Source organism: Aegilops tauschii, chromosome 1 (assembly GCF_002575655.3).
Source record: "Aegilops tauschii subsp. strangulata cultivar AL8/78 chromosome 1, Aet v6.0, whole genome shotgun sequence".
Taxonomy (NCBI): Eukaryota; Viridiplantae; Streptophyta; class Magnoliopsida; order Poales; family Poaceae; genus Aegilops; species Aegilops tauschii.
The window spans coordinates 154,369,898-154,441,986 of record NC_053035.3 but is presented as its reverse complement, the minus strand read 5'-3'; the positions used below and the strand labels follow the sequence as shown (position 1 = coordinate 154,441,986).

General features: G+C 45.7%; 1 protein-coding gene across 2 annotated transcripts; it reads left to right on the top strand.

Annotated features, from left to right (window-relative positions):
• Positions 1 to 37,252: 37,252 nt before the first annotated feature.
• LOC109770550 (vacuolar-sorting receptor 1) lies at positions 37,253 to 68,469 on the top strand. 2 transcript variants are annotated; one of them, XM_020329259.4, is made up of 12 exons: positions 37,253 to 37,768; positions 42,270 to 42,962; positions 43,226 to 43,314; positions 43,452 to 43,521; positions 43,602 to 43,685; positions 43,767 to 43,843; positions 43,944 to 44,025; positions 51,069 to 51,151; positions 64,994 to 65,060; positions 65,466 to 65,594; positions 65,675 to 65,784; positions 67,953 to 68,469. In XM_020329259.4, the coding sequence occupies exons 1-12, from the start codon at positions 37,459 to 37,461 to the stop codon at positions 68,058 to 68,060; spliced, it is 1,902 nt and encodes a 633-aa protein (XP_020184848.1). In that variant the 5' UTR covers positions 37,253 to 37,458; the 3' UTR covers positions 68,061 to 68,469. The 2 variants fall into 2 exon arrangements, 1 of the variants encoding a protein (XP_020184848.1); XR_002234612.4 differs by lacking the exon at positions 64,994 to 65,060 and having other exon boundaries at positions 37,269 to 37,768; positions 67,953 to 68,210.
• Positions 68,470 to 72,089: the final 3,620 nt, after the last annotated feature.

The following is a 72,089-nucleotide window of genomic DNA, read 5'->3' as shown; positions in this document are numbered from 1 at the left end:
TCCCCTTCTCTTATGGAGATCTATTCGATGTGTGTTTGTTGAGAACGATGAATTGTGGGTTTATGATCAAGTTTATCTATGAACAATATTTGATTCTCCTCTGAATTCTTTTATGTATGATTGGTTATCTTTGCAAGTCTCTTCGAATTATCAGTTTGGTTTGGCCTACTAGATTGATCTTTCTTGCAATGGGAGAAGTGCTTAGCTTCGGGTTCAATCTTGCGGTGTCCTTTCCCAGTGACAATAGGGGCAGCAAGGCACGTATTGTATTGTTGCCATCGAGGATAACAAGATGGGGTTTATATCATATTGCATGAGTTTATCCCTCTACATCATGTCATCTTGCTTAAAGCGTTACTCTATTCTTATGAACTTAATACTCTAGATGCATGCTGGATAGCGGTCAATGTGTGGAGTAATAGTAGTAGATGCAGGCAGGGGTCGGTTTACTTGTCTCGGACGTGATGCCTATATACATGATCATACCTAGATATTCTCATAACTATGCTCAATTCTGTCAATTGCTCAACAGTAATTTGTTCACCCACCGCAATACTTATGCTCTTGAGAGAAGCCACTAGTGAAACCTATGGCCCCCGGGTCTATTTTCCATCATATTAATCTTCCAACACTTAGCTATTTTTATTACCTTTTATTTTACTTTGCATCTTTATCATAAAAATACCAAAAATATTATCCTATCATATCTATCAGATCTCACTCTCGTAAGTGACCGTGAAGGGATTGACAACCCCTTTATTGCGTTGGTTGCGAGGATTTATTTGTTTGTGTAGGTGCGAGGGACTTGCGTGTGGCCTCCTACTGGATTGATACCTTGGTTCTCAAAAACTGAGGGAAATACTTATGCTACTTTGCTGCATCACCCTTTCCTCTTCAAAGGAAACCCAACGCAGTGCTCAAGAGGTAACAGGGTCCATGATGTTTTGAGCCAAACCGGGCAACACACAGGGTGTCTGCCGGCAACGTGGTGGTCGTAGCATTCATGGGTTTCGAGTGGCTGCGGCTCCCATGGTCTACTATTCCTCGGTGTCGGCGGTGGCCGCAGACGTGTTGGCCACCTCCGCCAGCATGCCGCGGTTCCGCCAACGTTTGCGTCGGATCGCGCGGCCAACCACGGTGCACTGGACGCCGTGGTCCCGCATGTGCCGGCGTGCAGCAACTGACGACTCTTCTGCGGGTAGGCTTGGAACGTTGAGTTGATGCACCAGGGGCCAGCTTAGAGCAGCGGCTTGCTCCTCCACTTGCCTGCCTACAGCCTCGCCCCTGGTACTGACGGCCTAGGGAGGGGAGGGAGGTGGGACAGCGAGTTGCCTGGCTCGTCGGGGCACCCAGCCGGCTTTTATGCCGTAGAACTCGTCTTCCTGCTCACCGGATGCTATGGAGAGTGTGGAGAAAATGGTGCAAGGAGGATATGGGGAGCGGCACTGTGGTGCAGTTCTTGCCAGGCGTCTGGCCTCATTTAAATAGCGGGTGGACGAGAGGAGCCAACCGGCGTTGTGTTCTAAAATGCCGGCCGGCTTGCAGAAGGACGTGTTGCCGGCACACGCGCGGATTCAATGGAGGCAGGCGGGGCAGTCTGAGGCCGGTTGCATGCGGCAAGGAGGAGTGTTTAGCCTGGCCTTCAGCGAGTGGGGCCCTCTTGGCCGGCGCGCCGGTTCAATGCCTACGCTATGAGAGGTCACGTCCGTGTCAGAGCAATCACTCCTCCAGTCCTTTTTTGTTTGGGTATAACAAAATATCGTTTTCCATTCACATTTTACAAGTAAAATTCATGGACAAACTTCGACCCAAATACGATGGGGACTAGTAAACCAGGACGGAGGTAGTAGTTATGAATTCCATTTTCGCTCCATAGCAATCGTTCTAAAAACTAGTACTTATAACGCGCCATTGAAAATCAGAACTCTTACCCCGCTAAAAATGATATTTTAAACATGGCTACTCGATCAGTGGCGACTGGTGAGCCACCGCCTCCAGGTCGTTCACCTGTGGTCCCGACCATCAACTCCTACAGATCAAATTATCACGCGATCTGACTATTCCTACAAAGGTGCGCTCAACCACGTACCCGGTACCCGCGCATGCAGCAATCGTGCACCTAGGGTTTTAGGTTTATTTGTTTACGGTGCCTTTAAGTAACTCTCATGTGTGCGAGACAGTGAGAGACGGACTGCGTGCGTGCGCCTCTTCTCTTCGTATATGTACTCCACCGTTTGTCTGGTGTCCAAAAAATTATACCGTAGTAATAACTAGCAATGTGCCAATGCATTGCCACACGATCAAAGTAGATTAATACATATTCACCAATTTGATACAAAAGAGTCGTTTTGAAATACGTATATCACTAAAAATATGTTATGTTTCACTCAAAATATATTCCTTTGGCGGTTTTGATGAGATAAGGGAGGAATGTGGTTGGTTTTAAGATTCGAGAAGTGGTATATCTCTACTCTCTACTCTTATAAAAAACAGAGTTGGTAATGATGGTGTGCCTGCCATCCTGCAATATAGGTCGTCCGATATATCTGATGGATAGGAAGGAAACCATGGCAATTTTGCAAAAAGATACCAACACCCCTCTCCACATTTGCAAATAAGGCCTTCCCTCGTTCATCCTTTCTCCCACAAAATAAACTACTCATACAAATGCATCTTGATGTTCCGTGCAACGCATGGGCATCTTGCTAGTTGTTGCAAAAAGCCCATGTGTGTGTGAGAGAGAGGGAGAGAGAGTAGGAGGACGAAGTGCGTGTGTGACAAAGACACAAAGAGTGTGTGTGCGAGAGGTATCACCATAAAATGAGGCGATAGTGTGTGTGTGTGTGTGTGCACGATCGAGAGGGCGTGTCTCAAGAAGGGACGAAAAATCTACGTAGATACAAGGAGCGCGAGAGAGACATGTACGAGATAGTGGAAGCACGAGTGTGCGGGTGTATAAACCTATCTGGAGGCTAGTCGATCAATATTTGTGAGAGAAATACGAGTCGGGGTGCGAAAGCGAGAGTTTTGTGTGTGTGTGAGAGAGAGAGACAGTAGTCGGGAAGAGGAGTGGAAGCAGGAGTTGAGTGTGTGAGAGAGAGACGGTAGTCGGGACGAGGAGTGGAAGCAGGAGTTGTGTGTGTGAGAGAGAGATAGAGAGAAAGGGGGGAGAGTTTGTCTGATCGGTAAACAAATGAATAATGTCAGTTTTATAACTGAGATGGAGACGGAAAGGAGACAACAACAAATGTTGTGTGTGCGGGAGAGAGTAATTTTAGTGGTAGGAGTCATATCTAGAGAGATATAGGGTGCGTGAGAGAATCCTAGAGAGAAAGACAAAGTGAAAGACGAGTGAGAGTGTGTGTGTGGCGGTGAAAAAGAAAGCTTAGGTACCTAGTGATACCAGAGAACGATAGAGACGTGAGAGATAATGAAAACCGTGTAATGTATAATGATAGGGAGAGTGTGACACTTCTCAAGGGAGACGTCGAGAGACCATGTTTGCAAAAATAGGAGAAACATGAAGTGAGCGTGCGGGTGAGCTGGAGAAAAGAAGAGTGATAGCTACATGAAGGAGCATGCGAGAAAGATGGGCGTGAAAGGAGATTCAAATATTTAGTTGCGTGTATAGAAAATGCCAACATAAAAGGGATTCAAATATTTGAATTCGAGATGATGATACATGTAATTCATACTCAAACCAAAATTGATCTGTCAAACATGCATACTCATATGAATTCACGCGCATCTATGTTATTTAATATGTAGATATTAATGATCCATTCATTTCAGTAGAACATAATTGGTTTAAAAATTTTGAATTCAACCTTATGATTTTGAGATCATTGTATTTGTAAATCATATTATATAGTATAAAGGAGCAGAATTCTTTGTTGTGCTTTTGAAAGTATATATAAAAAATGATGTATATGGAATTTTATTCCAATCAAAAATGGATCCTGCCCGAACAAAAATAGAATACAAAATGGATTGGAATTGAGTTGGCACGGTAAACGTGCAAGCTTTTTCTCAAAAAATTGAACGAATCGGCCAAACTCGCAGTAACCGCCCGAAACCAAAATATGGGAGATGGAAATTACTGGTTGTCCCTGACATGCAACACATGTCGGCTCGATTTCAATAGGTCTTGATAGGGGCAGGTTTGTAATATCACTCAAACGTGACATAACCGCCTCTCACCCGGATTCACACACGATGGGCGCGAAAACACAGTGTCTCCTCAGCCGAAATCGCCTCCCTCCCCGATTCATACACGATGGGCGCCAAAACAAACTCTCATCGGCCGAAATCTCCGTCGGCAAATATTTGGTGTGTGCGAGATTACCGTCCTATCCCCAACCGACTAATATTGTTGTGATGTAGGAAATTTTAAACGGGGGCTAAGTTTGTAAATTTCCTTGCATTTGAGACAAGCGCGCCTTGAAGACATGGTTTCCCCTTCCTCCCTCCCTTCATTTCCCCATTCATACTCCGTGGGCGCCAAAACACCCTCTCCACCCCAGCCTCCTCCGTCCGCCACCCCATCCACCGCCGTCCTTCTTCACCATGCCGGAGCTGATACCCCGACGCCGTCGTCCATTACAAGAGAACGACTTCTCTCATCCACGGCTTCGGACCAGGATCCTTGCATCCGTCCTCTCGCTTCATCCCCGCCGTCGTCCACCTTGTCAGCGCCGCTCCTACGACCGTCTTGTCCACCGCGCTGGGATATTTCCCCCGCCGCCACCGTCTACCCTCCTAGATCTGCTTCCAAGCCGCCGACAGCCATCGCTACCGCAGCACCGTCAAATTCTCAGCAGATGCATACACGGCGCCGCACCAGAGGCAGTACTCTTTCGTATTTGCTCAACTTATTTATCACAGCAAGAAAACAGATCACCACTGCTTTACTGCGATTTCTTGTCCATCACTTAGGATCTTCCTTGTTAGTTGAAAGCAAACATTGGTTGCGAAGTTGCCTTTGTCCGGTTTGCACCTTCAGATCCGCCATGGCATGCTCAACACTATACTCGCAATGCTTATGGTTTTCCCCTTTTTATACTCCACACTAGTTAAATGACAGTCGACTAAATTTCAAAATTGGGTCAGTCGATTTTTGAGAGCTTGCCGGAGTTCGGCGGAGGGAAGGAAGGGGCTCGGGTGGGGACAGTGGTTGTGGGGGGCGGTGGTGGGGCCTCGCCGAACGAAGAAAACTCGATGCGGGTGGGGGCAGGGGTGGGGGTGGTGGAGGAACACACGCGGTGGGGCGGTTCAGGGGAGGGCGGGAGGGTCGGGGCCGGTGGTTCGGCGGACGGCCCGTGCGATGTTCTGTATGGGAAGAATCAGAGACGAGGAAGAAGAAGGGTTAGGAGACGTAGGATCTTCATGCAACCGCCTGAAATGGTCGACTGGCCCAAATGACGAAGTCACGCGACTTGCATGCAGACATTCCTTTATATTCAGTACCATCATCGTAGCTGCTTAGCACTGCTCCTCAATCCATCAAGCTAAACAACGTGCCACTCATAATTCCAAACTTTTTGCTCAAATACGAATTTGATATGATGCTGATATTACTAAAACATATAACATTTAATTGGTTAGCTAATGTTCCTACTTTACTTTTGAAAAGCACGTGCACCACATATAGAGAGACAATAGTGAGTTGCATTCTTAATGCGCTCTGGTTCGTCATGTGTGGGCACTACGCAATGAACATTTTATTATCCAAAATCTGCTTGCTCTTCTTTGGCATGTTCCTCTTCTGTTCTTCTTTAATAAGTACTATCTCCGTTCCTAAATACAAGTCTTCGTATGGATTCCACCATGGACTACATACGGAGCAAAATGAGTGGATCTACACTCTAAAATGTATCTGTATACATCTGTATGTGATCCATAGTGGAAATCTCTACAAATACTTATATTTTGGAACGGAGGGAGTATGATAGTAGTACAGTATGTTCCTTGTAGTGAACAGGAGCAGGGACATTTACAGTGTAGAGGTCTATTCGGTCGGTTGTGATGGACACTTTCAACTCTTCGGGCCTCTTTGATTCATAGGATTTTGTAAACATAAGAATAGGAATTGTAGTGGACTGCCCACTTGAATCCAATAAGATTAGCAAGGAAATGCGGGGAGCTGTGTCGCCTTTGAGAGTTACACTGATATTAACAGTACCGCACCTTTAGTTGAAGAGAGCTGGTATCCGAAGCCTTTCTAGCCGTACCGGCAATAGTAGCCCATATTTTCTAGCAAGTTCCACTTTCCTGATTTTACTTGTGATGCTTACAGTTTTCCTGTTATATCTACACTATGATCTGTGTAGCTGCTTTGTGCCGCACTAGCAGCAGTCCACTCTTGAAGCTAAATAACACACCAATCATAAGTCCAAAGCTTACTTCTTCAAATACGAATTGTGATATGATACTGATATTAGTTAACAGACACACAATTAATTGGTCAGCTAATGCTCCCACTTGATTTTCCAAATGCATGTGGCCACATATAGAGAGACAGCATGGAATTGCATTTCTTTGGGCATTGTGATTCATCATGAGTGGGCAACCATATGCAAAGAAGCGGAACCTCAAGAATATGCTTCATCTTCTGTTCTTTAACATGCTCTTCTTTCATTATTCTGTATTTAGTACGTATAGTATGTTCCTTGTCAGGAAGGGGAGCAGGGACATCTGTAGTCAACATCTGATAGAGCTGGCCCGTACGTGATCGATACGCTTTCAATTAGTAGCGGCAATACAACACCGTATTTTCCAGCCAGTTCCACTTTCCTGATTTATATGTCCTACTTATGGTGTACCCCTTTTATGTACACTACGATCTGCCTAGTTGCTGTGTGCTCTTGTTATCATGGTTTGGCAATAAACTCTCTATACATTATATTATGAACCTATCATTTGCCAACTATCCTTACTTCTGGAGCCTATTTTTTTGTGTACTTGTGCCAGATTATATTAATGCACGCACCATATTACAGCACACATGGGCTCTCTCATCAGAATCCAGTGATAGCACACAAAGCCCCTATATTAGAATATCCTCTGCATTACAAAGATAATCTCACTACTATTTATGTTTTCATGCTTCTCATACGTAATCACAATGAATATCAGAATGCGCGCATCAGAAGAATATTGTGGAACACTACAACGACTAACAAAATTAGCACCAAGGCATTGAGTGCCATTCTGGATGCAATGAAACTCATACGCTCCCCACCTGTAGATTCTTGTTCGGAATATGATCCTAATGACTATTCTGACCTTGAGGAGTCGAAGGCAGATGGCCTGTCCAGTTCACCCATCAAGGTGCCTGTTCTAATTTGGCAAGGTTTTATTGACTGCACGTATCTTGCATAAGGTGTCTTACATTTCTTCTACTTTGTTGCACCGCCATCTGCTTAGTTTACTCATCATATATGTCAAGATGCCATGCCCATCCATTACCAATACATATTCCATCTGTCATCATACCATGTTTTTCCACTCAAATGTTGTTCTTGTGCATCAGACATCAAAAAGGAAGAGGGTGATTGTCGAACCTAAAGGAGCACCAGCAAAGTCCTTGAAAAATGTGGTGGTGCCGGAGAAATCAGACAACACCCCACTTATATTGGCTCTACAACCAGTGACACAAAAGGTAGGACCGACTCCAGTAGACTGTACACATACTTCACTGGCCCCACCACTAGCCCCACCACATAGGACTTACACTCCAGCAAAAGGTATGCCAATTTCAGTTGCCATAGTACCAGCCGTACCACAGGAAAATCCCACTCCAGCAAAAAGTACAGCAAGTCCACCGACCAGAGACCTATCCCAACTGTAGATACGGTCAATTCCTGCAGATTGGAACCCCATTCCAGTTATTCCCAGTTTAAAAGACAATGCTTTCAATGTTGTTAGGGACTACGTGCATATATTCCCATCATGGGAAGAGTATAGTGAAGACAAACACCATTTTCACATCTTCCTGTCCCACTTACGTGTAAATGCTATTATTCATGGTGATTTTTTTTCTTGTGTTCTGCTGATTGAACACGTCAATGATTTACATTACATTGTTGTAAGTAGGCGAGGGTCAATCTGGATAGTCATGACAAGCAAAGCTTGCTTGCGCTTTTCAAGGAAGCACTGCAGCAGTATCGGTGTTACCTGAGGAAATCACATTGTGATGGCAAGTCTATAAACGAATTTCCGGTGAAGTCTCCTGTGCTAAATTTAGAAGACATTGAATGGGAAAACCTTGTTATGCACTGGTCTTGTTCCCAGGATGAGGTATTGTCTATGATATCACATGACAATTTGAACTTCTACTTTTCCGCATGTGCCTTACGGATCTCTTTTGCAGGAAATCTGCTCGAAGAAGAATTCTGGTTTGAAAAGGACGACAGGATATCGCAAATATGCTGCCCGCTGCTTTGCTCTTGTTAGTACATGTTGTCCTGTATCACTGTACTTGCATCCATACCTGGTTCATTATGTGACAGTAGTATGCATGATAGCTCGCTTATCAATTGTTCGCTCCAAATTATCTGATCTGCATGAATGGTTACATTAGTGTAGAATATATCCAATGACAATGAAAAAGTTTAGCTCTGCATTGTTCTTGTAAGTACCTGTTGTCCTTTATCAGTGTACTTATATTGACAGCTAGTTGTTCATGTACCATCACTCTGCAGCTTATTTTCCTTTGCCCTCCATTTTCTACACATCAGATCTATATTTACTCTTACCATAAGGTTGGATAACACCGATGGTACTGAAGAACTTTAGCTCTGCATTGCTCTTGGTTGTGCCTTTTGCCTGTATCGCTGTACTTACATTTATAGCTACTTGGTTATGTAGCATCACTCTTCATCTTATCTTAAATATTCTCCACTTTTTCTTATATTATCACATCTATATTTACTCTTAACAAAATGTAGAATAAAGCAATGCTTAAGAAGAAGATTCTGTGGTAAACTTCTTGAATTCCCCCCCCCATCAGCATGGACAAGGGCTTTATAAAGCCGGTCTTCACCACTAATTTAAGTTTGTCCTTCTCAAGCCTTCAAACTTTGTTGTGTATATTTGGTTAGGCATGACTACAATAGCTGTTTATTTTTGGTGTTTGCATCAAATTGCATGTTTAAAGTTTATTATGTAGTTCATAAACAACAGTTTGTCCTTCTCAATTTAAGTTTTCAGTTGTACAACTGTTGGGGAGGTAACTATTGAGTGTAACCCGCCCAGGAGGGGCCGGGTTATGCTCATGGCAGTTTATCAAAACAAAGCCCATGAAGATGCTGAAGAGGGCGGTTCACTATGCGGACTCATTGAGAGCTCGAAGCCCAAAGGTGACTTAAGGCCCAATAAGTGTAAACCGCCATATATGTATGACTTGTATTGTAAGGCATGTACGATTAGTCACCGGGCCGGACACGTTGCTTATGAGCCGGCCGGGACTCCGTGAGCCGTTGGGCGTCAACCCGTGTATATAAAGGGACGACCCGGCGGCAACTTAGGACAAGAGACAACAGATGGAAAGCTAGGTCAAGCGTATTCGCTCCCTGGTAATCGAAACATAAGCAATACCACCGCAAACTGGATTAGGCCTTTACCTTCACCACAAGGGGCCGAACCAGTATAAACTCCTTGTGTCCTTTGTCCCGTTTAACCCCTTTAAGTTAACCCTGTTGCGATGGCTCCACGACTAAGTCCTTCTGCTAGGACATCTGCCGTGACAATTCCACGACAGTTGGCGCCCACCGTGGGGCCAGCGCACGGTGGTTTCGAGTTCTTACAGGGCAACTTTGAAGGGATCAAGGGATACACTGTGGGACGGATGACCAAGAGTCGTCGCGGCAAGCTCTACATCGACGATGCAGGCTGGGGCCCCGAGGCCGGCTCAATCGAGTACGGGTACCGGGTCCCTTTCGGCGGAATCCACGTCTTCATCGGCAAGATCGGTGAACCGGGCCCTGAGCCGGACATCTGCACCGACATCATCGAGACGGCTCAGCGTGCACTACCCGCCTGGGTTCAACCCGCCATGAAGCGCCTTCGTTGGATTTATCCATGGGGCGGAATTTGAAAGACATGTGTCTGGCGGTGAGACGAACATCTACTCCGACGGTGAATCGTCCACAGGCGAGACTAACTCAATGTATCAGCTGCAAGACGGCCGGCTCAGGGGTTGTTCCGATGGCGATAGTATTCCGGACCCCTATGAGTCGCCGAATCGGGTCACGATTTTCATGGCCGGTACACAGCCAGGGAAAAATTCTACGACTGCAGCAGCAATGATTTCCGGGTCAGCAACGGTGACGGCGGCCGGGGCAGGAGACCCTGTGCGCTTGTCGGCTCAGGTCTTGTCCGACTTATTGGACAATCTGAAAACATTGTTAGCATCAGAGGTTAACCCGGCAAATCAAGCTCAGCATAACGCAGAAGTTGCGAAGCTGCGAGATGAGATAGCTCAAGCCAAGGAAGATCTGGCGGCTGAGAGCGCTAGGATGACTGCGGAGCGGGCTGCTCTGGATGTTCAGGCACAACGGATTCAGGCAGAGTCCTTCCGGCTCATGTTGGATCAGAATGCCTCAAACAAAGTCATGAGGAGGAGGCACCAGAGTCATCTGCCTCCGGTTTACGAGGCGAGGAACCCCTTCAACACGCCTGGCGCAGGGACCAGCGACCCGGTGGTAAACCGGATGGTTGGGGCACCTGGGGGCGGAGCACCGGTTCAGCCACGCACAACGGATCCGCCCCGTCTGAATAATACCCCGACACAGTATGTGCCGACGCCGCCGGGTCATTATTCCAACCCTTTGGATAATATGATTGCTACGTCGACACGATTGGCGGCTCTCCCGGTTGAAGGCGATTCCTCGGCTACGATTGAAACGCGGAGGGCTAGAGAGCTTCTTCAGACAGTGCTGGTACAGCAGGAGGCTTATTCTTACAGTCGTGAGAGGATTCACTCAACCCCTTGCCCGAGCCGGAGTTATAGCAGGCACATTGACTCACCAGCCATTTCAAGCAGTGACAGACACCGTAACTAGCCTCGTGGACATGACCCGACGCGCGGTGGTGCTAATGCTCGGGATTTGGTGGATCAGGGCAGAGCACGTCGGGAAGCTGATCTGGCAGCTCAGCAAGGGACTCATCAACGTTCTTCGGTTTACCCGACTACTTCGATGGAGACAGGGGTAACCTCCAGAACCTTGGGAGTGCCATGTTTGGTGCCAGATTTGCGTAACGTACGTTTGCCTAAGGATTTTAAGGGTCCTCGTAAGGTGCCTAACTACACAGCTGACTTACCCCCTGAAGCATGGGTTGAGAGTTATGAGATGGCAATGGAGCTATTGGATGTTGACGATGATGCATGTGCTAAGTACTTCATGATGATGTTGGAAGGAACGGCCCGTACTTGGTTGAAAGGGCTGCCAGCCAACTCCATTGGATCATGGGCCGAGTTAAAAGCCCGGTTTATCCAGAATTTCAAAGATACATGCAAGCAACCTATGTCGATTGTGGATCTGGACCCCTGTGTCCAAGAAGAGGGCGAGTCAACAACCCATTGAGTGCGCCGGGTCTCAACTATCCTGCACTCATCGGATCATATCAATGCCGGCTCAGCAGTCTTAATGCTAGAGAAGAATTGCCGTTTTTCGCCCCTTAAGCAGAAGCTAGGGCGGCTCAAGCGCCACTGCAGCGACATGGGGGAGCTAATGGCGGCTCTAGTTAAGTATGTCGACTCTGATAGTACCAAGGACCCCGAGTTTGATGATGAAAAGCTGGGAAAGGGAAAGAAGAGTGGCAACGCCAAGGGGCAGCATCATAACCCGGCGAATCAGGGGGGCAATGGTAAGCGCAAAGCTAATAACAATTTGGATTTTGTGGCTAATACCAACACGCAGAATAATGGTCAGCATCGTAAAGGAAAGCCACCTCCTCGGATTGGGGGGCTAGGTTTTGATCTTGGGTGGCAGCTGAATCAGCCCTGTCCGAGGCATGGTACACGGGAAAGGCCGTCCACTCACCTCTGGAAGGATTGCTTCATTATGAAGGAGTACAGGAATTCTAATCTTTTTCAAGACAACCATGGGCCGGGCGGCGGCTCAGGTTCCGGCTCTCACCGTCTGGGTTACGGTGGTGGCGATTCTAATTCCGGTTTTCAAGGCCAAGGTAATCAGGGTGGTTACAACCAATAGAACAATCAGGGGAATCAGCAGCAGCAATCTGGTTATCAGAGTAACCCGAAGCAGTTGAATAGTGGGTGGTACCACGTTTTCACCACAAGTTTATGCAAGCAGGATCAGAAGCTCCATAAAAGGGCAGTGAACGCCGTTGAGCCGGCGGTTCCCCATTACTTGTGATGGTCTGAGCAGCCCATTGTGTGGAGTCGTGAGGATCACCCGCCCCGGGTTGATAATCCGGGTCACTTGGCGCTGGGGGTGGCACCTCAGGTTGGAGGATATAAATTCACCAAGGTGCTCATGGATGGAGGCAGCAGCATCAATATCCTTTATTATGAAACCTTTCGTCGCATGGGATTGACTGATAAAAATCTTAAGCCGTCGAACACTGTTTTTCACGGTGTGGTGCCTGGTAAGTCGGCATACCTGGTTGGTAAAATAGCTCTGGAGGTTGCTTTTGGGGATGAGTATGATTTCATATCTGCAACGTTGACCTTTGAAGTGGTTAGGATCAAGAGCCCTTATCATGCTCTGTTTGGGCGGCCGGCTTATGCTAAGTTTATGGCAAGACCTTGTTATGTTTACTTGCAACTGAAGATGCCAGGTCACAAGGGCACTATAACAGTGCATGGGAGTCGCAAGATAGCCTTGGAGTGTGAAGAAGGTGATGCTGCTTATGTTGAGTCTGTTTGTGCGACAGAAGAGTTGAAGTTTTACAAGGATAATGTTGACCCAATAGATATGACATCTTTGAAGAAGCCAACCACAGAGCATGACCCTTTGTTGAAATTTAAGTCGACAGACGACACCAAGCTAGTTGACTTTGTTCCTGGCGACTCATCCAAGCAGTTCAGTATCAGTGCGAATTTAGATCCGAAATAGGAAAGCGCGATCATCGAGTTCATCCGTGAGAACTGGGACATCTTTGCATGGAAACCTTCTGATATGCCAGGTGTACCGAGGGAACTCGCTGAGCACACTCTTAATATTGATCCGAAGTTTAAGCCGGTCAAGCAATTCCTCCGTCGTTTCAATGAAGAGAGGCGTAAGGCCATTGGTGAAGAAGTGGCCCGGCTCTTGGCGGCTGGGTTTATTGTTGAAGTTTTTCATCCTGAGTGGTTGGATAACCCGGTGTTGGTGCTTAAGAAGAACGGCACTTGGCGTATGTGTGTGGACTACACGGACTTAAACAAAGCTTGTCTGGCGGATCCCTTTGCTCTCCCTCGTATTGATCAAATTATTGGTGCTACGGCGGGTTGTGAGCATTTGAGCTTTTTGGATGCTTATTCTGGTTATCATCAGATCAAGATGGTAGTTAAGGACCAGGAGAAGACAGCTTTCATCACTCCGTTTGGAGCCTTCTACTATGTGTCTATGCCTTTTGGGCTCAAGAGCGCCCAGGCGACTTACCAACGGTGTGTGCAAAATTGCCTTCATGATCAGATCGGGCATAATGTTCATGCTTATGTGGATGATATTGTGCTGAAGTCCAGGAAGAAGGAGACCCTGATTGATGATTTGAAGGAGACCTTTGACAATCTCCGGGTTTATAAGATGATGCTTAACCCGGTCAAGTGTGTTTTTGGTGTACCACCTGGTAAGCTTTTGGGTTTCCTGGTTTCAGAACGAGGTATTGAAGCTAACCCGGAGAAGATAAAGGCTATCACCTCTCTAGCTAAACCGGCGTGTATCAATGATGTTCAGCGCTTGGCGGGTCATATTGCGGCCTTAAGCCGGTTCATAAGCTGGTTGGGTGAGAAGGCTATCCCTCTGTACCAGATGATGAAGAAGACAGATCACTTTGTCTGGAGTGATGCTGCTGATCAGGCATTTGAGGCCTTGAAGAAACAATTGGTTGAGCCGCCGGTTCTTGCTGCTCCTATTGATAAGGAGCCTTTATTGTTATACGTGGCTGCCAATAGTCGAGCAGTCAGTGTAGCCATTGTGGTGGAAAGGAAGGAGTCAGGGAAAGAGCATCTGGTTCAACGGCCGGTTTGCTACATCAGTGAGGTACTTATTGAATCCAAACAGAGGTATCCACATTGGCAGAAGCTTGTATATGGGGTTTTCATGGCTAGCCGGAAGCTTAAGCAGTATTTTCTGGGTCATCCTATCACTGTGGTTAGTTCTGCCCCTTTAGGGGATATCATTCAAAACAGAGAAGCCATAGGTCGGGTAGCCAAATGGGCCATTGAGCTTGGACCTCATGGTTTAAAATATGTGCCTCGTACAGCCATCAAATCTCAAGCACTTGTGGATTTTATCAATGATTGGACAGAGTTGCAGATGCCTGAGGAGAAGCCAGATAGCACATATTGGACTATTCATTTTGATGGGTCTAGGCAGTTGGAAGGCTCGGGGCTGGAGTTGTCTTGACTTCCCCATGAGGTGATAAATTTTCTTATGTTCTCCGGTTGATGTTCCCTTTTACTAACAATGCAGCTGAGTATGAGGCCTTGCTCCATGGTCTTCGGATGGCTAAGGAGATGAACTTAAGCCGGGTCAGGTGTTTCGGTGACTCAGATCTGGTGGCTCAGCAAGTTTCTGGCACTTGGGACTCTAAGGATCCACTCATGGCGGCTTATCGTCGAGAGGTTGATGCTATTGCGGGTCACTTCAAGGGTTATCAAGTTGAGCATGTTGATCATAGGAAAAATGAGGCGGTTGATGCTTTAAGCCGGTTAGGGTCTCAGCGTAAGCCGGTGCCACCTAACACTTTCCTGATATTCTGCATAACCCTTCTGTCAAATTGCCTACAGAGGAGGATCTTGCTATTCCTGACCCGGAAGCACAACTGGTGGCGGCTCTTCATGCTATTCCTGATTGGACAGTTCCATATTTGGCTTATATGACCCGGGGCGAGTTACCTGAGGATGAAACTTTGGCCAGACAGATAACCCGGCGATCTAAGTCAATGACTATTGTCAATGGAGAGTTGCATCATCGCAGTGTCACAGGGGTGTTTCAACGTTGTGTTTCTCCTACAGAAGGCTGTGAGATTCTATGAGAGATTCATAAAGGATATTGTGGTCATCATGCCGGTTCAAAATCTCTCGTAGCCAAGGCTTTTCGTCATGGGTTTTATTGGCTAACGGCTCACACTGACGCTGAGGATCTAGTCAGTAAATGTGATGGTTGTCAGAAATTTTCACGACGAGCTCATGTGCCGGCTCAAGAATTGAGGATGATTCCAATTACTTGGCCGTTTGCAGTCTGGGGGCTTGATATGATTGGGCCTTTCAAAAGGTCCAAAGACAAAAAGACTCACCTTTTGGTGGCGGTTGACAAGTTCACAAAGTGGGTTGAAGCAGAGCCGGTCAGTAAATGTGACGCGGCGACGGCGGTTCAATTCATTAAAAAGGTGATTTTCCGTTTCAGCTTTCCCCATAGTATTATAACTGATAATGGCACTAATCTATACAAGGGGGCTATGAAAGAATTTTGTCGACGTGAGCATATCCGGTTTGATGTATCATCAGTGGCTCACCCCCAGTCTAATGGTCAAGCTGAGAGAGCCAATCAAGAGATCTTGAGAGGCATCAAGCCTCGGCTTATGGTTCCTTTGCAGAGGACGCCGAGTTGTTGGGTGGAGGAGTTACCCTCAGTGTTATGGAGTATCAATACTACCCCCAACAGATCTATGGGTTACACGCCTTTCTTCATGGTTTACGGAGCAAAGGTGGTTCTCCCTAGTGACATATGTCATGACTCGCCCCGCGTGGCGGCTTACATTGAAGCTGACAATGAAAAAGCACGTCAGGATGCACTTGACCTGTTAGATGAGGAGCGTGACCTTGCGGTGGCTCGTTCGGCGATTTACCAACAAGATCTGCGCTGTTATCACAACTGCCGGGTTAAAACCAGAACCTTTCAAGAAGGTGACTTGGTGCTCCAGCTTATCCAGGATCAATCTGATATGCACAAGCTATCCCCACCTTGGGAAAGGCCCTTTGTGGTCACCAAAAATCTGAACAATGGGTCATACTACCTTATCGATGTTCGAGACCATAAGGACTCACGCATGTCGGAGGAGGAGACCCGCCGGCCGTGGAATATTGCTCATCTTCGGCCTTACTGTACCTGAGCCACCGGCTCTCCTGATGTACATATTTTGACAATGTATATATTATAGTCAATATAATAAAGTCGGCACCCCTGATAATTCAGGGCCTCTGTTGTTTAATTTCTCAGAAACTGAGTCTTTGTTATGGCTTTATATGATCACTTAAAGGCTTGATGCCGAGTTACAGGGACCAAAGAGAGTTTGTTGCACAACACAACTCAAACATAGGTACCCGACGAGCACAGCTCAGAAATATATCACTTGGGGGCTTCTTGCTCATCGAGCATAGCTATGATTACCCTTGTGGTCCGGCTTATACGCCTGGAGTATAATGTTACCTGGGGGCTCTTTGTTCAACGGACAAGAGTTTTTATGACCCTTGTAATAGGCTTAAAAGCCAGGCTTGGAAGCCAGGTGTATTCACCTAAAAACCCGGGTTATCCTGCCTTTTTAAGTCTGTCACTCCGCCCAGGTAATCCTGGAACGACCCGCCGTACTTTTGACAAGTCAATCTTATACAGACCCTGAACTTGTTAAAGTTAAACGACGATTGGTTATGTGAGGTCCGGCTTATAAGGTTTGTATGAAGGTTTAACTCAGTGGATGTGCGGCCCTTGAAAGCACTTGATTTTTTTAGGCCTGGCCGCCAATTAAAGCCTTGATTTTTTGTTATTTGGTTTGAACTTTTTTTAGGTTCCTTTCTTGTGACATATTAATACATGGTTAAAAACCGATGAGGATTATGATGCCTTATCGTTCATACATGAAACTACCCGGTGTTTTATTAACCCGACCTGGCTTGGGGACTATAAGTCGCAAGTGTATGATGATCTTATATACTTGGAAGCGCTATGCTCTAAGTTCTTGGGATATTACCCCTTGCTGCACACGGCGTATTAAGCCGGGGGTATATGTCAACTGGCACAAAGTTTTGTACGCTCAATCTTTTGGGTTATCACCCTTATTTCGCTGGTATGCTAAGCCGGCGGTGCATCACAGGTATGATATTTTTATGATAATCATATCAAGTCATGATTAAACCGGCCCTAGTTATGGACTGACTTTAGTCACCAGTGTTTTTATAAGGTGTTATGACCCGTCCTGCGGTAAACCGCCAGGATTCTTGTCATGTGTCTGTGTGTAGGTACAATAAATAATCTGGTGCACACAGTTGATGAAATCATAAACATAAATGGCAGATCTTCAACTTGACAGATCAGTAGTATCATACAAAACAAAACATGCACGATGGCATGGCAGATCAAGAGTTTAACTAGCCTATTACAAAGGCATCTGATGCCCCACAGGAATAATTGTCTTAGCAGTTTCGCACAAAGCAGATGCTAAGCCAGCCCACGGCTTATGACTCTTGGCCTTGCTGAGTTGAAGGTTGCGGCTCGTCCAGCACCGGTTCATCTTCCTCCTCTTCACCCAATGGCTAGAAGTCAGTGGTTGACCAGTTGATCCCGGTTAAAGGTCTGAATACAGCTTCATCACTTATAAGTGTGGATGGGTCAACATCAGGGGCATAAGTGTGCTTACGGATAGGAGGAGTCAGGTCTGGAGCATCATGAGTCGGCGCCTTCACCTTCTTATTGTTGGCATCATAAACTGGTTGGTAATGTGAAGATCAGTGTCTTCAGCCAATTTGCTAGCCAAAGAACGCAATTCCCTCGTAAGGGCGGCGAAGTCGTTTGCACTAAAGGGTGACCCATCTTCTTTTATGCTCGGATAGCCGTTTGCCAAGTCTGCCGGGTCAAGATCGACTAGCCAAGCTTTGGCCCGGGTTAGCGTGGTAAGTGCACCGGCTCTTGTAGCTGATTTCTTCAACTCTTCGATCCGTGCAGGTAGCATAGATAGTTTATCCAATGTATCCTTGATAAGGGTTGGAGCCGGTTTGTTGTGAGCAGCTGTGCAGATGACCCGTTGTGCGCCAGTATATAGCTGTTCTATGAGCGTGTAAGCAGCTTTCAGTTTTTTCCGCATGTCTGAGCCAAGATGGGTAACCCAGGATCCTGTATCATCAAGGACGTTTGTAAGCCAGGAGCACATTGGATAACATATGTTAAAAAGATTAAGAGGAAGCTATTTTACCGAAAATGGCAGCAGTCATGGCATTAATTTGTTGTTTTAAGCCAGCAAGCTCTGCATATACCGGCTCAAGGGCCGCTTCAGCATCCCCAGCCCGCTTCAGTAGGGATGACTTCTCTGTATCCCAACCCGCTTGTTCAGCTTTGAAGCTTTCCTTCAATTTCTCCATCGCTGCTAAGGCACTAGTCAATTCATCCTTGGCCTTGGAGGTTTCTGCTTGTTGAGATTTGATGTTTTCTTGAAGATCGGCGACTTGGGATTCTTTACTGCTAAGCTCAGTCTACAAGAAGTAAACAATAAATGAGATGGCAATGAATTTATTCGAAGTCCCAAGCACAATACAAGTATTATACTTGGCACTTGGGGGCTAATGTCTATTGCTTCTTAAAATATTGTGGATTCCCAAGTACAATACAAGTATTATACTTGGCACTTGGGGGCTAATGCATATTGCTCTTGTCAAAGATGACTTTATTTGCTAACCCGAACAAATGGTGTTGATCCGGTTTACGAAGGCTATGAATGGGATTATGGATTTCTAGAAGATGATTAGTCTCGACTTAACATATTTGTTAAGCCGACCCTTGGGGGCTACGGACGCAATGTTGATTCTTGCTGAGTTAAAGTCCCGGCTTAACATATTTATTAAGCCGGTCCTTGGGGGCTACAGATGCAAAGTTGAGGCACTGGTATTATAAGGTCCTAGTTCATATTACAAGTATAAACCGACCCTTAGGGGCTACTAGAGTTGATCTATGCAGCTATTGAAGTTTAATGCACATGTTATTCTATCATGTCCAATAAACTTGGCGGCTAAGGGGAAGAATATTCATATAACAAGGAGTTGCAGTGTTTACCTCATAGCTCATCAGGTTCACTAAGCCGGCTTCAAAGTCACGACTGGTGTACAGACAGTTTAAGCAACCAGAGTGGAGGTCTTGAGCACTGAATTGAGTATAGCTGTCCAAGTCTGCTTTCCACTTGCCTTCATCTTCAACATAAATTTCTTCTTTAGCGCTGTGCTTAGATAAGACAGTAGGTTGACCCGGAGCTGTGAATCCAAAGCTGGTGACAACAACGTCATCAGTCTTCTCCTCGGCAGGTTTGATTGGGCTTGGCGGCTTAGAGATAGCCGGCTCAACATCCATATGATCCATGGAAGCTTCATGGTCTTCCGGAGGTGAGTTGTCAATGGTGGCTTCTGCACTTAGATGAGGAGACTCTGGTTGTTTCTCCGGCTCAGACAGATTGAGATCGTCGGCCGGCTTATTCAGCTTAGCTTTCTTGCTGGGCTTGGCTTGGCCCCTGAAAATAAGAAGTGTAAAGAGGTCAGTATAATGATCAAGCATAAGGTATGAATGGTTAAAATGTATCCTTACCCAGGTACAGTTTTGAAAGTCGGTATTTGTGTCCCTGATGACACGCCAGAGGAGGAAAGAGAAGTCCCCTGATATTTCGAATCAGACGGGTTAAGAGGTTGTCGGAAATGACCTGCCTTGGGATAAAGTATATCAGAAATATGAAAGACCTCTGGGCGGCGTTTGCGAACCGGCGTATTTGGTAAGCCAGAAGAAGTGATCTTCCCACCACTATGCCGGGTGACTCGGCGAGCTTCGTGTTGCTGTTTCTTCAAAAGAAAGTTGGGATCCAAGTGAGCTAGAGGGTGAGAAAAGATTACTTTTCGGCTCGCTTGTCGGGTTTTTTGTGTTGGCAAAGGTTCTGAGCCGGAAGGAAGAGTAATTACCTCTGCGTCACCTGCACGGCTGGCCTCTATGTCGTCCTGATAACAATCATTGTCAATGAGATGTATAAAAAAAGGAGCCAAGAGAGTCAAGTTCTACCTCTGACTCATTATCCTCATTATCATCAGCGGACTTAGTAGTCTTCTTGGTAGACTTCTTGGTGGCCTTGGTTTTGACATGAGCTGGTTTGGCCGGTTTATCCTGCGTTTTCTTCTTCCAAAATGGAGAGTCGGCCTGTTGAGGTTGAAAAGATCATAAGTAGGCATAATTATTGAAAATATGGATTGAGCAGAAGTGCAGTTCCTACAGCTAGCGGCTTGTTTAAGGTACAGAAAGGGCTAAGTCCCATTTTGCTACACTCCTTCACAGGTTCATTCAGCAGTTTCTTGGTAGCTTCAGTAATTTCCGCATCAGATAGCTGAATGTCACAGTGGTGCTGGGGATTTGTCACCTCACCAGTATATTCGCACATTAAGCCGGGGCGACGACTTAATGGCAAGATACTCCAAGACAGCTAGCAACGTACAAAATCGATGCCAGTTAAGCCATTGGGCATAAAGGCCCTGAGCTTTGAGAGGGCTGGTGCGTATTTGGCCCGTTCCTTCACATTAAGCTATTGGGGGAATGGATATGTGCTGCTAAGTCGGTGTTCACGGTAACCCGATAGAGGATTCTCACCAGCTGGAGATGTATCTTAACAGTAGAACCAAATTTGATTCCAGTCTTTAGGGTGACTAGTGGCTTGGCATGAGGAAAGCTGACATCTTTCCTCTTTTGAATTGAGACTCCACCGAGCTCTTGGCATGGCCCGTCAGTGAACTCTGTTTGACGGTTTAAATAATAGAACTCCCTGAATAAGTCAACTGTGGGCTCCTCTTGAAGGTAAGCTTCACAGAATACTTGGAAGTTACAAATGTTGGACACGGAGTTGGGTCCAATGTCTTGAGGGTGAAGTTGGAGAAAATGAAGCACATCACGAAAGAACTTTGAGCCGGGTGGGCTGAATCCCCGGCTCAAGTGGTCAGCAAAAACAATTACTTCTCCATCTTTCGGTTGAGGAGGAAATTCTTCACCAGGGGCCCTCCAGTGGATGACCTCTTTTTTGGCTAAGGCGCCAGTGGCGACAAAGTTGTTCAGTTCTTCTTCCGTAACCCAGGATTGGACCAAGTTGCAAGAAGTGTATGTCTTAGCCATTTCCTCAATGGTCTGAAAGGAAAAATTATACCGGTTCAAGTTTACATGGTTAAACCGGCTTATGGTTAATAAAGGAAATAATAATGAAGCATCCAGAGGAGTTAAACCGGAGATTGGCATTAAAAGTTATAAATATGAGCTATTGGCGGCTTAAGAGGGAACTAATGGTTCCTGGCGGATTGCGGTTTAATAAGTTAAGCCGTCCACACAGTCATGGGTTTACAGATCTAAGAAAGGAAAAATTGCCAAGTGATGGAAAACAGGTTTCACAGATTGATAACATAATTTTGGATCTACCGCGCGTCAGATAATGGAAAATATCTAGACCTAAATTACGGTGCTTGAGCAGTTTATAAGATCCAGATTGAGTTTTCCGTTCAAAAGGAGATGCCCTGATAGTGAAAATAAGTGCTATGAATATTACCGCGTAGGAAAGATACCAAGTTCGAATCAAAAGTGAGTGCTACAACAAAGAACGAGGACGAACTTCGATGAACTCAGGGAAACCCTAATGGGATCTATGAGAAAGGAGAGAAGGAAAGTGTACCAGGGCTGTTGGGCAGCGGAGGTGCGCGGACGAAATCTGGTCCAAACAGGTTGATGCAGCGGCCGTTGTCGAGGCAGAAGCGAAGGTCGACGGCGGCGGCAGAGCTCGAGTGTTAGGGCATCGCGAGGTGGAAGACAGAGACGAAGAGGCAAGGGGGAAGTGAAAGGGACCCCGGTCCTATTTATAAGATGAAAGGATAAGTGACATGCACGGGAATCGAGGAGGCAAAAAACTGGATGTGACAGCGCAGACGCTTCGATTTCCGGAGACTCATTAAAACAAAGGATATATATTAAGATCTGGGCTTTGTGAAATATTAATAACAGATGACATCACAGCGGGTTACTATCATCCGAGGAGATGACGTCACGGCGAGTTACAAGGCTTCACAAAGATAATGAAGAAGGATTTTTTCGAAGTGTTGAAGATTGATATGAACAAGTTCAAATCAACCTGGGGCCTAATGTTGGGGAGGTAACTATTGAGTGTAACCCGCCCAGTAGGGGTCGGGTTATGCTCATGGCGGTTTATCAAAACAAAGCCCATGAAGATGCTGAAGAGGGCGGTTCACTATGTGGACTCATTGAGAGCTCGAAGCCCAAAGGCGACTTAAGGCCCAATAGGTGTAAACCGCCATATATGTATGACTTGTATTGTAAGGCATGTACGATTAGTCACCGGGCCGGACACGTTGTTTATGAGCCGTCCGGGACTCCGTGAGCCGCTGGGCGTCAACTTGTGTATATAAAGGGACGACCTGGCGGCGACTTAGGACAAGAGACAACAGATCGAAAGCTAGGTCAAGCGTATTCGCTCCCTGGTAATCGAAACATAAGCAATACCACCTCAAACTGGATTAGGCCTTTACCTTCACCGCAAGGGGCCGAACCAGTATAAACTCCTTGTGTCCTTTGTCCCGTTTTAACCCCTTTAAGTTAACCCTGTTGCGATGGCTCCACGACTAAGTCCTTCTGCTAGGACATCTGCCGTGACAATTCCACGACAACAACCAAGTTCCTTCTTCATACCATGTAAATTAAACTATACAGATCAAGGATCTTCTTTTGCACTGCATGTATGCTTCTGTTCTTGATCCATAATCCAGTGGTGTGGTGAACCTACCCACTACAACACAATGTCATATTCTGCAATGTCTTAACTATGAACAATGTCATATCATTCTACTATTATTTAAACCGTCTCTTTATTTGCCAATCTGAAATGGGATAAATTGACATCACACTAACCATTAATACTTATGAGTTCTTGATATGTAATCCAGTGGTGTCGTGAAGCTGCCAACTCCTTCACAATGTCATTTCCTTCCATGTCTTAACCTGAACAATGCCATATTGTGTTTATGCTATTTTAAACTATGTCACTTTATTCGTTAGTAAGAAATGTGATGAATTGTCAGCACTGATACTTATGTGTGCAAAACCTGTCATCTGTCTGCTTGTTTCTCTTTCAGAGTGAGGAGGATATAAGTGTCAAATAAGTGCAGTCTCATCAGCTTGCTCAGCTGCTTGCACTGTAGCTCCTGAGCAGAGCTAACCTTTCTTGAACTCTATTAAAGTGCTGTCGGATTTGTATATTATTTTGTTGGCGTGTTTATTTGCACTAGTGGCGATCTTTGATGCCCAATGTATGTAATCTGCTGTCTGCTTGTGCTTTATTATCATAGTGGTGAACTTTGATGCCCGGTGGATGTAATATGCCGTAATTTCTTTATTGTATAGTCTAGGTTTTTTCTTATTCACGATGCTGCAGTTATTTTTCTTATTCATGTTTGCTATTGTATATCATGTCTTTGCTCCATGAAAAGTAAACCGGGCAAACCATAAAATTACGGTACATAATCGGGCCGTCATGCAAATCACTATGTATGGGCCGCATCATGGGCCCAGTCATCTTGGTCCGTTAACAGGCCTAAATGTAAACTGACCCACTAGTAGTTTCGGGCCTTTAATAGGCCAAGTAAACCGCCGGCCCTATTTTCGCAAGAAAATTCAATGGGCTTTTAGTAGGTTGAAAAGTAGGTTGGGCCTGAAACGTGCCGAATAGCTCACGGGCCGACAGCAGGCCGAAATAGACCCTAGCCCATGATTGTGCCAATCACATCACGGGCCGTTAACATGCCAAAATTGTCTCGGTCCTTGTTTGGCCCAGTCAGATTATCGACTGTGAGCAGGCCGGATGCAAAGCGTGCCATAGTTAGGCCCAACTATATGACGGGCTTTTAAAATGCCGAAATAAATATAGGGCCGAAATGTTAAACGGGCCTTTAACAGGACGGAACTAATATTAGGACGTATTACTAAATGGGCCTTTAGCAAACAGAAATCCTAATCGAACCTCAAGTGGGCCCAAAAGCACAACGTCCAGTTAACGGGCCGAATCTGATATGGGCCATAATTTAGCCCAAAGGCTCTTAAAGGGTCGGATCTGATATGGACCATAATATGGCCCAGAACATGGTAGGCTATTAACGGGCCGGATCTCATATGGGCCCTTATTAGGCCCAGAACGTGGCAGGCTGTTAATGGACTGGATCAAATATGGGTCGACATTTGGCCCAAAACATGGCAGCGTGTTAACGGGCCGACCCACTAGTGTCTTCAAAATCTTGTGGGCCTTTAGCTGGGCCGACCCATTATGGTTTGCAAAATCTTGTGGGCCTTTAGCTGGGATGGCCCATTATGGTCTGCAAAATATTGTGGGCCTTTAGTTGGGCTGGCCCATTTAATCTTCATGGGCCACTTTTGGGCCGGTCCACGTGTCAACATATCATAGGCGCATCTCGCCCATTGGATGAGTGACATTTGTGCCAACACGGAGTTGACACGTGGTTCCGTCGGCCAATAAGAATTTTACACGTGGAAAATCGGCATTGGTCGTGGCTGTTAGCGGGTTATCGGATCCAAAATCAGACCCGATAGCTTAACGGCGACCCGTTACGATGGATGCCATGTGTCGGTTACCCTTGACGAAAGCACTTCCATGACGCACCATTTATCGTCAGGGAAGTGGACACTTCCGTGATGATAATTTTGGTAATGTCATGGAACACTTCTATGACAGCATAGGTATGACTATCTTGATTCTGTCATAAAATCGTCATGGATGTACATGCATGACAGAAAACGTGACCTACCGTGACAAACACATATCATCACGAAAGTTTTTTTGTAGTGCATACAACTAAGGGGGATGCTGGTGTGTGTTCGGTCTCTGCACGTCGATCACATTGATCGAGTCATCCGGAAGCAAAGCATGGCAACACAGACAAGGGTGCAGGGTCACTGATGGATCACTAACCAACCTATACTAGTCATATAGGATAACAGGTAAAGCAACAACGACAGGTTACTAAAGCAGGCTATGCATCACACTAGGAGCTATCGAACAACAGTAGCAAAATCTAATACAAGCATGGGAGATAAAGAATGGGTGATATAGGAATGATCAAGGGGGTTTTGCTTGCCTGGAAGCTCTGCTGAAAGGGGCTGGTCTTCAAGAGTGTAGTCGTACTCGGGAGCAGTGTCGATCTCGGGGTCTACCGGAGAGAAGAGGGGGAAGAAACAATAAATACAAAGCAAACAAATGCATCACAATGCATGACATGGCAATATGTTGTATTAGGGATGACCTAATTGTTGGGGAACGTAGTAATTTCAAAAAAATTCCTACGCACACGCAAGATCATGGTGATGCATAGCAATGAGAGGGAAGAGTGTTGTCCACGTACCCTCGTAGACCGACAGCGGAAGCGTTATCACAACGCGGTTGATGTAGTCGTACGTCTTCACGATCCGACCGATCAAGTACTGAACGCACGGCACCTCCGAGTTCTACACACGTTCAGCTCGATGACGTCCCTCGAACTCCGATCCAGCCGAGTGTTGAGGGAGAGTTTCGTCAGCACGACGGCGTGGTGACGATGATGATGTTCCACCGACGCAGGGCTTCGCCTAAGCTCCGCAACGGTATTATCGAGGTGTAATATGGTGGAGGGGGGCACCGCACACGGCTAAGAGATCAATAGATCAATTGTTGTGTCTATGGGGTGCGCCCCTGCCCCCGTATATAAAGGAGCAAGGGGGAGGCAGCCGACCAAGGGGAGAGGCGCGCCAAAGGGGGGAGTCCTACTCCCACCGGGAGTAGGACTCCTCCTTTCCTTGTGGGAGTAGGAGAAGGGAAGGGGGAAGGAGAAAGAAGGAAGGGGGCGCCCCCCTCCCTAGTCCAATTCGGACTAGCCCATGGGGAGGGGTGCAGCCACCCTTTGGGGTCTTCCTCTCCTTTCCCGTATGGCCCATTAAGGCCCAATACGAATTCCCGTAACTCTCCGGTACTCCGAAAAATACCCGAATCACTCGGAACCTTTGCGAAGTCCGAATATAGTCGTCTAATATATCGATCTTTACGTCTCGGCCATTTCGAGACTCCTCGTCATGTCCCTGATCTCATCCGGGACTCCGAACTCCTTCGGTACATCAAAACTCAATAAAATTATCATCATAACGTTAAGCGTGCGGACCCTACGGGTTCGAGAACTATGTAGACATGACCGAGACACCTCTCCGATCAATAACCAATAGCGGGACCTGGATGCCCATATTGGCTCCCACATATTCTATGAAGATCTTTATCGGTCAGACCGCATAACAACATACGTTGTTCCCTTTGTCACCGGTATGTTACTTGCCCGAGATTCGATCGTCGGTATCTCGATACCTAGTTCAATCTCGTTACCGGCAAGTCTCTTTAATCATTCCGTAATACATCATCCCACAACTAACTCATTAGTCACAATGCTTGCAAGGCTTATAGTGATGTGTATTACCGAGTGGGCCCAGAGATACCTCTCCGACAATCGGAGTGACAAATCCTAATCTCGAAATACGCCAACCCAACAAGTACCTTTGGAGACACCTGTAGAGCACCTTTATAATCACCCATTTACGTTGTGACGTTTGGTAGCACACAAAGTGTTCCTCCGGTAAACGGGAGTTGCATAATCTCATAGTCATAGGAACATGTATAAGTCATGAAGAAAGCAATAGCAACATACTAAACGATCGGGTGCTAAGCTAACGGAATGGGTCAAGTCATCACGTCATTCTCCTAATGAGGTGATCTCGTTAATCAAATGACAACTCATGTCTATGGCTAGGAAACAGAACCATCTTTGATTAACGAGCTGGTCAAGTAGAGGCATACTAGTGACACTCTGTTTGTCTATGTATTCACACATGTATTATGTTTCCGGTTAATACAATTCTAGCATGAATAATAAACATTTATCATGATATAAGGAAATATATAATACTTTATTATTGCCTCTAGGGCATATTTCCTTCAGTCTCCCACTTGCACTAGAGTCAATAATCTAGTTCACATCGCCATGTGATTTAACATCAATAATTCACATCACCATGTGATTAACACCCATAGTTCACATCTCTATGTGACCAACACTCAAAGGGTTTACTAGAGTCAATAATCTAGTTCACATCGCTATGTGATTAACACCCAAAGAGTACTAAGGTGTGATCATATTTTGATTGTGAGATAATTTTAGTCAACGGGTCTGTCACATTCGGATCCGTAAGTATTTTGCAAATTTCTATGTCTGCAATGCTTTGCACGGAGCTACTCTAGCTAATTGCTCCCACTTTCAATATGTATCTAGACCGAGACTTAGAGTCATGTAGATTTAGTGTCAAAACTTGCATCGACGTAACCCTTTACGACGAACCTTTTGTCACTTCCATAATCGAGAAACATATCCTTATTCCACTAAGGATAATTTTGACCGCTGTCCAGTGATCTACTCCTAGATCACTATTACACTCCCTTGCCAAAATCAGTGTAGGGTATACAATAGATCTGGTACACAGCATGGCATACTTCATAGAACCTATGGCCAAGGCATAGTGAATGACTTTCATTCTCTTTCTATCTTTTGCCGTGGTCGGGCTTTGAGTCTCAATTTCACACCTTGTAACACAGGCAAGAACTCTTTCTTTGACTGTTCTATTTTGAACTACTTCAAAATCTTGTTAAGGTATGTACTCATTGAAAAACTTATCAAGCGTCTTCATCTATCTCTATAGATCTTGATGCTCAATATGTAAGCAGCTTCACCGAGGTCTTTCTTTGAAAACCTCCTTTCAAACACTCCTTTATGCTTTGCAGAATAATTCTACATTATTTCTGATCAACAATATGTCATTCACATATACTTATCAGAAATGCTGTAGTGCTCCCACTCACTTTCTTGTAAATACAGGCTTCATCGCAAGTCTGTATAAAACTATATCCTTTGATCAACTTATCAAAGCGTATATTCCAATTCCGAGATGCTTGCACCAGTCCATAGATGGATCGCTGGAGTTTGCATATTTTGTTAGCACCTTTAGGATTGACAAAACCTTCTGTTGCATCATATACAACTCTTCTTTAATAAATCCATTAAGGAATGCAGTTTTGTTTATCCATTTGCCAGATTTCATAAAATGCGGCAATTGCTAACATGATTCGGACAGACTTAAGCATCGCTGCGAGTGAGAAAATCTCATCGTAGTCAACACCTTGAACTTTGTCAAAAACCTTTTTCCGACAAGTCTAGCTTTGTAGATAGTAACACTACTATCAGCGTTCGTCTTCCTCTTGAAGATCCATTTAATCTCAATGGCTTGCCGATCATTGGGCAAGACAATCAAAGTCCATACTTTGTTCTCAAACATGGATCCCATCTCAGATTTCATGGCCTCTAGCCATTTTGCGGAATCTGGGCTCACCATCGCTTCTTCATAGTTCGTAGGTTTGTCATGGTCTAGTAACATAACATCCAGAACAGGATTACCGTACCACTCTGGTGCGGATCTTACTCTGGTTGACCTATGAGGTTTAGTAATAACTTGATCTGAAGTTCCATGATCATCATCATTAACTTCCTCACTAATTGGTGCAAGAGTCACAGGAACAGATTTCTGTGATGAACTACTTTCTAATAAGGGAGCAGGTACAGTTACCTCATCAAGTTATACTTTCCTCCCACTCACTTCTTTCGAGAGAAACTCCTTCTCTAGAAAGGATCCATACTAAGCAACAAATGTCTTGCCTTCGGATCTGTGATAGAAGGTGTACCCAACTGTCTCCTTTGGGTATCCTATGAAGACACATTTCTCCGATTGGGTTTGAGCTTATCAGGGTGAAACTTTTTCACATAAGCATTGCAACCCCAAATTTTAAGAAACGACAACTTTGGTTTCTTGCTAAACCTCAGTTCATAAGGCGTCGTCTCAACGGATTTTGATGGTGCCCTATTTAACGTGAATGCAGCTGTCTCTAATGCATAACCCCAAAACGATAGTGGTAGATCGGTAAGATACATCATATATCGCACCATATCTAATAAAGTACGATTACGACGTTCGGACACACCATTACACCGTGGTGTTCCAGGTGGCGTGAGTAGTGAAACTATTTCACATTGTTTTAACTGAAGGCCAAACTCGTAACTCAAATACTCTTCTCTACGATCAGATCGTAGAAACTTTATTTTTCTTGTTACGATGATTTTCCACTTCACTCTGAAATTATATGAACTTTTCAAATGTTTCAGACTTATGTTTCATTAAGTAGACATACCCATATCTGCTCAAATCATCTGTGAAGGTGAGAAAATAACGATATCCGCCACGAGCCTCAATATTCATTGGACCACATACATCTGTATGTATTACTTCCAACAAATCTGTTGCTCTCTCCATAGTTCCGGAGAATGGCGTTTTAGTCATCTTGCCCATGAGGCACGGTTCGCAAGTATCAAGTGATTCATAATCAAGTGATTCCAAAATCCCATCAGTATGGAGTTTCTTCATGCGCTTTACACCGATATGACCCAAACGGCAGTGCCACAAATAAGTTGCACTGTCATTATTAACTCTGCATCTTTTGGCTTCAATATTATGATTATGTGTATCACTACGATCGAGATCCAACAAACCATTTTCGTTGGTGTGTATGACCATAGAAGGTTTTTATTCATGTAAACAGAACAACAATTGTTATCTAACTTAAATGAATAACCGTATTGCAAAAAACATGATCAAATCATATTCATGCTCAACGCAAACACCAAATAACACTTATTTAGTTTCAACACTAATCCCGAAAGTACAGGGAGTGTGCGATGATGGTCATATCAATCTTGGAACTACTTCCAACACACATCGTCACCTCGCCTTTTACTAGTCTCTGTTTATTCCGCAACTCCCGTTTTGAGTTACTACTCTTAGCAACTGAACCAGTATCAAATACCGAGGGGTTGCTATAAACACTAGTAAAGTACACATCAATAACATGTATATCCAATATACCTTTGTTCACTTTGCCATCCTTCTTATCCACCAAATAGTTGGGGTAGTTCCGCTTCCAGTGACCAGTCCCTTTGCAGTAGAAGCACTTAGTCTCAGGCTTAGGACCAGACTTAGGCTTCTTCACTTGAGCAGCAACTTGCTTGCCGTTCTTCTTGAAGTTCCCCTTATATCCCTTTGCCCTTTTCTTGAAACTAGTGGTCTTGTTAACCATCAACACTTGATGTTTTTCTTGATTTCTACCTTCATCGATTTCAGCATCACGAAGAGCTCGGGAATTACTTTCGTCATCCCTTGCATATTATAGTTCATCACGAAGTTCTACTAACTTGGTGATGGTGACTAGATAATTCTGTCAATCACTATTTTATCTGGAAGATTAACTCCCACTTGATTCAAGCGATTGTAGTACCCAGACAATCTGAGCACATGCTCACTAGTTGAGCGATTCTCCTCCATCTTTTAGCTATAGAACTTGTTGGAGACTTCATATCTCTCAACTCGGGTATTTGCTTGAAATATTAACTTCAACTCCTGGAACATCTCATATGGTCCATGACGTTCAAAACGTCTTTGAAGTCCCGATTCTAAGCCGTTAAGCATGGTGCACTAAACTATCAAGTAGTCATCATATTGAGCTAGCCAAACGTTCATAACGTCTGCATCTGCTCCTGCAATAGGTCTGTCACCTAGCGGTGCATCAAGGACATAATTTTTCTGTGCAGCAATGAGGATAATCCTCAGATCACGGATCCAATCCGCATCTTTGCTACTAACATCTTTCAACATAATTTTTCTCTAGGAACATATCAAAAATAAACACAGGGAAGCAACAACGCGAGCTATTGATCTACAACATAATTTGCAAAATACTATCAGGACTAAGTTCATGATAAATTTAAGTTCAATTAATCATATTACTTAAGAACTCCCACTTAGATAGACACCCCTCTAATCATCTAAGTGATTACGTGATCCAAATCAACTAAACTATGTCCGATCATCACATGAGATGGAGTAGTTTCAATGGTGAACATCACTATGTTGATCATATCTACTATATGATTCACGCTCGACCTTTCGGTCTCTGTGTTCCGAGGCCATATCTGTATATGCTAGGCTCGTCAAGTTTAACCTGAGTATTCCGCGTGTGCAACTGTTTTGCACCCGTTGTATTTGAACGTAGAGCCTATCACACCCGATTAACACGTGGTGTCTCAGCACGAAGAACTTTCGCAACGGTGCATACTCAGGGAGAACACTTTATCTTGAAATTTTAGTGAGAGATCATCTTATAATGCTACCGTCAAACAAAGCAAGATAAGATGCATAAAGGATTAACATCACATGCAATCAATATAAGTGATATGATATGGCCATCATCATCTTGTGCTTGTGATCTCCATCTCCGAAGCACCGTGCTTGTGATCTCCATCTCCGAAGCACCGTCATGACCACCATCGTCACCGGCGCGACACCTTGATCTCCATCGTAGTATCGTTGTCGTCTCGCCAACTAATTGCTTTTACGACTATCGCTACCGCTTAGTGATAAAGTAAAACTATTACATGGTGATTGCATCTCATACAATAAAGCGACAACCATATGGCTCCTGCCAGTTGCCGATAACTCGGTTACAAAACATGATCATCTCATACAACAAATTATATCACATCATGTCTTGACCATATCACATCACAACATGCCCTGCAAAAACAAGTTAGACGTCCTCTATTTTGTTGTTGCAAGTTTTACGTGGCTGCTACGGGCTTAGCAAGAACCGTTCTTACCTACGCATCAAAACCACAATGATAGTTTGTCAAGTTGGTGCTGTTTTAACCTTCGCAAGGACCGGGCGTAGCCACACTCGGTTCAACTAAAGTGAGAGAGACAGACACCCGCCAGTCACCTTTAAGCAACGAGTGCTCCGAACGGTGAAACCAGTCTCACGTAAGCGTACGCGTAATGTCGGTCCGGGCCGCTTCATCTCACAATACCGCTGAACCAAAGTATGACATGCTGGTAAGCAGTATGACTTATATCGCCCACAACTCACTTGTGTTCTACTCATGCATAGCATCAACGCATAAAACCAGGCTCGGATGCCACTGTTGGGGAACGTAGTAATTTCAAAAAATTTCCTACGTACACGCAAGATCATGGTGATGCATAGCAACGAGAGGGAAGAGTGTTGTCCACGTACCCTCGTAGACCGACAGCGGAAGCGTTATCACAACGCGGTTGATGTAGTCGTACGTCTTCACGATCCGACCGATCAAGTACCGAACGCACGTCACCTCCGAGTTCTACACACGTTCAGCTCGATGACGTCCCTCGAACTCCGATCCAGCCGAGTGTTGAGGGAGAGTTTCGTCAGCACGACGGCGTGGTGACGATGATGATGTTCCACCGACGCAGGGCTTCGCCTAAGCTCCGCAACGGTATTATCGAGGTGTAATATGGTGGAGGGGGGCACCGCACACGGCTAAGAGATCAATAGATCAATTGTTGTGTCTATGGGGTGCCCCCTGCCCCCGTATATAAAGGAGCAAGGGGGAGGCAGCCGGCCAAGGGGAGAGGCGCGCCAAAGGGGGGAGTCCTACTCCCACCGGGAGTAGGACTCCCCCTTTCCTTGTGGGAGTAGGAGAAGGGAAGGGGGAAGGAGAAAGAAGGAAGGGGGCGCCCCCCTCCCTAGTCCAATTCGGACTAGCCCATGGGGAGGGGTGCGGCCACCCTTTGGGGTCTTCCTCTCCTTTCCCGTATGGCCCATTGAGGCCCAATATGAATTCCCGTAACTCTCCGGTACTCCGAAAAATACCCGAATCACTCGGAACCTTTCCGAAGTCCGAATATAGTCGTCCAATATATCGATCTTTACGTCTCGGCCATTTCGAGACTCCTCGTCATGTCCCCGATCTCATCCGGGACTCCGAACTCCTTCGGTACATCAAAACTCAATAAAACTGTCATCGTAACGTTAAGCGTGCGGACCCTACGGGTTCGAGAACTATGTAGACATGACCGAGACACCTCTCCGGTCAATAACCAATAGCGGGACCTGGATGCCCATATTGGCTCCCACATATTCTATGAAGATCTTTATCGGTCAGACCGCATAACAACATACGTTGTTCCCTTTGTCACCGGTATGTTACTTGCCCGAGATTCGATCGTCGGTATCTCGATACCTAGTTCAATCTCGTTACCGGCAAGTCTCTTTACTCATTCCGTAATACATCATCCCGCAACTAACTCATTAGTCACAATGCTTGCAAGGCTTATAGTGATGTGTATTACCGAGTGGGCCCAGAGATACCTCTCCGACAATCGGAGTGACAAATCCTAATCTCGAAATACGCCAACCCAACAAGTACCTTTGGAGACACCTGTAGAGCACCTTTATAATCACCCATTTACGTTGTGACGTTTGGTAGCACACAAAGTGTTCCTCCGGTAAACGGGAGTTGCATAATCTCATAGTCATAGGAACATGTATAAGTCATGAAGAAAGCAATAGCAACATACTAAACGATCGGGTGCTAAGCTAACGGAATGGGTCAAGTCAATCACGTCATTCTCCTAATGAGGTGATCTCGTTAATCAAATGACAACTCATGTCTATGGCTAGGAAACAGAACCATCTTTGATTAACGAGCTGGTCAAGTAGAGGCATACTAGTGACACTCTGTTTGTCTATGTATTCACACATGTATTATGTTTCCGGTTAATACAATTCTAGCATGAATAATAAACATTTATCATGATATAAGGAAATATATAATACTTTATTATTGCCTCTAGGGCATATTTCCTTCACTAATGCAGCGCTGAGTGTTAAAGATGGAGCGGGAAAATATCCGAGAATATTTTCCCGGTTCCGGCCAATTTCTTCGGTATTGATCCGGAGGGCAAGGTTCCATGTTTGCTATGTTAGAGGCATGTGACAGGTACGTGGATGGCATATTCGGATTCGTCTTATTTTCTGGTCATTTTTCATGTATAAATTATTTTCATCCGAGTTACGGATTATTTTATATGAATTTCCCAAGTTTATTGCATTTTCTGATATTTCTGGATTTATTAATTAATTTGAATTATAGATAGTAAAATACATTTTATACCCACACTGGACTAGACACAGTGGATGACAGGTAGGGCCAGTGGGCCTAGTTGACCATGTCAATCATTTGACTGATCAACTACGTGAATAGTGCATGTCGGTCCCGCGTGTGTGTGACACATTCTTTTAACATGGCTTTATTTGTTTTCAAATAGGTTAATTAACAGGGGATGGCTCACACGTCATAGGGCCATTTAGATTAATTAGGTACTAAACTAATCTAACCAAAATAAGTTCTAATCTAAACAAGGTCGGGCCCATAGGTCAGTGGCACAAAGCCATATGTGGCCATGACTGTGCACGCGCACAGGCACACACGGCGAGCGCCGGCAGGCGCAGAGGCCATGCACGTGCGGCCGGCAGCGGGGTGCCGCGGGGTGTGGCTCAGGCACGACCAGGGGAGCCACCGCGCGGGTTGGCGTGGTGGGGACGCACACGGGGCGCGGCCGGCGTGAGGCAGGCACAGCCGTGAGCAATGGGGTGCGCCCGCGAAGTGAGCAGGGGGAGCGGCGGCCGGAGGCAGGCGCGACAGCGGCTGCGGCCAGCGAGGGCAACAGCAGTGCAAAGCGGCAGCGACGCACAACAACACGGAGGAGCAGTTAGGCCAACTCCAGCGCACGACCCCAAACTGACGTCCGTTTTGCCCGGATTCTGTCTGTTTGGGTAGGGCAATGGGGTCGTGTCCTGGCAGTTTCTGGGATGCGGTGGCCGTGCGCCCAACGCGCGGACGCACCCCGGCCGCATCCTGTCCGCGTACACTTTTCTTTGCAAGTCCATAACTTTTCATCATTGATTTTCGGTACATGGAATACATCACCAATTTTTGACTAGAAAAGCAAGACCAAAGAAAACAAGAACCACAAGAATACATTTTAGAAGATATCCAACTTCCATAACTGCTCTTGTAAGTTGGATTAGTGCCTTCTGGATGCATTCATTGTTGATCTGCCGAGGAGGCTCCATCTTGTGTGCTTCTTTCTTCTTCGAGTCTAAAGAATTAGACGTTGCTTTCTTGCATCTAGTCTCATGTCTAGCCTCTATTCTAGCAACAAGTGCATTAGTCTCATCTCTGGCCTCTATGCTAGCTAAACATGCACGAACATCTACTAAATTGCGCTCTATCAATATATCAATGTACACAATAAAAATTTAAGTTAGCGCAACTAGTCAAATCCGAGAGCATAATCGAAGCTAAAGTAGCACATACCCCGTCGTTTAAGCACTTGATGAACACCCATCCGAGATATTCCGGCGTTGTATACACGCGACGCACGACCTTTTTTGGGCGGCCATCGCACTTAATGAGTGGCAACGGTGCGCCGACGAGCTTTTGGGCTAGCACCGAGCCCGACCGACCACCATTCGTGTATCTGCCGGCGGACCACCGACGGTGTAGATCCGAGCAGCTAGTGGGAATATGTGCAAGAAAATTTAGTGAGGAAAGTGTTTTTATATGATGGACCTACTTAATGATGTGGATAAACTATATGTCAAGATAAATAAGACAGTGGAAATGTTTGAGCATGGTTAATAATATGGCAGCTGCTGACTATACGACGCACCTTTCGTCTCACAAAACTTTTTGAAGCATGTGCTACAACTGACTATAGATATACAACCCGCTTCTTTCATCTCCCCTATTCTCTCTCTTCCAACTCAGCAAAAACATACTTATTTTGGGTGGAGGGAGGTTGTACTAAATCAATGTCACTTATTTTGGGATGGAGGGAGTATTATTTAAATCTTTATTGCCCGCTAACATCACCTTATTAGAGCAACTCTTGCAAATGCGCTATAACCTCCCCGCCCGCATATTTCCAGCGGATTTAGCATATTTGACCACTTTCCGGCCCGAATAAATGTTGTATATTTGGCCCTTCCCATAAAAATATACGAGCGACCCGCAAAACCGCCCCGAGCCGCTATATAGGGTTCACGTCCTTCACTTCCTCCGTCGTCTCCTTTCTCCTCAGTCGCCCCCCTTTCCAAACTCCGGCGAGAGATTTTGCGGCAGCCCATCCATTTCCTTCAGAGCCATGGCGGGAGGGCACTAGCATGGTGGTCGAGGCGGAGGGAGGGGATTGCCGCCGCGCAAGCGCACCTAGCACAACAGCTCCAGCGGGCCCGCCATTGAGTCATGGCACTCGAAGCAGGCGCGTGAACGCGACACGCTATCCTGCAGTGGCGGCCGGTGCGTGTGGGCTCGCTTCCATGAGATCAGGGACGCTCTTTGGCCAACCACCAAGAGGTTGCGCGAGGCGGAGATTGAGCTCGCCGTCGCGAAGGACATGGTAGTGGCCGGTTAGGATGGCGCCGCCGATCGGCTCGAGGCGGCGAAGGAAGAGTACGAGCTGGCCAACATACTCATGAGATGAGGGAACGGGTACTACGCCGTGAGCCGCCGCCCTCTACGTCAAGCTAAATCTACCTTATCTATGTCTTAGTTTTACTAAAGATGATCTCCCGTGTGTTTTGGACGAACTATGTAGCGGAATGCAACTTTTATCCAAGTTTCTAAATTTTGCGTATGCTTTTTGTAGGTTCTGTTATGGGCTGGGCCATAGTTTAAAAAAAATAGTTTTAGGGCCAATTGGAGTAGTCTCCACGCTGCATAAGTGCTTTAGATTTTGTAGCTAAGTTTCCCTTTTGAATTGTTTAACAATTAAAAACTCTTTTGTATAGTCATTTTGTATAGGTCCATGTGCTTAGCACCGTTTCCTTTTGAGATCATCATAATGTTTTTTTTAATTGCTTTGCCACATTATTTTTTTGTCTATGTGACACGCTTAAAATCTGTACACCATGGAGCACTTAAAAAGGATCTAACAATTTTGCAGGACAGATTTATACGGCATCTGCTAATCTGCTCTTATAGCTTGCTGTGCCTGCCCGATATACAGCTGCTCGGTGCACCTGGTCCACGAACCTTCTTCAACGAAGTCAGTTGACAGCGTCACACACTAATCTCAGTCGCACTTCAACAAGCGAGCCGTGGACACGAGAGAGACAGAGAAACCGGCAAATCGCCCAGTAATCTCGGCAGTCCAGTTCCGCTTCCGATCTGAACCCTCGTCCCCTCGCTCCCCGCCGCCACCAGAGCAGTTGAACACGAGCGCGATGTGGGGGCTAGGGTTTAGGTGGCTGCTGCTGCTGCTGCTGGCGTTCGCGGCGGCGGTGGAGCTGGAGGCGCGGTTTGTGGTGGAGAAGAACAGCCTGATGGTCACGTCGCCGACAGCTCTGCGGGGGCGGCACGATAGCGCCATAGGCAACTTCGGCATCCCGCAGTACGGCGGGAGCATGGCTGGTGCCGTCGTCTATCCCAAGGGCAACTCAGACGCCTGCGAGGCCTTCAACAGCGGCAGGAAGGAGCACCTCTTCCGCACCAAGCCTGGAGCGCTCCCCAGCTTCCTTCTCATAGACCGCGGAAGTGAGTGATGCCTTCTCCTGATTTTAATCTCTGTCACCGTTGCTCCGCAGTTTTGCGATGTTATGTGGTTCGCTTGCGGTTCTGGTGGATCCGCTGATATATTTGCAGGAGTCGGCAGTGTGAGCTGCTTTAGAGCAACTCTAGCAGAGTCATCATATTCGCAGTCGCTGTATTGCACACACCACACATTATACTTTTGGAGGCTGAACATGCGCCGTGCAAAGTCAGAGTCAGCCATATCCCAGACTTCGTAATTTTGGTCCATATGAGACCCATATGTCATTGACCACATACTTATTCTCCAATTTGGAAGCTTCTATTTTGCTTCACTGACATCATCAACAGGCCGGTGGCGCCCATGGCACGACCATGGTCGCAGCCGCCGTTGCCGTCGGTCACAGAAGCGGCGAGGGGGGGGGGGGGGGGGGGCACGAGCACGACGGTGAGGGGCGAGGATGATTTCGGCGGCGGCGACTCGATTCCGTCGACAATGCTCGAAATTAAGGCAAACATCCACATGGATATCCCACCTAATGGTTAGCATAATTTTGAACAATGCTGTTGATCCCTCTCCTCCTCTTCCTCGGCGATGAGAGCGGACGCCTCTCCTCCTTTGAGAGTGGCACCCAGTCCAGCCACGGGAAGGGAAGTGGAGGCTGCGGGCAGAGCAGAGGGAAGTAAAGGCTATGGGTGGCGGCAATATGAGCTATGGCCATTTTGTAGGCGCGGGCGGCAGCAAAACATGGCACGCGGCAGGAAAAAGGCGGCAGAAAAATGTGGTGGGAATGGCCGCGGGCAGTTGGCACGTGGGCGACCGCCATTAATTGGCAGGGAGAGATGGGACGCACGGTAGGCTGATGAGGGAGGTGAAACTGCCCTCTCGTGCGAGCAGTTGGCGGATGGAGCAACCTCCAAACCGGAGCCCCACAACCTCCAAATATGGAGGCTTGCAGGCTCCATATGGAGTCCCCTCCATAAATAATGGCGATCAGGGGCCCGATGGCGACTCTGCTAGAGTGGCCTTTTCGGCTAAAATCGCCATACAACAACAACAAAGCGTTTAGTCCCAAACAAGTTGGGGTAGGCTAGAGCTGAAACCCATAAGAACCTCGCAACCAACTCATGGTTCTGGCACATGGATAGCAAGATTTCGCGCACCCCTGTCCATGGCTAATTCATTGGTGATACTCCAGTCATTTAGATCTCTCTTTACGGACTCCTCCCATGTCAAGTTCGGTCTACCACGAGCACTCTTGACATTATCAGCACGCTTTAGCCATCCACTATGCACTGGAGCTTCTGGAGGCCTGCGCTGAATATGCCCAAACCATCTCAGATGATGTTGGGCAAACTTCTCTTCAATCGGTGCCACCCCAACTCTATCTCATATATCATCATTCCGGGCCCGGTTCTTCCTTGTGTGGCCACACATCCATCTCAACATGCGTATCTCCGCCACACCTAACTGTTGAACATGTTGCCTTTTAGTCGGCCAACACTCAACGCCGTACAACATTGCGGGCCGAATCACCATACTGTAGATAATAACGAATTCAGTTTTGTGGGCATTTGTGTGCGTCACAAAGAGTATTGACTGATATATACAATTGGTTGTGAATAAGTGCATGTTGTGGCGCACTTCTATAAATTGGTAGGGACATTTTGTTGTCATGTAAGATGATGAAATTGTCATGTAACATCCGGTGGCGTGGACTCTAGAAAGCACCTCAGGCGTGCTGTTTTCCCTCGGGAGCAGTCCAATGAGCTGGAAATCACATAAGCAGAAGGTCGTCGCCACCTCTTCGTGCGAAGCCGAGTACATTGCAGCGGCGACAGCGGCGTGCCAAGGGATATGGTTGGCTTGTCTTCTCGGCGAGCTACTAAAACGAGATGCTACCCCTGCGATCCTCTACGTTGACAACAAGTCCGCCATCTCGCTGTGCAAAAATCCGGTACTTCACGACCACAGCAAGCACATTGATCTCGGCTACCACTTCATACGGGACTGTGTGTCAAGAAGGGCATGGTGGTTGTGGAGTTCGTCGGAACCAGTGAGCAAAAGGCAGACATTCTGACAAAGCCTCTTGGTCGTGTACGCTTCCAGGACCTGCGCGGCAAGGTCAGGATCGTCGACATCAAGCCCCTCCGACAGGGTTGAGGGGGTGATTGTGGGCTCCACCACTGTCTGCAGATAGCGGACTTAGATATTACTTAGCTAGGAAGCAATAGTCATGTCGGCTAGAGCCTTCTTAGTTAGTAAGGAAGTGAATGCATCTAGACATGTAGTTTTGCATGTACTAGCAGCTACATAGTCGGTTTAGACATCAGGATCCGACCCTCCCTTTGTACTATAAATATAACCCAATAGCTAGCAATAGAATACAGCTTCCTCTCAGCAGAAATCAAGTGTTTCTCTCGCTAGTCCATAACTCCTTTTCTAGCTGCTTACAGCGCCCCAAGTACTCATAGTTCGGCCCCGAGCACTCACAGCTCAGGCTAACAATCTTGTACTTCTCGGAGTCTTCACCGGGAGGTGGCCTTGTTCCCACAAGGGGAGGTAGGTGGAGCTAAGTTCTACCGGAAAAAGTTCTATTCTAAGCTAATCCTAGAGAGGAGGTGGTGGAAGAGTATTTCTAGTCTCCCTCACGATGGGGTAAGTTAGAGGCAAAAGGGAAAAGATACATGGGCCTTTGACCCTCTCACTGCGCAGGCAGGAGAGCCTGGATGTGGAACCAACCAGTTTATTCAAGATGGGAATGGGCCGACCCGGACCTGGCCCAGTGGCCCCAAGGTCAATATATGAGGCCACGGGTCGACCTATTTCATCAGAAATTTGTGGCCTCACTGACCCGTTGGGTACATGAGGCCGACCCAAAAGTTCAGCAAATTGTTGCCCCGAAGACACTGTCATATTTATGAACAGAAGAATATTTTAGTGTAGCCTACTTTGAAGATCAAGATTGACAAAACTTGTCACGTATGCACAGGACATCCCAAACTCCAACACTGAAATATTCCCGACTACTACAGAACTCCTACAGGTCAACCTAAATATTCGATGTCTGCAGTCTACAAGAGTCAAAAACTCCCTACACATATACGCACCGGGACTACTGCAGAACCAACACTTGAAACTACTACAAAATCTACACTGAAGCTATAGTTGTCTCACCTGTGCAGAAAGCACCTACTGAAACTCTAGAACTCCTACTACAGAATCTACACATATACTTACTGACCAAGAACCAAAACAGTAGTAGTCTAGCCTATGCTTGGCTTGCAGCTGCGCTGGGAAGGAGAGGAAGCCGGGAAGAGTGAGCAAAATCCGGAGACTTGGAAGGCCACTGAGACGGCGAGCTGGCCAAGTTCGAGAGGAACAGAACGGCGTTTAGGATGGCGAGCTCGATGGTGGCCGGGGCAGCGGGACGGCAAGCTCGATGGTGGCCGGGGCAGCGGGACGCCAAGCTCGATGGTGACCAAGACGGCGAACAAGAGGCGCACCAGGAGCGGGAGGGACGCTGGCGGCGGCAGAGATGCTCGGGGCGGCCGGCGGCAGAGACGCTCGGGGGCGGCCAGCAGCGACTAGTGCATAGCGAATTGACTGGGTCGACCCATCTGATCCATCGGGTCGCATGGTGCCGGCTCCATTGACCCATGTATAATTTAAGGCCAACCCACTTGGCCCATTGGCCTTGACATTTTGGGTCGCGTCGGTCGACCCGGCCCATTCCCATCTTGACAGTTTATGAAGGAGAGAAGTGGCCATGCTGCATTAATACGTGGTCCACCACTTTATTAGATCCTTCTTGGTTACAGTGATTTCTGAGATGGTTCTAGGGCATCTCCAACAATGTCTTGTCATCGTTAGTTAGCTTTTGCCACATCAGCTAAATCCTATATGGAGCGGAGTAATAGTTAGGAGAGAGTTGGTTCATTGTTGGTATAACTTCATGACCATAGCTACAGGCAAGCCAAGGCAAAAGTAGAGAGAAGACTATAACATGAAAGAACAGAAATAATATAGAATACCCCCTCCGTCCTTTAAAGAGTGTACATCCAACTTTTTTGGAAAGTCAAACTTTTTTATATTTGACCGTGTTTATATAATAATACATCAACATTTATGCCATCAAATTAGTAGCATTAGATTCGTGATAAAATATACTTTCGTCATATACCTATTTGATTTCACAAATATTGATATATTTTTGCATAAATTCGGTCAAACTTTGAGATAGTTGATCCTCCAACAAAGTTGGAAGTACACTCTTTAAAGGACGGAGGGAGTATATAAGTATGGGTTAGTCCGTTAGTGTTACATACAAGCTATTGGAGTAGAATATGTTGTAATGTTGGTTGATGATGTGGATGTCTATACATACATGCTTATGTACAAACTATTGGAGATGCCCTAAACTGAAAAGGGAGTATTCATCTTGTTTAGCCACTTAAGCAACTTAAAGAAAAGGCTAATGTTGTTTTCTCCATGTATGTTATCCAGATTGCCTGTTTGCTAAGAAGGTCTGGAATGCACAATATGCTGGTGCCTCAGCAGTGCTTGTAGTTGATGACAAGGATGAGCCACTGATAACAATGGACTTACTTCAGGAAGATGATGAGGCTGCAAAATATATACAGAACATATCCATTCCTTCTGCTTTAATTGATAAGAAATTTGGAGAACAATTGAAGAAGGCTGTTAAAGATGGTGAAATGGTAAATGTGAATCTTGATTGGAGGGAGGCTGTCCCACATCCTGATAACCGAGTTGAGTATGAGTTGTGGACAAATAGCAATGATGAATGTGGGCCTAAATGTGATATGCTTATGCATTTTCTGAAGGAATTTAAGGGAGCTGCGCAGTTACTTGAAAAAGGTGGTTATAGTCAGTTCACACCCCATTATATTACTTGGTATTGCCCTCAAGCATTTGTTGTCAGCAAACAATGCAAGTCCCAGTGTATAAACCATGGAAGGTATTGTGCACCTGATCCAGAACAAGATTTTAGTACTGGCTATGATGGAAAAGATGTTGTTGTAGAGAACTTGAGACAGCTTTGTGTGTTTAATGTTGCAAATGAGATAAAAAAGCCATGGATCTGGTGGGATTATGTGACTGATTTTCACATAAGGTGCCCAATGAAGGAGAAGAAGTATAACAAAAAGTGCGCAGAAACAGTCATTAAATCACTAGGTTGGCTCCTCTTTTCTTTCTGAGACTTACCATCACTCAGCAATAAACATGTTCATTGTAATTAATTGCGCTTGTTTTATTACAATTAACATAACACATTCATGTTTTTAAGAAATGCACATAAGTTCGTATGCATTTGAATTCACATGCGTATGTACATAATCTGTAGAAATGGCATTGTATGACATCAGAGACCTTGCTGATAGTTAAAGTGGCATCACTAATTTAAGCATGAAGGTAATAGTCATTTTACACTTCAACAGGTTTGGAAGTGAAGAAGATTGATAAGTGCATGGGAGATCCAAATGATGATTCTGACCACCCTTTACTTAAAATGGAGCAGGACTCTCAGGTGAACTGGCCTTATAGAATTAGTCAAGTGAAATTTATAAGTAAAACTGAAACACTGTAGACTATTATCAATTCAATTTATCAACTTAAATACACTTTTGTATCCTGGGGTTTAATATGATCTATGATGTTAGATAGATTGGGAAAGGGTCAAGAGGAGATGTTACCATATTGCCTACTCTTGTTGTGAACAATCGACAATATCGAGGTAAATGTTCCACAAGATCTAATGTAAGGATGTAACCAAATTGCACCTGCTCTAGCTGATTTTAGTCTTGAAAAGAACAGGAAAGCTAGGAAGGAAAGCTGTCCTCAAAGCTATTTGTGCTGGCTTTGAGGAAACTACTGAGCCAAATGTTTGTCTGAGTGATGGTAAGGACAAGACATTACACCTTTCCTTATGTACCTGTGTTTATTAAAATATCGAGTGCTAATCCTGAGTTGTTTTAACAGACATGGAAACAAACGAGTGTCTGAGCGATAATGGAGGTTGCTGGCAAGACAAAGCTGCTAATGTAACAGCTTGTAGGGTATGTATGAATAGGTTGATGATTTTCACTGGACATCACAGTCTTATGTTCTTAAACATTCTCTGGTTTTCTTAATTTGCTGTGATCAATACTTGTCCAGGACACTTTTCGTGGCAGAGTGTGTGAATGCCCCACATTCAATGGCGTGCAATTTAAAGGAGATGGCTACAGCAACTGTGAACGTAATATTCTTTCTGGCTATCTTTGCAACTTCTGTACATGAATGACTGTTGAAACAATTATCTTCCAGTTTGCAATTTACAGTTCCTTTTTAACACTGCTTGCGTCAGTAAGGGGCTAGTAGTGAAACTATGATTGATCAACATTCTTTTGGCTAGTAAGTTCTGTTGTTAAAACTTGCTATATACTGAAGTTAAATTGTGTAAGAAATACATGTATACAACAACAAATCCTTTCAATCCCAAACAAGTTGGGGTAGGCTAGAATTGAAACCCATAAGATCTCGAAACCTAGTTATGGTTCACGCACGTGGATAGCTAACTTGCATGCACAAATGTCCATGGCTAGTTATTTGGTGATATTCCAGTCCTTCAAGTCTCTTAACAAACTCCTCCCGTGTCAAGTTTGGTCTATCCTGACCTCTCTTGACATCATCAACACGCTTTATCCTTCCGCTTTGCACGGACACTTCTGGAGGCCTGCGTTGTATATGCCTAAACCATCTCTGACGATGTTGGACAAGCTTCTCTTCAATTAGTGCTACCCCAACCATATATATCATCATTTTGGACCCTATCCTTTCTTGTGTGGTCACACATCCATCTCAGCATGCGCATCTCTGCTACTCCTAACTATTGAACATGTCGTCATTTAGTTGGCCAGCATTCTAGCCATACAACATCACAGGTTGAATCAATGTCCTATAAACCTGCATTTTAGCCTCTGTGGCTCTCTCTTGTCACAGGGTACGCCAGAAGCTTGGCGCCACTTAATCTATCCAGCTTTGATTCGATGGCTCACATCTTCATGGATATCACCATCCTTTTGCAGCATTGACCCCAATATCAAACCCAAATTCTTAATCGTGCATGCGCAGGATTTGGGAGAAGCAAGCGGCCGCCTCACACACGCATGCATGCAGTCACATGATCCAAATTTGTCTTTATTCATCTGACGTGGCACATATTGACAACGCATTTCAATTCCATGTCTGATGAATGTGTACGTGCATTTGTTCGGGTTTTCATTTTTTTAAAATCCATATCTTTCAAACCGTGCGTCGAAATTCAGATCCGTTTTCACCGTTGGAATCCTCGCGATGAGATCTTTAAAACTACATCCCGCATGAGTATGTTTCGATGGAATATTTTTGATGCCAAATTTGGTGCTATATGGTGCAACTCTATTACTACATGGTGCAACTTTAGTACCTTTCGATTCCGAAGTCTGCTTCACAACTCTTTAACTTTCTATTAATCCCCGTCCGATTATCCTCGACTAGCACGACATCGTCCGCAAAGAGCATACACCATGAGATATCTCCTTGTATATCCCTTGTGACCTCATCAATCGGCAAAGCAAAAAGATAAGGGCTCAAAGCTGACCCTTGGTGAAGTCCTATTTTAATTTGAAAGTCATCAGTGTCGCCATCACTTGTTTGAATACTTGTGACAACATTATCGTACATGTCCTTGATGAGGGTAATGTACTTTGTTGGGACTTTGTGTTTCTCCAAGGCCCACCACATGGCATTCCACAATATCTTATCATAGGCCTTCTCCAAATCAATGAATACCATATGCAGGTCCTTTTGCTCCCTACATCTCTCCATAAGTTACCTAGAAGATAGCTTTCATGGTCGACCTACCGGGCATGAAACCAAACCAACGTTTGTGACAGCTTGTCATTCTTCTTAAGCGGTGCTCAATGACTCTCCTATAGCTTAATTGTATGGTCCATCAGCTTAATTCCAGTGTAATTACTACAAGTTTGAACACCCCCTCCCCCCCATTCTTGAAGAAATACATGTACAACATAGTTTTTTTAGCACAGTACAGATGCAGACGCTCATACATATGCACATACACTCACCCCTATGAACGCACGCACACCCTACCCCGATGAGCACCTTCGAGAGACTGAGCCGACCCGTCATCTTGAGATTGACAAAGTCGCCACAGATGCCTTCATAGTCGACGGGAACGTCTCCTCCCAATGAACACACATCGTCGGAAGCCTGAAATAAATCCAGGAAACTGTGACCACCACTGCGAAGTCTAGGACTTGAATCCTGATGGGTTGGTTCCACCACAAGGGATCTAACCATCTGAGCTACACTCAGTTCGCTACAATATAGTTATTTATATGTATGCTAGTGTGTCTCTTAAAGCATTAAGAAGCATGTAAACCACTGTGGGCTATGAAACCGTGCTGGTATATTGTCATGGTCATTCTGTTTGTATATGTTATGAGTTCGTATCGGGGGACATCACAAAATACTAGAGGAGGCGTGATGGAGAACTTTGATAATGACAAGGAGTTGTTGCAAGCCTGTAGGACTCTTGCTGTCGGAAAGCGAGAGATGCCAATGGTGTGCCGAGACAGTAGAGCTCCACAAAGTCTGCAGTTATGGAAGTGCGGAAGAGGTTTAGGAAATCAAGAGTGCAGTCCATATGGCAATAGGAGTTTCATAATTGAAATAAGTTCAGTTTGGCCAGCATTTTATGTTTGCTAGACGTTGCAACCTTTTTATTAGACTTCTTCGCTAGTTGCTTTACCAACCGGATCTATCTTTACTATCACAGCCTAGGCACCTATTTGATATTGCCGGCTCTGGGCTCCGCTGAAAACACTTGAAGAAAATGCACAAATCGATCAAGTGCCATTAAACAACAAATAATTGGGAACTCCTTACCATCCATGACATAATTATTGCATGAACAAGATAATGAAGAACCCTTGCAACTTGTGAAGTCAACAAGCAGGCGTAAAATCAGGTTAATGTGGAGGGAAGAGTCCATGTAATATAACAACAACAACAACAATAACAACAACAACAACAACAACAACAACAATGAAGCCTATTGTTGTCCCAAGAATGTTGGGTATGCTAGAGATGAAACCCTATAGAACCTGTCAGAATGCCCCCAAAAAGAGAGAGTACAAGCTGTTGAAGTGTGTATGTGGATTGCCTAGCCCTTCCATCAGTTCGGACTTTTGGCTGCGTTGGCTAATGCATGAAGCTTAACATGGTATCGAAGCTAAGGTCTTGAGTTCAAGTCCTAGCTTTCGCCATACCTCTGAGTCTATATACGTGTTGACTTCCCGTGTCACACGCAAGAGGGGGTGTTGAAGTGTATATGTGGATTGCCTAGTCCTTTCCATCAGTTTGGACCTTTGGTTGCATTGGCTAGTGCATGAAGCTTAACAAAACAAAGTGAATGAAAGTAAATTGAGGTTCTGGTACATGGATTGCTGATTTCCATGCTGTCCTATCAAGAGCCCTATCAAGAGCCAAATCCCTGGGTACTTTCCAGTCTTTTAGGTCTCTTTTTACTGCCTCCTCCCATGTCAACTTTGGTCGCCCTGACGCTCCTAGTATTTTCGCTACTCTTTAGAATACCTTATGTTGGATATGTCCAAATCATCTTAGCCGGTGGCAGGGGTGGGCAAAAAAATCGAGGATTGAAAACCGACATCGAAGCCGAATAGACCGAAGACCAAAAATTCGGTGCTTTATACGGTCCTGATGTGTGAAAAACCGAAATTTATTCGGTGATCTCGGTTTCCATCCAGGGTTGATTGAACTGACCGAATACATCGAAATGCTACGCATTGGCCCAAAAAGACTAGCAAAGCCCAGCAACCCATGTGGCCCAATTAAAGCACACATTGTACTGGATCCTAAAAAAAGAACGCACAGGCACAACCCACCCTTGCTGCTCGACAGCAACAGCAGCCCCACCCCCACGCGAGGACAACTTCCGATTCTCCATTTCTAACGTAGCCACCACAGGTGTTTCTTTCCTAGACTCCCGGTCTCATCCCTGGCCTACAGTGAACGCTGCAGCCAGCGCAAGCAATGGAGGCGCCTCGGCCGCCCGACAACTGGCGCCCAACGCCTTTTCTCTTTCCTTCCTTCGTCTCATCCTCGGCCAGCAGTGAGCGCTGCAGCCAGCTCCGGTAGTGGAGGTGCCTCGGCCGCCCGGCAACCGGCGCCCAACGCCTTATCTCTTTCCTTCCTTCGTGTCTCCTGTGTCTCCTTGGGAGACTGCATCTTCTTTTCTTTACCTATCTCCTTTACCATCTCGTTGGGATTGCTTTTTGATGGATTCACGTCCTCATAAGTAGTTCATTAGGACACACTAGGTGTTCTTGCCTGTACGATACATTTTTCCCTTCCTATCTTTCTTCCATAGCTCAGATTTTCAGAGAACCGGTTCCATTCGAATTAAAACGAGGACCGAACTGACTTTTTGGTTGACCGAAGCCTTGGTTAGCAGTTTCTCAAATGACCGATCGGTCATGAATATTTGATAACTGTATTTCTCAATAACCCGAGGAACCTAACCGATCGGCTTAGCTAGACCAAATGCCCAGGCCTAGTCGGTGGACAAGCTTCTCTTCAATCGGTGTATGGCCAACATCCACATTAGCATGTGTATCCCAGTGACACTCATTTGTTGGATGTGTTGTCTCTTAGTAGGCCAAGACTCGACTCCATATATCATCGCAAGTCTGATTGGTGTCCTATAGAACTTACCTTTGGGCCTTTGTCGGACCTTCTTGTCACAGAGGATGCCAGATGCTTGCCGCGACTTCATCCACCCTGCTTTGATTCTATGAGTAACATCCTCATCGATACCACCTTTTCTTTGTAGCAGTGATCTCAAGTATCGGAAGGTGCCCCTCTCAGGCACTATATGCCCCTCTAAACTAATATCTCCTTCCTCGCACCTAACACCACTAAAGTCACACCTCATATACTCGGTTTGGTTCTACTAAGCCCTTGGACTCTGCAAGTCTTGTCTCCACAATTCGAATTTCCTATTGACACCCAACCTAGTCTCGCCAACTATTACCACATCATCGGCAAGAACCATACACTAGGGGATATCTTCTTGTATATCCTCTCTGACCTCGTCCATCACTAAGGCAAAAATGTATGGGCTCAAGTGTAATCCTTGATGTAGTCCTTTAGTATTTGGGAAGGCATCGGCCTCACTATCACCTGTCCGATTACTTGTCACAACATTATCATACATATCCTTCATGAGGGTAATGTACTTTGTCGGGACTTTATGTTTCTCTAGTGCCCACATGACTGTCCTTGGTATCTTGTCATATGCCTTCTCCAAGTCTGATGAAAATGGTATGAAGATCCTTCTGCTCCCTATAACTTTCCATGAGCTAATGTGGCAGAAAACTCGCTTCTATAGTCGATCTTCTGGGCATAAAACCAAATTGTTTTTTCATGACATCCGTCTCTCTTCTTAAGTGATGCCCAATCACTCTCCCAAAGCTTCATAGTATGACTCATAAGCTTAATTCCTCGGTAATTAGTACAACTTTGAATATCTCTTTTATTCATGAAGGTAGTACTTGTGTACTCTTCCTCCACTCTTTGGGCATCTTGTTTGAAAAATATGGTTGAATAGCATAGTTAGCCATACTACTGCCATTTTCACAAGGCACCTCAACATCTCAATAGAAATACCTTCTGGTCCCAAGGCCTTTCCTCCTTCCATCTTGTTAGGGCCTCATTAGCCTTGAGCTCTTGAATCCTCAACACGAACCGTCTATTATTGTTCTCATCAAAGGGGTCATCTAGCTCAGGCATAGTGTTCTCATTCCCCACATAGAACAACCTGTCAAAGTATTTTCTCCACCTGTTCTTGATCTCCTGATCTTTCACTAGGAGTCGATTTGCCTCGTCCTTGATGCACTGGACTTGGTTGAGGTCCCTTGTCCTCCTCTCATGATTTTTGTGAGTTTTATTCTCAGATTCTATCTGAAGGGTTTGCGATCGTTGTGGAAATCCCATTCTCGCTACGCGAACGTACTCCCCAGGCGGGATACTTAACGTGTTAGCAGCTTGTAAACGTCCTTTTCTCCTTTGTGTCTAGTCGCCGGTATAGCTCATCATAGGCTAACCCCCTTGCTTCACTCATAGCTTACTTTGCTTTCTTCTTTGCCTCTTTGTATTTCTCCACATTGCTGGTGCTTCTATCATGGTGCCAACTCTTGTAGCACTCCTCTTTGATAGCCTTTTGGACATCTTCATTCCACCACCACGTGTCTTTGGGTTCTTGCTTCTTACCGTGCGTCACCCCTAGCACTCCCCTAGCTACCTTCCACAACAACAATCACATACGATGCACCCTGCTTCTTTTTCACTCTTTTTTCGAGAAAACGCAAAAGACCTTTGCGTTTCTTTTCATTGAAAAGGGAGAAGTTCAGTTACAATCGTCGGTTACATCCGGCTTAATGCACGTCCCAGGTTTGTGGCAGCACAAGGCGGAGGCCAGGTGCCCCGGCTGCAGCCCAAGAGCGGGCCTCGTCCTTAATTCTATCTAATAGCGTGTTGAAGGATGGTGTTGCATTGTCGAAGACGCAGCTGTTCCTGTGCTTCCAAACCATTCATGGCACTAGCAGCGCAACAGATTTCAGGGCCTTGCGTAGGATCGGGATTTCATCTCATTACATTACATAAACTCTTCTATGTATTGCTGTTGTGAGTTGTGACCGACCGTCTCTAACTTCTAAGTCTACTTGCTAGCTTCATTTTATTCAGTTAAAGGTCTTATAAATTTGTATGGCGATGGCCATGCTTGAAGGTGACATAATGTGCCTATTAAGACCCGAAAATATAAAAAAACTGGCGCCTTGGTGGGTTAGGTGCATGCAACTGTGCACCTCTAGCTAACTGTCCAACTCCCAGTTTATGAAACCCAAATCATATAGTATTATTTCATGGAAATACGATATATTCCTACTGTCCTGTACTAATCATTTGCTGGTTAGCAGGGCACTAAGCACTGAATGATGAATTAGTTAAAAAATCATGATTGTGGTTCTAAGATTTGTTCTTTTCAGAAGTAGCTGCTGTGTAATGTTGACATTCGCATCTTAGAATTGCACAATTTGTTTCGATTTGCATGATTATATGACACATGCTGTGAACTGCACAAGTGTTTTTTTTTGTGTGTGTAGTGGATGATTAACAGCGTGAGAAGTTTATACTGAATAACCATTTTATCTACAGCCGCTGGTCCTGGAAAATGCTTGATAAACCATGGTGGGTGCTGGCATGAAACTCGCAATGGAAAAACATTCTCTGCTTGTCAGGTACATTTAGGCACGTAACAAGTACATGTAATTGTTAGGAATACGCAATTTGTATTCCCATGGGGCCATAGACCAGTATATATACATGTGCAGGAAATATGCTGAAAACCCCTTATACAATGGGGTAAATGCAAAAGGCTACATGGCTATATATAGTACTCAACACCCCTCCTCAAACTCATGGTGGATCAACAACACCCCTCTAGTCTGGGCTCAACAACACCCCTCTAGTCTGGGCCTTCGCAAGAAATCCTCTAATTTAACTTGGAAGGCACATACTGAAGAGCAATAACTTGATCCTGCACACCAGCGCACACAAAATGGCATGAACACCAATATGCTTTTTTCGACAAAGATGAACACCAATATGCTTGGTGAGCTCATGCTTCACAAGGTTGAGCGCAATTCTAATAGCACCTGTACTGTCAAATAATAGCAGAGTAGGTCTAGTGACAGAAACACCAAACTCCTGAAGTAACCAAGTCAGCTCTGCTGTCAAAAGAGCCATAACTCGCAACTCAGCCTCTACACTGAATATGGACTGGATAAGAGATACCCGAACGAGTGACAACTAGATAGACAAGACTCCCAACAAGATGACGATAACGTTTCGCGGATCAGACAAGGGGTCACCATTAGTATCACGGAGGTGAACATTAAGCTCCATGGGAGTCTCAACTCGCTCATCAGTAAGAGCAACACAAGCAAGAAGATCCTGGCTATACTTTCCTTGAGAACGAAAAAAGCCATGAGAGGTAGAAGAGATCATGATCCCAAGAAAGTTGCAAAGAGGGCCAAGATCAGACATAAGAAACTGCTCACTAAGACGCCTTTCACAAAGGCAATATACTCGGGGTCGTCGCCAGTGGTGTTTGACGCTTTGCTCACAAGGTACCATGGATAGCGGGGATGAGTATTTCTTTCACAACTTCATTTGTTCATCGGATGATTCGTCCTAGGATGACGAAGAGCTTGTGGTGGCTGCATTGGTCGTCCATGACCACATTGGTAGGCAGCGCCCTCGGTTCAGGGGATCAATCCCGGGGTGTGACGCCCCCGATTTCGACCGTACGCTAATCACACGCAAACGTGTACGATCAAGATCAAGGACTCACGGGAAGATATCACAACACAGCTCTAAACACAAAATAAAATAATTCAAGCTTCATATTACAAGCCAGGGCCTCGAGGGCTCGAATACAGAAGCTCGAAACACAAGAGTCAGCGGAAGCAACAATATCTGAATACAAACATAAGTTAGACAAGGATGCCTTAAGAAGGCAAGCACAAAAACAACAACGATCGAAGAGGCAAGGCCTCCTGCCTGGGACCTCCTAACTACTCCTGATCTTCGGCGGCCTCCATGTAGCAGTATCCGTCAGCGGTGGCATCTAGCTCCAGGGATCCACCATCTGGTTGCATCAACCGGAAAGAAGAAGGAAGGGGGAAAAGGGGTAGCAAAGCAACCGTGAGTACTCATCCAAAGTACTCGCAAGCATCAGATCTATACTAAGTATGCGTTGGTATCAAATGGAAGGGCTGTATCTGTGGACTAAACTGCAGAATGCCAGAATAGAGGGGAAAGCCTAGCCTATCGAAGACGAGCATCTTCAAGCAGCTCCAAGCATCTTGCAGCATGTAGAAGAGTAAAGAATAGCAGTTTAATTAACAAGCATGTTGTAACATTAAGGCCCAGAGATCCTTCCTCGACTCCCTGCGAGAAAGCAATCCCGGGGCCACATATCCATCACATATCAAGTATCCATTTCTAGTTGTATAAGATCAGGATACAAGTCTGAATGTCCATTACCGAGGACACGGTATTCGAATATATGTCTTCCCTGCAGGGGTGCACCACGTTACCCAACACGCTCGATCACTCTGGCCGGACACACCTTTCTGGGGTCAATGCCCGGCCTCGGAAGATCAACACGTCGCAGCCCTACCTAGGCTCAGCAGAGAGGTCCCCGCCGGTCTACATCCTAAGCACTCCGGGGTCTTGGGCCCATCGCCCGTTGCACTCCGGGTCGTTGCGAGCAGGGTGGATACCAGCACCGCCTCGGATGGCCAGCACGATCCGACCGTGCCGCAATGCTGAACTGGACATCTGACAAAGCTTTGGCTGATGCTGCGACGTCGAGGCCCATAACTATTCTCGCGTGGTGGTTAGTGCGTAAAGGCCAGAGGCCAACTCAGAACAAATACCCAAACCTGTTAGTGCATTATTAAAAAGAAGTGACGGCTGTCGGGACAAGTCCGGAGCTATCACCCCCTCCCGGGTGATACCGCTAAACAGCCAGCCGCCACCGTCACATCGCACGGGTGCTCTCCGGGCCCGCCCGGCTTTCACAACGGTCTCAAGTAAAGTCAAGGTAACTGTGTGTCCAGACATCAAGGGGAAAACCCGAGGAATCACCCCCGGTGGATTCCACTCAATGTAATCATCAAGGTGAACGTAAGAGGGACCACCCTCGAGGTTCACACTTGAGGTGTTGCACGACAGAGCCGTATCGGGAATGGTGAAAGAGGAAATCACCCTCGATGACCACGACCGAATAGCTACACTACAGAATTATCATCAGGAGTGCGTTATGAGGGAGCACCCTCGGCACTCGATAGTAGCTCTGCAGAGTCGAGCAACAAAAAGGGGCGTGATGTGATGTGAGGTGTCGGGCTCTGGTCATCGATCACGTTGATCGAGTCGTCGATGATGAAGCAGGGGCAACAAAGGACAAGGTGGAGGTCACTGATGGATCACTAACCAACCTATACTAAGCAGTTTAGGATAAGCAGGTAAGGTACAATGAGCAGGTTACAAAAGCAGGCTATGCATCAGAATAGGAGCAAACAATAACAGTAGCAAAATCTAATGCAAGCATGAGAGAATGGAATGGCCGATATCGGGATGATCAAAGGGGGGGCTTGCCTGGAAGCTCCGCTGAAAGGGAAGAAGGTTCGTCATCGACGTAGTCGATCACAGGGGCATCAGCAGCAGTCTCGGGGTCTACCGGAGAGAAGAGGGGGAAGAAACAGTAAATATAAAGCACACAGATGCAACACAGATGCACGATATGACATTAAGCGGTGCTAGGGGTGTTCTAACGCGGTGATACACGGTATCGGCGAAGGGGGATAACGTCCGGAAAGTTTTCTCGGAGTTAGGCATTTTCGGACAGACGAACCGGAGGGGAAAAGTTTGATGTTCGCTATGCTAGGGGCACGTGACGAATGAACGGAGAGCGTATTCCGAATCGTCATATTTTTCTAAGCAATTTTCATGTATAAAACTTTTTCATCCGAGTTAGGGATTATTTTCTATGATTTTCTATAGTTTTTAGCAATATTCTGAAATTATTAATAATTCGAAAATAAACACTAAAATGCTAGATGCACCCAGCACAGGGTACACAGAACTGCACCCAGTGGCTGACAGGTGGGCAGGGGGTCCCAGTTGACCAGTCAACGTTTGACTGGTCAATAGGGCGTGGGCCCCCCTGTCATTGACTGATTAGACTAATTAATCCAGTTTTCAACAAAACACGTGATTAGGCTAATTAATTCTAATTAGACTTGATTAAACTAGTTTAATTAAGTTAATTATTTTTATTATATATATGTTTAATTAAGTTAATTATTTTTATTATATATATATATATTTCCTTTTTCTTTTCTCTTACAACAGGGGCGTGGGGCCCATAGGCCAGTGGCCCAGGGCCATAGCGGGCGTGTGGGTGGCGGTTACGGGCGCTGGGCGTGGGCGCCCGTGTGTGCCCGAGGCCACCAGGGGGCGGCGGCGCCGGCGACGACAGAGGCCGGCCGCGGCGCGGCCAGCGCGCGGGCCAGACGGCAGCAGCGAGCGGGCGAGGGGCGGCGAGCGAAAGAGGGAGTGGGGCATCGGCTAACAGGAGCCGCGGCGGGCGCGCCACATCAGCAGGAGGCGGCGGTGGCGCGGGCAGTCATGCGGGGCCGCGCGGGGCTTGTGCGAGCTGCAGAGGAGGGGGAAACGACGGGCGGCAGCCAGCGCAAGTGGGAAGGCGCGGGGCAAAGGGCAGCCGGCGCAGGCAGCGGCGGCTGGCCGGGGCGCGTGGGGAGGTGAGGCCATGGCCGGAGCAGGACGGCGCGGGGCGCGGCTGGGCTAGCGGGAAGGCGCGGGCGACAGGGGGCGTGGGCGAGCACGGGCGAGGGCGGTCGCCGGTGGGGCGCAGGCAGCAACTGCGGCGGAGGAGCGGCTAGCAGCTCAGCAGCAGCGCAGGCGGGCGAGCGCAAGCAGAGGCGGCGGCCAACGGTGGCGGTAGCAGGCGCACAAGGCTGCGGCGGGCATGCGTATGTAGCGGAGGGGGGGGGGGGGCGAACCAGTGGCTTGCGCGGTCGCGGACTACGGCAGGACACAGAGAGGGGCCGCCGGATGGCTGCCACGGCGACAACCGGTGCTGTGGCAGGCATCGGCGCTGCCCACGATCCCCCCGTGAACAGGGAGGGAGGGGGTAGCGGGGAAGTGGGCCGGCCTAGTGGTTAGGTGGGCCAAGTCTAGTGGGCCGGCCTAGTGGTTAGGGGGGGGGGGCGCGAACCAGTGGCTTGCGCGGTCGCGGACTACGGCGGGGCACAGAGAGGGGCCGCTGGATGGCTGCCACAGCGACGACCGGTGCCGTGGCAGGCATCGGCGCTGCCCACGATCCCCCCGTGAACAGGGAGGGAGGGGGTAGCGGGGAAGTGGGCCGGCCTAGTGGTTAGGTGGGCCAAGTCTAGAGGGGGAGGGGGGGCTTTGTTTTATTTCTATTGTTTTGCTTTTAGTTATTTTCTATACATTTGCTTTTCTATTTTACTATCTATTTATTTTAGATTTATAAAATATCGAAATATGTATTTGGCAACCCTGTGCCCGATTGCAAAACTGCCACACACATCCAACGCCGTCAGTTCCTTCCCGATCTCCTTCCTTTCCCGCACGTCCTCCTGATTTCTTTCCTTTCCCGCGCGCCTCCCGATCTCCTTCCTTTCCCGCACGTCCTTCCCGACCGACCTCCCCCGATTTCTTTCCTTTCCCGCACGCCTTCCCGATTTTCAGGCAAAAATAATGCTTCGACTAGGATTTGATCTCTGGTCTGCAGGTAATCAACAAAGGGAGCTAACCACCTCACCTATGACACTCATTGTTGAATAAGCTAAGGGAAATGCTATTTTTGACATGTTTTTGCCTTTAATATGTTAGCACTGAAAAACTTTTTGTTTCACCTATCAAACCTGGCACATAAACTTTTTCCGTGGTAAATTCTCCATCACCACCACGATAAATGATGCACCACCAACATGATAACTTTTGTATACCACGCGGTACATTATGTGTAAGTAGCATGGTCATAAGCACTGAAGGCGTGATAACTTTGGCGAAAGCATCGTGGTAACTTTGATCATTGGGAATAAATTTGTTGAACCCGCCCCCCGGTAATTTCTGTAAATAGCACGATAACATTCACGCCATAGACCTGATAATTTAGATACAAACATCATGGTAACTTTAACCATTGGGGAAGACAAATGTGAAAAGATACCCGATAATTTATGTGTAAATAGATGGTAATATACGCAGCGCACATCTGATAACTGAGGTAGAAACCCCATGGTAACTTTGACCGTAGGGATTTTTTTTTTGAAAAGATACTCTGGTATCTTCTGTGTAAATAGCACGGTAGTATACCTCCCTCCCCTAGCATTTTTGTGTGTAAATAGCATGAAAACATATGCACTGCGATAACTAAACACCATGATAAGTTTTTGACCCGTGGGGGGGAATTTGCTGAAACATACCCCTGATAAGTTTTGTGTAAATAGCATGATATTTTAAGCACTACGGGCTTGATAGGTTACCTAGAATCACCATGATAACTTTTTGTCCCGGAAAAAAGTTGTTCAAAACATCCCCAATAATTTTTGTGTAAATAACATGATAATATAAGCACCGCATAACCGATAACTTGCAATATAAACATGATGGTAATTTTTTTACCAAAGGAAAATAAGTTGTTTAAAACATACACTCGCCTCGCGCGTGGGCCTCTTGGATAAACACAACACATGGCGTGCCAAAGGAAAGTCACATAATGTTTAGTGTCATGAGGGGCACACGTGCTATAGGCGTGATAAGTTACGCAAAAACATCGTGGTAATTTTTGACCTATGGAAAAAGCTACTGAAACACACCCAGGTTTTTAGGTGCAAGTACCATGATAATATACGAACTGTAGACCCGGTAACTCATGTACAATCCCCCATGGTAACTTTGACCGGGGGGAGGTTGATGTACATATACCCAGATAACTTATGTGTAAGTACCACGGTATTTTACACATCGAAGACCTTATAACTTGTGTACAAAACACAGTGGTAACTTTGAAGGGGTGTAGTTGTTGAAGCATAGTACCTGGTACATTCTATGTAAATAGCACGGTAAGTTACGCAACACAGGCCTGATAACTTGCCTACGAATACCATGGTAACTTTGTCCTGAGGAGAAATCATGTGGTAGACATGAAGAAGTGACAGTTTTCTCGAGGGTGGGCGCGCGAGATGTGCGGGAGAAGCAGGTTTCTCGGGCGAGCCTGCAGGGTCGTTTGGGAGGAGGCGAGGTCAAAGGACGAGGGATCGTATGGTACTTTAAAATGAAAGAAGTAGAGGTGTGGCAGTTTTGCTTATATGGCACACGTGTGCCAAATATCACAGTCCATAAAATATGGGGACAACACCTAAATTGGTTTTACTTTTAACTTTTTTGCTTATTTGTCTTATGTTTTATTATCTATTAATTTTAGTTTTATAAAACACCTAATCAGCACCTAAATTAATGTTACCAAATATGCTACTGCCATAAAAAGTCTCACTGACCAATAAAATAGTTTAACATTTTAGAAATTATAAAAGGCATTTAAATGATTGTTTAAGCCAATGTTCTAATTATTTTTGAGCATTTAAACATCTTATAAAAATTTGGTTTCTTCACCAATAATACTTAAGAATTATTTGCCCCAGTTTGCACATTTTATTTTTGACATTTGAAAACTTTTATTTTTGACTTTAATTTGAATTTGAAATTGAACCGGATTGAATCCAAGGGGGATTTAGCAACAGTGAAAATGATGACATGGCATCATTAGCAGGGGATTACTGTAGCTTAATTATCCGGGTGTTACACGAGGCATGCTCCGACCTTGGACCGCAATAGGGAGAGCGGCCACGCCCTACTCTATGCCGATTACTTTGAGAATACCGCACTCTTCAAACCACATCAATTTCATCGCCGCTTCCGAATGAGACATGTGTTGAATCGTATTCGGGAGGGAGTGGTAGGATATGACCCATACTTTGAGTTCCAAGAGGATGCCCTTTGCAAGCTTGGCTTCTCTTCTTACCAGAAATGGACTGCGGCTATTCTCATGCTTGCATATGGAATTTTTGGTAATGTTGTGGATGAGTACGTGCGTATGAGTAAGTCTACATGTCTCCTCTCAATGTATAGTTCCTGCAAGGCCGTGGTGGCAGTGTTCGGCCCTGAGTACTCGAGAGAGCCAACTGCCGCTGATACAGAGAGGTTGTTGGTGATCAATGCTGAGAGGGGCTTTCCGGGCATGCTTGGTAGTATAGATTGTATGCACTAGAAGTGGAAGAACTGTTCATTTGCTTGGCAGGGGAAGTACAGGGGGCATGTGAAAGGTGTCAGTGTCATACTAGAAGCGGTGGCTTCACAAGATCTGTGGATATGGCATTCTTTCTTTGGCATGGTTGGTTCTCACAATGATATCAACGTGCTTCAACGTTCTCCAGTGTTTGCAAGGCTTGCAGAAGGCCACTCCCCAGAGGTCAACTTTGAGATCAATGGCCACCATTACAACAAAGGATATTACCTAGCTGATGGTATCTATCCTCAGTGGTTGAAAGTGTGTTAAATCGACTAGAGGAGGGGGGGGGGGTGAATAGGCGATTTTTACAAATTCGTCAGTGAGGAGGAAATTCCTAAGTCACGAACGGCTAGCAGCGGAATAAGTACTCAGATGCAAGCATAACAGTACAGAAGCACAGTCATCATGATGTAATGGAAACAAGCACAGAGTACAGAAAGCGTAAACACAGGATCAGCAGGCTGAAGTCAAACTGACTGAAGAAATTGAACTGCGAAATTGTGAAAGTCTTCAAACAGTAACGATCAAGTACACAACACAGTAATGAGGAAATGAAAGGGTTGAGGAAATAGAACCAGTTAGCTCGGTGAAGACAGTGATTTGGTAGACCAGTTCCAACTGCTGTGACAGTTGTACGTCTGGTTGGAGCGGCTAGGTATTTAAACCTGAGGACACACAGTCCTCACCGTATTCTCCTTGAGCTAAGATCACATAGACCTCGCCCAATCACTCGTGGTAAGTCTTCAGGTGACTTCCAAACCTTCACAAATTCGGTCACTCGGCGGTCCACAATTTCCTCTTGGATGCTCTAGACCATGACGCCTAACCGTCTGGAAGATGCACAGTCTTCAAAGGTAACAAGCGTCGGATCCACACAGGAACAATCTCTTCAGTGATGCTCAATCACTTTGGGTTTTTACGTGTTTGGGTATGGGTTTTCCTCACTTGATGATTTTCGCTCAAAGTCCTTGGAGGAAGGGATGCTCTCAATGACAAGTGTCAGTTTCTCTCGGAGCAGCCAACCAGCTAGTGCTTGTAGGGGGCGGCTATTTATAGCTTAGGGAGCAGCCCGACATGATAAGACATAAATGCCCTTCAATGATATGACCGTTAGGTGGAGAAGATATTTTGGTACAGCTGGCGCATAGCACAACAACGGTCGGAAATTTGAGGTTCAAATTCCTTAGGGCTATCATGTTCCTCACTTGTAGGCAATCCGCACTGGCGAATTCCTAACTCCTCAGCCAGAACAAATTCCTCTGAGACCAGAAGAACTTCCGCTCTGTCACTGAAGAAATTGACTGAACTGTATGAGATTTTCAATGGCTTCACTCGAAGGGATTGGTAGGTGTAGAATTTTGAGATGAGCATCACTTGGAAACTTTTCCTTAGTTTTTCCTCGACCCCCTTTAACAGTACGGTGTTTCCTATGACTCAAGAAAGAGAAAATGAAGGTACGAAAACAAGAGTCTTCACGCTTCATGTTTCTCGCATGAATATCAAGTCTTCACGGTCACACCAATTTCTTCACTTTCAAAGTCTTCAGTTGAAGTCATTCATTTTTAGGGGTCGACTTTCTCTGTAAATATCAAACTCCTCATAGACTTATAGACCTGTGTACACTCACAAACGCATTAGTCCCTTAACCTATAAGTCTTCAATACACCAAAATCACTGAGGGGCACTAGATGCACTTACAGTGGTCAACTCTTGTGAAGACCATACCCAATCCGCAAGGAGAGAAGAGACAGAGATTTGCCCAAATGCAGGAAAGTGCTAGAAAGGATGTGGAGTGTGATTTTGGTGTGCTTCAATCTCGAAGGGGTATAGTTCGAAACCCTGCATTGACATGGAGCACTCCGAAGCTTTGGGAGGTGATGACTGCTTGTGTGATCATGCACAACATGATCGTGGAGGATGAGCGTGGTGATAGCATCTACGACCAAGGGTTTGATTTTCAGGGTGAAAATGTTGAGCCTGAGCACCAACAACCTGCAACCTTTGAACAGTTTGCCCAATTTCATCGTGAAATGTGTGATTGGCATACTCATATGCAGCTCCAGGATGACTTGGTCGAGCACATGTGGACTCACATTGGCAACCAGTAGATCTATCGGTTCAATATCTTTTCATGCAAAACAATTTTGATTGGGTTGTAAGACTATTTGATATTGTTTTTATTTCGATTGGGTTGTAAGACTATTTCGAATGTGGAACTATTTGATTATGAACCATTTGCTATGCTTGATTTTAGTTCAAAGAATGCATAAAGGGCCTCCGCCGGACAGATGCGGCCGAAATGCGGCCGCGTGTTCGACGCACGGTCGGCATATCCAAAAATCAGGGCGGACGCCGCCCCATTGCCATCCCCAAACAGACAAAATTCGAACAAAACGGACGTCCGTTTGGGGTCGTGCGTTGGAGTTGCCCTTACCATTAAGAAAGGCATTCTTAACATCAAGCCGAGACAGACCAGTGGCGAACAGAGGCCACGACAAGAAGTGTGCGAACAGTGGGTCATATGGATACATGAGCAAAAGTCTCATCGTAATCACTGTTGAAGTGTATATGTGGATTGCCTAGCCCTTTCCATCAGTTTGGACTTTTGGTTGCGTTGGCTAGTGTATGAAGCTTAACATGGTATCAGAGCCCAAGGTTTTGGGTTCAAGTCTTGAGTTTCGCAATTTATCAAAAAATTGTTCTCCCCCCTTTGTGTCCACTTATAGGCCTCTTGAGCCATACCCTTGAGTCTATCCACGGGTTGACTTCCCGCGTCACATGTGAGAGGGGGTGTTGAAGTGGATATGTGGATTGCCTAGCCCTTTCCATTAGTTCAGACTTTTGGTTGCGTTGGCTAGTGCATGAAGCTTAACAATCATGACCATGCTCCTGCTGAAAGGAACGAGACACAAGATGAGCTTTGTAACACCCAAGAGAACCATCAAAACGAGTCTTAACCTTGTAGACCCACTTACAAGTGATGGGGCGGACACCTGGAGGAAGAGAAACAAGATCCTATGTGCCGGTGCGCTCAAGAGCAGCCAGCTCCTTTGCTATCGCCAGATACCATTCGGGATGAACAACAACTTCATGATAAGAAGTCGAGCGCTAGTGCGTGGAAAACCAAGGCGATCCATAGGCGGAAGCGAACGAGGATGCAAGCCATAGGTAGGCTGAGACGAGGAAGACTGCACATTAGAAGTAGATGACACATCATTAGATGCATCCATACACGCAGACGACGAGTATAAAAGTGAGGAAGCGATGGAAGAATGCGAGGAGAATCGCCAAGGTAGACTCGAGTGATGGAGACGGAGAAGTCACCGGGGATGAAGGTGTAGAATCCTGTGACAAGCGAGGTGAGGAAACCATGGGAGATGACGACGTCGGATCTGCAATAGTTGTAGAAGCAGAGGCAGCATGACGGATGGACAAGGGCTCAACGGAAGTGATAGGTGTGTCAAGAAGTGAGGAAAGAGATATCATCCACTGAAAAGGTCAAGGAAGATGGACGCAGGTAGAAGGGACGAGACTCATCAAAAGTCACATCCCGAGAAATACGCATCCAAACGATAGCCTAAGAAGGCACAGTCAACAGACTGAGCGGTCAGTTTGGTGCGTTCACGAGGGGCAAGAGCATAGCAAACACAACCAAACAAACGAAGCGTCGAATAATCGGGAGGACAATCAAAAAGTCACTCGAAAGGAATGCCACCCCGCAAAGCAGTGAATGGCTGAAGATTGATGAGATAGGTGGAAGTGGAGACAACCTCAGCCCAAAAGTGAGGCGGAAGAGAGGCGGCGGTCATCAATGCACGGGCCGCTCAACCACACCATTTTGAGCATGAGCACCAGGACAAGAGAATTGAGCAAGAGTACCCTGCTCAACAAGGACTCCATGCAACAACTTGGAGATATTCTCTCCAGTAGAGTCAGCATGGAACACATGAATAGGCGTGGAGAACTGAGTGTGAACCATGAGATAAGACCTCACTACGAGAAAACATAAAATATATTCAAGTATGTCGAGAGAAGTCATCTATAAAGATAATACAATAGTGATGACCTCCTTTTGAGGCAAAGGGAGCTGGACCCTAAACATCAGAGTGAACAATGTCGAAAGGACGCTGAGACAGAGTCTTGCTATGAGGATAAGGTAATTGGACCTGTTTACCAAGCTGACAACCCTGACAGTCTAAAGACACACTACCGGAGATGGATCCAAGAAGACCACGTCGAACTAATGATGAAAGACGAGAGCCACACAATTGACCAAGGCGATGATGCCACTACTGAAAAGAGTTGGTAGACAAGGCAACTGAAGCGGAACGACTGGTGGTGATGGCAGGGGAGGGAAGGTGAAGCCAGTCAAGCTCCTAGAGATCCTAAGTCACGACGTCTAGGGCCAGCACCAAGTAGAGCACCGGTGTGACGATCCAAAACTGAACATGAGTCAAAGTCGAGAATGACCCTACAACCAGAGTCAATAATCTGGCCACCAGAAATGAGCTGCATGGTAAGTCGAGGAACATGATGAACATGAAAAGCCAAAGTGTTAAGAATGCCTCGGCCATTAACCGGGAGGGAGGTACCATCAGCAGTAAGAACATGAAAAAGAGAAGCAAGAGGTCGAATAGAGGACAAAGTGGATGAATCATGAGTCATATAAAAAGATGCTCCGGTATCAAGAATCCATGGAGATGTACCTGCCTGTGTAGAAGGTGGTCCCACAATGCCAAATAGTCGGTAGCAGAAACCAGTTGGTGAAGAAACAGAGGATGTGGCTGGCAAGCTTCGAAGTCGTGTAATCTCCTGCTCAGTCAGGGGCTCAATTGAAGAGGTAGACACAGATGCACCCAACAAGGAAGTGTCGGAGGCAATAAGCAAGTCATGAAGTCGCAAAATTTCCTACTCAGTGAAGGACACAACTGGAGTAGTTAACGTAGCAGCATCGGAAAAGGCACGGCCACCACCAGCCGTGGAAGCTGCTAGAGGCGATGTAGCATGACCAATATCATCTGTAGAGGCCGGTGGTGGAGACAAGGTCACATGCAGACAATCACCATGCGTCGAGGGAAGGCGCGTGTGCGAGACGTAGTCGATGGAGCCATATGCATCAGCACTATCGGTGAAAGTCGCGAGAGGAGCCGGTGTAGAGTGACAATCACCGGTGAAAGTAGCGAGATGAGTTGGTGTAGAGCGACAATCACCATATGCGGAGGTCTTGAGAGAAGTTGTTGTAAATCGACCAGCACAGCCTGCGGAAGACGCCGAAGGGATGACATCACAGGCGGATTAGCACCAAGCACCGAGGAAAAGCGCATGTGCGAGATGTGGTCAGTGTAGGGAACACCCTTGAACATCACAGAAGGACAAGCTGGAGGCACCTTTTATTTTTCTCTTCTTTTTTTACAAGAGGACAATCAGCCACATCAGCCCCAATAGAAGTGGCCAGCGGCTTGACTCAATAGAAGGCACAGCCAGCTGTGCCTTTGACTGGCAGGCAGGACTGGAGCTAGCAAATCAGCAGCCGCTGATTGCTGGGTGCAGGAGGCCAGCGATCGTCACGGCTCTGGCAGGTCGCGGCTGTGGCCTGAGGCTGGTGGCGACTTGACGGGATCCAGCAGCCACTGACCTGAACGGCTGCACCCAACGGACCGGAGCAGGAGGCAGGACCGAGCTGCTTGATGTGAAGGTGCGGGCAGCACTCCAGCGGCGGACGCGTGGGATGAAGCAGCCGGCCTGGGGCGTTGATCTGCAGGGGACGGGGCAGAGAGGCGTTGAAGGCAGACGGGAGAGAGTCGAGCGGAGCAAGAAGCAGTAGCGGGCATGGGAAATCTGGCAGCAACGGGAGAATAGAGAAGACAACAGCTGCCACAGAGGATGGCGGTGACGCGGCGGTGGATCAATAGCACAAGTTGCAGCGTGTGAAAAAGTTGACCTAGCTCTAATACCATGTTAGGAATATGCAACTTGTATTCCCATGGGGTCATAGGCCAGTATATATACATGTACAGGTGCAGGAAATATGCAGAAAACCCCTTATACAATGGGGTAAAAACAAAAGCCTAAATGGCTATATATGTATATAGTATACTCTAACAGTAATAACTTCTACAGTTCTTCTACTTGACTCTGATAAGTATTCGTGTACCCAAATTTTATTTTACAGGAATCAGGAGATCAAAATTGCAAGTGTCCAGCTGGTTTCCGAGGGGACGGTGTTAAAAAATGTCATGGTACTCTTTAGCCTTACCCCCCATTCCACACCACCCACCCGATCACACACACAAATTAGGAAATTACCGCTGACCTGCATCTTAGAATAAGTGATGTTCTACCAATGGTCCTGTACTGCACTGATCGTCTTTTCGCTCTGAATTTTATTCTCTAGATAATCTCTCTTCTCTATCGCACATACAAATGATTCTCTTTTTTCTATAACAAAAAGAGGTCTTTCTTGCAGATGCAAATGACTTCACACATACTTGGAATATGGACAATTGTCCATGAATATTTTTCCGATTAACAATTTTTCTGCAAAAACGTTATATATTTTGTGACAAAAGGCAGTAAAAAATTAGTGCAATGCAGCAGGTACAATAGTTCTTAAACTGTAGCTTACTTGTCATTTACCTTTGCAGATATTGACGAGTGCAAGGAGAGAAAAGCTTGCCAGTGTCCTGAATGCAGCTGCAGAGATACATGGGGTGGCTATGATTGTACTTGTAGTGGCGACCTTTTGTACATCAAGGAGCACGACACTTGCATAAGTAATTTTAGACTTTGATTATGTAACAAATATCTATCATTTTTTGTACATATCACTTAATCTTGTATGGTTAATCTGTAGGTAAGACAACAGTTCAGGCTAAAGCAGCATGGGCTGCTGTGTGGGGGATCTTGGTAGCCTTGGTTATTGTGGCGGCAGGAAGCTATGTGGTATACAAATACAGAATAAGGGTAAGCTAGCTGGTGCAAAATATTATCTTCATCCATATAGTTTTATTTGTAAACCTAGTGTATATGTGGATTGCCTGGCCCTTTCCATCAGTTCGGACTTTTGGTTGCGTTGGCTAGTGCATGAAGCTTAACATGTTATGGGAGCCTAAGGTCTTGAGTTCAAGTCCTAGTTGGCTAGTGCATGAAGCTTAACATGGTATCAAGGCCTAAGGTCTTGAGTTCAAGTTTTGGATTTCACAATACATCCAAAAATTGATGCCTCTTGAGCCATACCTCTGAGTCTATTCACGTGTTAACTTCCCACGTCACACGTAAGAGGGGGTATTGAAGTGTGTATGTGGATTGCCTATCCCTTTCCATCAGTTCGGACTTTTGGTTGCGTTGGCTAGTGCATGAAGCGTAACAGGCCGTATTCTTGATGGAGTCCGGATCAGGTCTGGAGAGACTAGATTTGACAAACTTTGGAGTCTTCGGGTTTCCGATTCCGGTTTCGCGCCTTACTCCTTCATCTTCCTCGTCTTCTCACTCCTCGTCTTGGACTTGGTCTTCCTTCCTCGTGCTTCCACGGTGGTCGTCAACAAACCTAATCACACATAGGATTCCACTTTGAGGTAGTAGCCAAGTCTCATTCAAGGTATATGGAGCTCAAAGAGGAGTGAAGTCACCTCAGTTTGGATGGCTCGTGCACGTGTGGTTGTCATGGGTCCACTTGGGCTTGGCGGTGTGCCCATGGTGATGTCGGTGGCTGTTGCGCTTGCTTGGACCAAATGTGAAACAGAGTTCGGAGGACTTGGGATTCACAATCCTCAGTTCCTGAATGAGGCACATAGGATCAGATGGAGCTGGCAGGGTTGCGTCGGGGAGCCGAGGGCGTGGTCAGGACTGCAAGTGCCGATTAGCAAAGAGCCACAACCCTCTTCTTGGCGGCTACCCAATGCACGGTGGACGTAGGAGACAGATCACAGTTTTGGCACGAGCAGTATTAATGGGTGAAGTGCCCATGACATTGCACCAACACTGTTCTCCTTTGCTAAAGCGTGTGGTGCGACAAGAAGATCAGTGGCCGAGGCTTTGGCTAATCACAGGTAAATCATGGATATTAGGGGACAACTCCCGATGCAAGTGATAGCAGAATACTTTGAATTATCGAGGGAAATCCAGGACATGCTTTTGCTCTCAGATGAGGATGATTGCTTTGAGTGGAGGCTCACTGCCAACAGGAAGTACTCAGCCAGCTCTGCATATGAGGCTTTTTCTTTGTCTTTGAGCAAGTGGACAATACCAGGAACCTGTAGAGAAACATTGTGCAGCCAAATGAAAAGTTCTACGTGTGCTTGGTGCTTAGGAATCGATGCTGGATGGCTGACTGTTTGGAGTGGCAGGCCCTACCTCGTCCCCTGGTGTGCCCTATCTGCAATCAGGCGCCAGAAACGATTGACCATCTTTCGTCAAATGTTCCTACATGCGGAAGTTTTGGTTCAAGTTCCTCAGGTCGCGAGCGATGGCTTCACTAACACCATCAAGCCACGCGGTCAGATGGTGGTGCTACATGCCCAACAGAGTCCAGGGTCCGAGAGGGAGAGAGGCTGCTACTTGGGCTATTGTGGGGATGCGAAGGGTTTGGCTTGAGCGCAACACGAGTGTTTTCGACAAGAAGCCATCTCCAGTGATTCATGTGGTTAATCAAGCGATCGTTGAGATGTACTAGCATACCCACATTCTCGTAATTGTCACACTTCACACTTTTATCTTAACGAAAACGACATGCAACTGAAGTTGCTTGTTCTTAAAAGAAAGTTCTATCCTAGTTGCTGTTGTACCAAGAGTGGTTGAAATTTTATGTAATATGACAACTTTCATGTGGTTAATATTTTCCCACATCATCTGCAAAGAAAACTACTCCCTCGGTCCATATTATGTGTCGCTGATTTAGTTCAAGGTTGTACTAATCAGCGACACTTAAGATGGAACGGAGGGAGTAGAAGGGTAACAAATGACCACATTCCGCTGTAGCTTGTGCTTATGGTTTTGAAAGCCGATATCATCAAATCCCTCTTATGATGTTGAGTTTCAGCAATACTGTAAATATGTTTTAACTAAGGCTTCTTCTCCTTAGCTTCATTGACAGATGTCTAATTCTACATGGTTGTTTTGTGTTGTTTTTTCAGTCATACATGGACTCTGAGATTAGAGCTATCATGGCACAGTACATGCCACTGGACAGTCAAGGAGAGGTCCCAAATGATTCACACGAAGATCATCCACTTGCTCACTAACTGAACCTGTACAACTAACATAGGCAGAAATGTGGTTTGAACAGCGTTGAAATATACAGAATGCATACAAAGGTGAATGGCAGCGTGATTTTAGAGTCTGACATGAATGTGAGACTCACGCACAAATTTATCTAGAGCACTTTCACCTTACAGGTCATGGCAACTCCATCTCCGGTAATATTAACAGATTCTATAATGAGCAGACGTTCGCTCAGCTCGTCCCTGGAGCGACCCAACCACAACATGTGGGGTAGTTAGTTGCATACATGCATGTGATGATGCAAGCTAATTTCAACTTTTTTTAAACCAAAAAATGTTTTGTGTACCAAACCATATGCCCAATTCACAGTGTGTTTAAGCTGTTGGCTTTGTATTGTCAAGGGCTTCGTAACTAGATTCCACTCGTGAATGTTTTTGCAAACCTTTTTTTTTACCCTAAAGTTGCCACCCCATGATAAATGAAGTTTCCATCGTGTTGGCATTATTACTATGTGGCAACTATGATATCAACACAATGGCAACTTAATTAATTATTGGGTGAGAACTTTTAAGATGGATTTTTTGTCGCTCCATGATAAAGAAAGATGTCATTGTGTTTGTGTCAAAATTGCCGATGTGTTTTTTTAATATCAAAGTTGCCACATGGTAACTTCAATACCAATACCTTGAAAATTTTATTAACCATTAGGTGGCAAATTCGTAAGTTGATTTTTACCATTGAAACTTACGCATATGAGATCTAGTAATGATGCTCTTGTCGAGACAAAGCAGACCGTGAAGATGAATTGTATATTGAGCATGTCTTAAAACAGTTTGAAGTTTCAAAAATTGCATTTATTGCGCTGATGTTATTATATGCATGTTGTTGCACAAACACTTGTAGCGTGTGAATGTTCATGCACTATTAGCCTATGACATTTGTTGAGTTGTGATTCAAATTCATATTGAGGCCAACTTCTAATAGAGAATTCAGTTTCAACCTAGGTTTTTTTTTGAGGCAATCAACCTAGATTACCATTGCTATATATTACTCCCTTTGTCCGAGTTTATGGGTTTATGAGGCCTGTGGGCAATATAAGCACGCCCCCCTTTTTTAAGGCCCGCAAAGGAAACCTCCTTGCTTAAATTGGCGTAATTAATGACACTGTAATTAAAACGGAACAATTTTGCTAAAGCGCATTTAGATGTGTTATAAGTATTGCACATCTTAGACTAACCACAATGGATAGTAATATAGAGTAGTAACATGCCCCATGTTACTACTCTATGTTACTATTTCTATAGCGGGGAGTAACATATGTGTGGTAACATACAACACTTCATTTATTAGGCTATAGACTCATCTTGCCTTGATATGTGTGATGTTACTCAGGCTGGTCATAGTGGGAAGTATCTTATACTAGTGTTATGCATATGACACTAGTCTAAGTTACTGCCTCTATAGTGCAAAATAACATACTAGTAGTGTCATAGATGGCTTCATTTAGTAGCTCATAGACTCATTTTGCCTCGGGAAGCGCTATGTTACAGTAACATATTATGTTACCACAAGCATCTCTTTCCTCATTAAATACTTGTCACATAAGCAAAATTATCTTGGGATGTGTTAAGTTACTACCTAAGTTACCCCACTATGACTAGCCTCATATTACTAGTAACTAGCTATGTTACCATATGTCTCTCTTTCTTCATTTATTGCTTGCCACATCATTTATTTTATCTAGATATGTGTGATGTTACTACCTATGTTACTCCCATTATGGTAGTCTCAGTTCTATGTCATTAATCTTATGCGGAGATTCATGTGGGTATTTTTTTTCCTTTTTATGTTTGATTGAGTCAATTATATGTGCATAACTAGGAAAAATGCCTTTGTACGACTTACCAATGGATGCGTTTTTCTTTTCCATTAGGCATGCATGGGCCCATGCAATTGGAATCGGTGTGGATGCACGCGTCCCCGAAATCACTAACCGAGTAGTCCTTCCAAAGATCATTTTTCACTTTTAAGGTTGGGACAAGTAGCACGTTGCATGTGCGCCACTTGTCGTAACATGGAATTTTTCATTTTTTTCGTAGATTCGTTTATCAAAACGTTTTATTTTTTAAACTGTGCATTCAAATCTTAAATTATTTTGACCGTTGGATTTCTCGCGTCGAGATCTTCAAAACTAGATCCTATGTTGATAGGTTTTGACAAACTATTGTTTTCTCAGAAAAGCCGGACGAAAAAACTATGCCCTCGTAGAAGGAAAATGAATAGAAAACATGTTTTTTTTTTCTGTTTTCAAGAGGCACGACTGCGCCTCTCACGGAAGCAAAATCGTGCCTCTCATGGAAGGAAAAAGAAGAGAAAAATGTCTTTTTTCATTTAGGAGAGGCATGAGGCGCGGAAGTAAAACCGTGCCTCTCCGGAAAAAAAAAGAAAACGAGTATTTTTCGTTTGCGATGGGCACGACCATGCCTCTCGCGGAAGTAAAACCGTGCCTCTCACAGATTTTTTTTCCGTTTTCAAGAGGCACAGCCGTGCCTTTCGCAGAACAAAACCGTGCATTTCGCAGAAGGAAAAAAAGAGAAAACATGTTTTCAAATCCGTGCCTCTCGCGGAAGAAAAAAGGCATTTTTTTGTGAAAAAATAAAAATAAATCAAAATTTTTGTCCAAAAGCTAAAAGAGACAGGTGGAAAATCGAGAAGTTGAAAACCCCTAAAAAAACCGTCTAAAAAGTAAAAAACGCGTATGGAAAAAATAAAATAATAAAATATGAAGGGAGCGCCTAGAGTTCGACACGTGACGGCGGCTGAGAGCGGTGCACTCTCAGCCCACTGCAAAGTGATCGTTGTGAGGCTTCCGAAGGAGCGCTCGTCAACCAGTTGCTCCCATGCTTCCCTGTGCGCGCAAAGAAAAGACATTAACTTTGTTGTTTTTCGAAACGCATGTCCGTAATTAATGCCCTATAAGTATTGGCTATATAACGAAAAAGATCTTTGCATACAAGGCTCCTTTGTCCCGCTGATTTGGCTAAGGGGCCCAATAAACTTAGACGGAGGGAGTACCTCTTTATGCTGCCACATGAGATAAGATCATTGTTATAAATCTCCGATGTTTGTTAACTCACCCGGTATAGTGAAATTTCATTCGCCGACGCCGTGGTTTTTTACCCTTCTCATTGGAGGGGGTTGGCCATGTTAGAATCCTCTGTGTTGATTTGAGCTTCCTCGGTATTGCTTGTCATATCTCTAACAATACTGAAGGCAACTGATACGTCTCCAACGTATCTATAATTTTTGATTGTTCCATGCTATTATATATTCTGTTTCGGACGTTTAATGGACTTTATTATACACTTTTATATTATTTTTGGGACTAACCTATTAACCGGAGGCCCAGCCCAAATTGCTGTTTTTTTTGCCTATTTCAGTGTTTCGAAGGAAAAGGATATCAAATGGAGTCCAAACGGAATGAAACCTTCGGGAACATGATTTTCGGAACAAACGTGATCTAGAGGACTTGGAGTGGACGCCAAGCAATCAACGAGGAGGCCACGAGGCAGGGGCGCGCCTACCCCCTGGGCGCGCCCTCCACCCTCGTGGGCCCCTCGTAGCTCTCCTGACCGACCTCCTTCGCCTATATATACTCATACACCCTGGAAACATCATATACGGAGCCAAAAACCCTATTTCCACTGCCGCAACCTTCTGTACCCGTGAGATCCCATCTTGGGGCCTTTTCCGGCGCTCCGCCGGAGGGGGCATTGATCACGGAGGGCTTCTACATCAACACCATAGCCTCTTCGATGATGTGTGAGTAGTTTACCTCAGACCTTCGGGTCCATATTTATTAGCTAGATGGCTTCTTCTCTCTCTTTGGATCTCAATACAAAGTTCTCCTCGATTCTCTTGGAGATCTATTCGATGTAACTCTTCTTTTTGCGGTGTGTTTGTCGAGATCCGATGAATTGTGGGTTTATGATCAAGATTATCTATGAACAATATTTGAATCTCCTCTGAATTCTTTTATGTATGATTGT

What these genes read in the sequence shown, in the direction of transcription:
- LOC109770550 (XM_020329259.4), top strand. Translation starts at nt 37,459, where the DNA reads ATGTGGGGGCTAGGGTTTAGGTGGCTGCTGCTGCTGCTGCTGGCGTTC. An exon ending in CCTTCTCATAGACCGCGGAA is followed by an intron (nt 37,769 to 42,269) that starts GTGAGTGATGCC and finishes TATGTTATCCAG; the next exon opens with ATTGCCTGTTTGCTAAGAAG. An exon ending in AAATGGAGCAGGACTCTCAG is followed by an intron (nt 43,315 to 43,451) that starts GTGAACTGGCCT and finishes GATGTTAGATAG; the next exon opens with ATTGGGAAAGGGTCAAGAGG.